Below are 59,103 nucleotides of genomic sequence, written 5' to 3' on the forward strand. Positions count from 1 at the left end.
CCCCTCACATGCTGCCCCTCACATGCTGCCCCTCACATGCTGCCCCTCACATGCTGCCCCTCACATGCTGCCCCTCACATGCTGCCCTCACATGCTGCCCCTCACATGCTGCCCCTCACATGCTGCCCCTCACATGCTGCCCCTCACATGCAGCCCCTCACATGCTGCCTCTCATATGCCCCCCTTCACATACCCCCGTTCACTCTTGATTATCAATGAAGGGTGAAAGTGATCCTCTCCTTCATTAATTAATTCAAAAGAAATTCATGCCGGGATGTTACCTCCAACAGCGAGCTATTATGTTACCGTCGGTGAGATGAACAGGATGTTACAAAATTATTGCAGAATATCGGTGCCTGAGAAATGAACCATGATTTTCTTCCAATAAGTTGGCGGTTTCTTCATTATTTTATCTTTTATAAGGAAGATATTTATGAATATCCTAAAGGGTCTGTAATTACAGACTCACCCTCTAATAGGTGAGGCAAATCGTCTCACCAATGAAGATGTAAGTTAAAAAATTATGATGTGATACAAATAATTGATGATTTAATAGAAATATTCGTTACTGTAATGTGGCTTTAATAAAAACATTTGACAAAGAAGGCATAATTTCGACTATTTGCCAACTGAGAATATGTCTCTGGACAGTTCATAGTTCATATAGTTCATATGAATTATGAACTAGACGTAGACAGTTCATATAGTTCATGCATCCAGAAAAATGTTTGGGTCATATTGTCCAAATAACGACACACTATCTTGACCACAGCGCAAGCAGAGAAAGGACTAGTACACTCTTCGCCGGCCAAACTAGTGCAGTATGACCCACACAGAGGCAAAACGTGCATCGCGTTGTGGACAATGGCACCCAGAGCTGCGGTGGTGCAGTGGTGAGAGACTCTGTCTCTCGCACCCAGCTCCCGGGTTCTCTGTCTCTCGCACCCAGCGCCCGGGCTCTCTGTCTCTCGCACCCAGCTCCCGGGTTCTCTGTCTCTCGCACCCAGCGCCCGGGTTCACCCCTCACATGCCCCCCTTCACTCTTGATTATCAACGAAGGGTGAAGTTGATCCTATCCTTCATTAACTAATTTATTTTAAAGAAATGCATGCCGGGATGTTACCTCCAACAGCGAGCTATTATGTTACCGTCAGTGAGAAAAACAGGATTTCACAAAATTATTACAACATATCGATGATTGAGAAATGAACCATAATTTTCTTTCAAAAAAATTGATGGTTTTTCTGTTGTTTTGTCTTTTATAAGGACTCAAATATTTATGAATATCTTGTACGGTCTGTAACTACAGACTCACCATGTCATAGGTGAGGCAAATCGTCTTACCAATGAAGATGTAAGTTAAAAAAAAAGACGTGAGACAAAGATACGTGGCTACAATGTGGTTTAAATAAAAACATCTGGCAAACCATGCATTTCAACTTTTTCCAACTGAGAATATGTCAACTATTTACCAATTAAGAATATGTCAACTATTTGCCAACTAAGAATATGTCAACTTTTGCCAACTAAGAATATGTCAACTATTTGCCAACTAAGAATATGTCAACTATTTGCCAACTAAGAATATGTCAACTATTTGCCAGCTGAGAATATGTCAACTATTTGCCAACTAAGAATCGTTCGTACATCCAGGGAAATGTTTTGGTCATATTGTCTAAATGGTGACACACTATCTTAATCACAGCGCCAGTAGGGAACGGACTGGTACACTCTTCGCCGGGCTAAACTAGGTCAGTTTGACCCACACTGAGGCAAAACGTGCATCGCCTTGTGAACAATGACACTCGCGTCCTGTCGGAGCCATATTGTCGAAATAGTGACACACTTCTTTGCCAACATTGCTAGCAGAGAGCAAACAGGTACCCTCTTCGCCGAGCCAAACTATATTAGTATGATCGACCCACATAAGGGCAAGACGAGCATCGCTTTATGGACAATGCCGCACTCATTCTTGTGAGTGCAGTGTAGTCTAAGAAGACCGTTAAGCATGTCGGGCCCCGGGCCGTGCCCTCATGATAGACCGGAGGCTTAGCGCCGCGAGGCCCCGGGCCGTGTCCTCAAGATAGACCGGAGGCTTAGCGCCGCGAGGCCTCGGGCCGTGTCCTCATGATAGACCGGAGGCTTAGCGCCGCGAGGCCCCGGGCCGTGTCCTCATGATAGACCGGAGGCTTAGCGCCGCGAGGCCCCGGGCCGTGTCCTCATGATAGACCGAAGGCTCAGCGCCGTGAGGCCGGGTTTAGCTCAGCTAATCCTGGCCTCAAGGAGAGACGAGCACTCAGAAGAATGAGTGAGCCTCCGTCCAAATATCGGTGCACTTTTCGACATTTTATGGATCATCCTGGCCCAGTTAGGCTCTGCAAAAGGTCATATCAGAGCTGGTCCCGCTATCTGGTCGAGAATTGTTTAAGAAAGTACGTCGCTATTTGGACAGTATGACCTATACATTTCTCTGAGTGTAGGAGCCACCTCGAGTTTTCAAGCCTCCAATTTGCGGCGCTAATGCTATTCCGCGATGGCAACAGCTTCGAACTTTTTGTTTTATATTTACTGGCGATATGTTAGCCTTCTATGACCATTTAGATCGTTAAATTAATTATTATTCCGTCGAATAAACGTTAAATAAACTTTCTTTTAACGTCATTTGCCAAAAACAGTTAGAGTGGAGGAACGCATCTGATTTGCTTTGGCTTCAATATTGCTTTGGTTCAAAGAGGCAGACTTTCTTAAAGCTGACCTAGGATTAATTCAGGGAATATGATTGAGAACTTCCCAATCTCGGTTGTCTGATTGTTCTATTGCAAAAACAATCGCTGTGTAGAGGAAGAAAATAAACTAACGAAGATAGTGTGAGTTTGATCAGGTTGTTTTTTGGTGACTTGAATTTTGGAAAATGTTCATCAACGAAAGGATATCGGAGATGGCAATGAATATAAGATTTCTGAAACTTTCTGTCGGAATTAATATTCTTCTTAAGAGCTTTACGCATACAGAAATTGAAAGTTGCACGCATAAAAATTATACCTACGTATAATTTGAAATAATTATAAAGTTTGGTCCGAATTTTTGAAAGCACAAAATTTATTTCGATTCAAATATAAATTTCTAGCCCTGCAATGTAGAGTAAATAGATTTAATTTATTAATTGAGTTTTGTAAATAGATTTAATTTAATATATGAGTTTTTGGTCGCAATGTATTAGGTTTAGGATTTTGGTTTAGCATTTTCAGTTTTCAATCACATTAGCCGTGACCTCCGGCAGTAGGGCGCTTTGTCTATCAATGTGTCTAGTGTTCTTGCCGTGGAGGTACGTTAATCGATAGCTCTGTGATTATATTTGTGTTTGTTCAATTTTAGAATGAATCGTGGCGTGTTATATTGATTATTTGTGCGCGCTAATTTGTTTATTATCTTTTCATATTCTCTAGTTAGGCATTTCAAGTGTTATTTTTGTTCTATTTCAGAAATGCCTCGATTATTGGACTTGAATCTTGGGAAGTAAATTGGAAGTGATTGAAACGTACGGTTATGATTAGTGGTGGGTTTTTCTTGTTAGAGTTAGGATTTTAGGTTGTTAGGGGTTTTGGCTTTTTTTCTATTCATTCTTCGTTAATTATATTTGTTCAAGACTGATTATTCAGTGATAAATCCTTGGTTTATTGGTTGAAGGATTGGGTGAAGAAATATCACGTGCTGTGTGTCGGGAACGCTTATTCGTTAGGAGATTGGAAGCTCCCCAAAAGCATTAATGTGTAGACTTTTAAAGCTTTTTTAAAGTTGGAAGGCTTTCCACAGAGATAGACGATTTCGTTAAATTCTACATTTGACCGGGTTCTGAGCTCAAAACAATGTTTAGAAATCGTAAATTCAAAAGCCCATCTCTATAAATTTTTAAACTGACGAAAAATGAACACTTGACGACCGTCATAAACTTACAATCGAGGCAACATTTTTTGAAAAAGCAACCCCAGGTTTAATTCATTTTTTGCTGGAATACAAGATTTAACAATAGCGAGTCTGTGTCACATTTCAGCCCCGGCCAATTAAAAGGGTTTCTGCATCGCGAAAAAATTTTTCATTTATGGCTTTGTGGTCACGGTATCAAAGCATTTGATTTTACAATCCTGAAGTCGTCAAACTTTTTTTACGAGTGAAACCTGATCTATCATCGATCCCAACGCGTGCAAAAAAATTGACTTGATAATTTAGTGAGGATTTTTTTTTAAGATTTATCCAACCCTTGACAGTCCCCCCTCGCTCCCAGGGTTCAATATCGACCACTTTGTGGGACTTGGTCCCAGCCGGGGGGGAAGGGGGGCATCTGCGATAACCACAGTCGAGCAGGAATTTCCGGGCAAGAAAACTAATAATAAAGTTAGGCAGCCATGAGACGAGCGTCATACGAGTGTTCGGGACGTGTTGTACAGCGAGCACGTGTAGTGTGTACTAAAAGGTCTAAGTGATTACGTGGAAAGTATGAGGAAAACAATGATATGAAAATATTGAGACAGATTATGATGCCAATTCGAAAAACTGATAACAAAATTTGTATATAAACTTTATAGGCAAACAAATGATTCCAAATAAATTTTGTAACACAATATGGCATTATAACGTATTTATTTATCAATTATAATGATAAAGTGACGTAATGGTTAGTGACAAAGAGACCAGCTCGTTATTACAGAGAGAAATGACTCATCAATTAATAATTTTATATAATCATGTGTACTTGATTTATATGAAATCAATGAAAAATAATATTTATGAGAATAATTATTTGATATTAGAGTTGAAAGTAGAAAAGCCTTGGCTGATCCAAATAACGCAAACAACGCTAGGATGATGTTATAAAATATTAATCTTTGAAAGCAATGATTGAAACCGCACCTCAAATAAATCATTGTAAAAGACAGTTATTTGCCAACGTACGTAATTTAGTAGCCTGCAATAAAAATAGGTTATTAAAATCGATTTATATCCAATTTCAGTTTAAATCCCGATCCAGTTATAATATAGTGATAGTCCATGATGTTCTTTATGTTCAACTATTTATTATGATTTACCATCCATTAGCAAAATATACTATTCGTAACGGAAGGCTTCGTTGACCGAAAGTTCGGTCCACTTGAGACATCTGCAACTAACTATCTTTGAAGAAAGACGAAGGTGAACTCAAGATAATAATACAGATAAATATATAATAATATAGGTAATATGATCCATAAAAAAAATAGATAATAAGATAGATAGCAGCTAAGAGTAGCAATATAATGCAAACACAATAAAATAGATAATAAAATATAGCAGCTAAGAGTAGCCCCATCTCACATGTGACGTAGAGGCGGGAGGCGTTGGTGAGGCTGTAGAGAGGCTGGTTGGGGTTGGTTGCTGTACAGGACAAGACGCTGTCGTGATGGTCGCGCGTCACTGTCAGGGACAGGTGACTCTCAGACACCATCCCATGCGCCCGCTCCTGTTCCACATACTTCCGAGTGAATAATTTAGTCTTTTTCAGCTAAATCAATCAATTAAATAATAATAATAAATTTTTGTTAGATACACAGCAGCTTCAATAATCTGGTAATCATCTAATTTGCGGTTGTCATTATTTCTGGTTGTATATTATTTATTTCAAGTTTGTATGGGCAAAAATATGGATAGATAAATGAAGGCAAATAATTCCGCTTGTCTAATTGTTATGAATGAAAGGGCCTATTCATTATAGCAGCTACATCACCTCGGCTTCGATTCAAATTATTCTAACTGGTGAAGAAATATCTTTTCATTTAAGCTAGCCTGCGGCCACTAAGACGATCGAACAGTTGCTTTCCAATAAATGGAATTAAGTAAATTAATTAATTAATCCATTAATCGCAGTTAAAAAATTAATTAACACACAAAATAATTAGTTGCAGTTCAATTTATATTTATATTAACAGCTCAAGAAAGCGTTCTGAAACAGAGATGCTTTTTCCTGAGCTGGATACAAAGAAGACTTTTGTTTATTTTTGAAAGAAAATGTCTGAGAATCAGAAAATTAAAAGATATTTTAAATATGACGTGATTATTTTGAGATATAAAAGTCTACTGTTGCATTATAACCAAATAAATTTGATAATCGAGGAACTATTTTCCATTTTAGAGCAGCCTCTTTAAAAAGCAATAAAAAATAATTTAAAAAAAATTGCCTTACAGAATTTCGTGTATTACGTAGCAAATTATTTTATCTTAAGGATCATCTGCTTTGGCCAACGACTCGTACTGGATAATAATTATCATCTCTATTGCATCTGGAGCCAATTTCCCAGCCAAAATCACTTGTGAGGTTTGAGGGCAAATGAAAATTCTTGATCCGACAAAAGTTAGTGTGTTAGGGGGAAGTTCAAAGTTTGTGCTAACTTTGTCGAATTGCCTTGTAAACTTAGGCTTGGCTGGCACATGTCAGCAAAAACGACGCCTGTTAAGTGCAGAGCTTTGATCCATATTGCATACACGCAATAACCGTATTCTGGAGTTAACTAGAAGAGGTCAACTAGATTGACCATAGCAGAGCCGTCTAGAGAAGAGAGCGACATTCAGCGGAAAGCTGCAGAAGTTCAGAAAATGCATGTATAAACAAACTAGTATCTAGAATTATGATTTATGATTAAGTGGACGAATTTATTCTTTGGTTAGGTAGATAACCGAAGCAGTTCACAGTTCCTAATTAAGATACAGCGATTTATGCCAGCTACAACGTGAAATTCTGGAGTAGCTGCATTCAGCACCGACCTGGATGCTCCCTACATCCATCTCATAGAGTCTTTTCGTGCAATCCGTGATGCTGCATACGGACCTTATACCAACCTGGCAATTTTCAGCTTCATTCAGATCCCAAAGTTCTCAACTTGGAGTCCTGAAGCTGAATCCAGACCCCCAACTACCCTCCAGGGTGCCCCAAAACTGCACCCAGACCCTCAACTACCGACCTGGGTGTCCTGAAGCTGCACCTAGACCCTCAACTACCCACCTGGGTGTCCTGAAGCTGCACCTAGACCCTCAACTACCCACCTGGGTGTCCTGAAGCTGCACCTAGACCCTCAACTACCCACCTGGGTGTCCTGAAGCTGCACCTAGACCCTCAACTACCCACCTGGGTGTCCTGAAGCTGCACCTAGACCCTCAACTACCCACCTGGGTGNGGACAGCAAGGATACGGGTACGAGCCGCACCACAAAACTGACAACCTCACAGGAGTGGACAGCAAGGATACGGGTACGAGCCGCACCACAAAACTGACAACCAACGCAATGATCAGGGGTTCAGCCCTAATGCACTGCCCAGAACACAGAACCGGGGTGGCAGTTACGCCTCAAAAGCACGACTATTGAAGGGTACGAGCCTCCAATAAGCCGTTGACAATTTACTCGAGCGCAGAGGTTATTAGCCTGTTGCACGAGGGTGCGAATTGAACGGCTGTTAACCGCCCAACGCAGCCAAAACCTGGAACTATCCAAGAACTCCACCTATGCCGTTATTAGTCCGTTAGTGGAACTCATTAAGAGTTATGCTCAGAACTGCGGTGGAGTTTATTCTTGGAAGCCCAAATTTGGCTCTGCCTGATTCGAGTCGAAACCGTGTCACCCCAACCCAGTAACACTGAGCCCACACAACTTCCGAGCACACACAGCGAGGGGGTAACTCAGCCAAAATGAGCTTGCCTCAACATCCCGTTTACAATGTACAAAACAGACCGTAAACACTTTCTAAGTGCAAAAAAATAGATAATATAATATAATACAATATCAATAAAGTCAACATATTTTTAATCATTTGGCAAAGTAATCACAGTTAAAAGTCTAATAATCTTAAACTAATTCCAAAGTGAACAAACTCTCCATCGTTCAAGACTATCTAGTGCGCACCGTCGCCAGGCCAGGGGCAGCTCAACCAATCACGTTAGAGCTACATCTTGTCTCGTCCCAAGACACTAACTAAATCCTACAAACACCACAGCTAGACGAGATTCCATATTACAGCCATGAAATAAATATTCGTTTGTGCATTGCTTAGTCATAAATAAATTAAACCCTTGAGTTAACAAAATAATATCACAGTTAAATTAGATTCCATTATTAGTCATAAAATAAATGTTACCAACAATTGATTATTCACTAATCTAACACAGGATTAATAGAACGTACAGGTAGGGTAACATGGGGCAGCGCGCCCCCCCCTTTTTTTAAACTAAATTTTCGATGAAGTTTTAATTGATACGAGGTGGTTCTTTGTTTTGATTAAATGTACAACTAATGAGGAATGTATGATGTGAATTAGACGCCTATATGTTCATTCAATTTTTAATGAAACACTGTTTTATAAAAAGTGTCAAAATGGGCCCATTGCCCCACCCCTGGGGCAATGGGCCCATGGGCTTGGGGCAAGGCGCCCACCCATGGTCCCTTTACCACAAATGCATATTTTTCGTTTAAAACTGATAAAACAACACTTTACAGTTAAAAATAAGAAAATGCAATAAAAAATATGACATTCACTCATTCATTAACAACTCAAAAAATTAAATACTTAACTTGAAAAAAAATATACTCTTGGCTTAAAAAATCTATCACTGACGTGAAGAAAAATATTTCATTGACATAAAAATATATATCATTGACTTGAAAATATATCCTTGCGATAAAAAATTCGTCCTTGACATGAAAAAATGTATCCTTGACTATAAAAAATATTTTTAGTTGATCAGAAAAAAACTTCGTTCCAGTTTCGTCCATAATCCAGATATTATGTGCAGACAATTCGTACCTAATCGTGATTTCAGCCAACACCATAAAAACTCTCATCAACTTTTGGATCATCGGTGTTGACTGAAATCAACTTTTGGCAAGGCAAGAGTCAATAACTCGAAAAGTGGTCATAAATACGCATAACTGGAAACTAAACCTGCTGCCTTGAGGCGGCAAATAAAAAAATCATGCAATATGAAGTGTAATTTGTAATTCAAAAAGCTAGTAATAGTTTGAAAAGGTCATTGAGACAAATCTAATGATGTATAACACAAGACTTCACACGAGGCCCCGGGCCGTGTCCTCATGATGGACCGGAGGCTTAGCGCCGCGAGGCCCCGGGCCGTGTCCTCATGATAGACCATAGGCTTAGCGCCGCGAGGCCCCGGGCCGTGTCCTCATGATAGACCGGAGGCTCAGCGTAACTAGTCCGGGTTTAGCTCAGCTAATCCTGGCCTCAAGGAGAGACGAGCACTCAGAGGAACGAGTGAGCCTCTGTCCAAATATCGATGCACTTGCCGCCGTTATATGGATCATCCTGACCCAGTTAGGCTCTGCAAAAGGTCGTATCAGTGATAGGCCCGCTGTCTGGTCGCGATGTGGGTAAGAAATTACGTTGCTATTTGAACAGTATGACCTATACATTTCTCTGAGTGTACGAGCCACCTCGAGTTTTCAAGCCTCCAATTTGCGGCGCTAATGCTATTCCGTCGATGGCAACAGCTTCAAACTTTTTGTTTTATATTCACTGACGATTTATTAGCCTTCTATGACCATTTAGATAGCTAAATTAATCATTATTCCGTCGAATAAACGTTAAATAAACTTCCTTTAACATCATTTGCCAAAAACGGTTGGCTTCAGTATAGAGGAACGCGGCTGATTTGCTCTGGCTTCAAAATTGCGTAGGTTCAAAGGGGCAGACTTTCTTAAAGCTGACCTAGGATTAATTCAGGGAATATGATTGAGAACTTCCTAATCTCGGTTGTCTGATTGTTCTCTTGCAAAAACAATCGCTGTGTAGAGGAAGAAAACAAACTAACGAAGATAGTGTGAGTTTGATCAGGATTTTTTTGGTGACTTGAATTTCAGAACATATCCATCTACGAAAGAATATTGGAGATGAGCAATGAATGTGAGGTTTCTGAATCTCAATGTCGGAATTAATATGCTTCTTAAGATCTTAACGTATACAGAAATTGCAAGTTACATGCATACAAATTACACGGATAATTTGAAATAATTACAAAGTTTAGAACGAATATTTGAAAGCTAAAAATTAATCTCGATTCAAATACAAATTTCGAGCCCTGTATTATTGTGTAGATTTTTAAAGCTTTTTTGTTGGAAGGCTATTCACAGATGAAGATGATGTTGTTAAAGTATACATTTGACCGGACCGTGAACTCAAAACAATGTTTAAAAATCTTAAATGCAAAAGCCCATCACTATAAATTCTTGAAACTGATGAAAAATGAACACTTGACGACCGTCATAAACTTTCAATCGAGGTAACATTTTTCGAAAAATTAATCCCAGATTTCATTAATTTTTGTTGGAGTACAAGATCTAACAATAGCGAGTCAGCGTCACATTTCAGCCCCGGCCAATTGAAAAAATTCCTGCATGGAAAAAATTTATAACAAATTTTCATTTATGGCCTTGTGGTCACGGTATCAAAGCATTTGATTTTACAATCCTGAAGTCGTCAAACTTTTTTTAACGAGTGAAACCTGATTTATCATCGACCCCATCGCGTACAAAAAAAATTTTCATGATAATTTAGTGCTAATTTTCTTGAAGATTTATCCAAACCTGGACAGTCCCCCCTCGTTCCCAGGGGTCAATATCAACCACTTTGTAGGACTTGCATCCAGCGGGTGTGGGGTGTGGGGCATCCCCGATAACCACAGTCGAGCAGGAATTTCCGGACAATAAAACTAATAATAAAGTTAGGCAGCCATGAGACGAGCGTCATACGAGTGTTCGGGACGTGTTGTACAGCAAGCACGTGTAGCGTGTACTAAAAGGTCTAAGTGATTATGTGATAAGTATGAGGAAAGCAATTATATGAAAATCTTGAGACAGATTTAGATGCGAATTCGAAAAACTGATAACAAAATTTATATACGAGTATAAACTTTATAGGCAAATAAATGATTCCAAATAAATTTTGTAACACAATATGGCATTATAACGTATTTATTTAGCTATTAATGATAAAGTGACGTTATGGTTACTGACAAAGAGACCAGCTCGTTATTACAGAGAGAAATGACTCATCAAATAATATTTTTGGATAATTATGGGTAATTGATTTATATGAAGTAAATGAAAAATAATATTTATGGAAGTAATATTTGATGTGAGTGCTGGAAGTTGAATAGCTACGGCTGATCCAAATAACGCAAACAACAATATTAGGATGATGTTATAAATTATTAATCTTTGAAAGCAAGGATTGAAACCGCACCTCAAATAAATAATTGTAATAAACGGATATATGATAATGTACGTAATTTAGTAGCCTGCAAAAGAATTGGGCTATTTGCTTTATATCAATTTCCCTTTAAATCTCATTCCAGTTAGTGATAGTCCACGATGATCTTACGGTTCAACTATTTATTATGATTTACAATCCATAAGCTGAAATTTAATATTCGTAACGGAAGGCTTCGTTGACCGAAAGCTCGGTCCATTTGAGACACCTGCAACAAACTATCTTTAAATAAGTACAAAAATGCGCTCAAGATAATAATAATGATCGATAAATCTTTAATAACATAGGTATTATGATCCATTGACATAAAAATAGATAATAAGATAGATAGCAGCTAAGAGTAGCAATATAATGCATAGACAATAAAATAGTTAATAAAATATAACAGCTAAGAGTAGCCCCATCTGACATGTGACGTAGAGGCGTGAGGCGTTGGTGAGGCTGTAGAGAGGCTGGTTGGGGTTGGTTGCTGTACAGGACAAGACGCTGTCGTGATGGTCGCGCGTCACTGTCAGGGACAGCAGCTCAAGAAAGCGTTCTAGAAGGGAGCTGCTTTTTCCTGAGCTGGATACAAAGAAGACTTTTGTTTATTTTTGAAAGAAAATGTCTGAGAATCAGAAACTTAAAAGATAATTTTAAAAATGACGTGATTATTTTGAGATATAAAAGTCAACTGTTGCATTACAACTAAATAAATTTGATAATCGAGGACTTATTTTCCATTTAGAGCATGCAGCCTCTTTAAAAAAGCAATAAAAAAATAATTAAAAAAATTGCCTTACAGAATTTCGTGTATTACGTAGAAAATTATTTTATTTAAGGATCATCTGCTTTGGCCAACGAATCGTACTGGATAATAACTATTATCTCTATTGCATCTGGAGCCAATTTCCCAGCCAAAATCACTTGTAAGGTTTGAGGGCAAATGAAAATTCTTGATCCGACAAAAGTTAGTGTGTTAGGGGGAAGGTCAAAGTTTGTGCTAACTTCACCAAATTGCCTTGTAAACTTGGGCTTGGCTGGCACATGTCAGCAAAAACGACGCCTGTTAAGTGCAGAGCTTTGATCCATATTGCATATAATAACCGTATTCTAGAGTTAACTAGAAGAGGTCAACTAGATTGGCTACAGCAGAGCCGTCCGTCTAGAGAAGCGAGCGACATCCAGTTGAAAGCTACAGAAGTTGAGAAAATGAATGTATAAACAAAGATCTAGAATTATGATTTATGGTTAAGTGAATAAATTTATTCTTTGTTGAGAATAACTGAAGTACTTCAAACTTCCTTTTTTAAGATACGGCGATTGAAGCAAGCTACATCTTGAATCCTGAAGTAGCGGCATTCAGCACCGACCTGGACCTGGATGCTTCTCATGGTTGAGCTAGTATATATAAGGGTGACCCATGAGAAGCTCATTCTTGCGGATGTAGTTTGTTGTTCGCCTGTGACGTCACTGATCTCAGTGACGTCACAGGACATTAACCAATCACCGAAATGCGATCAAACCAGTCAACCAATCCGTCGTGAGAATAACGGGATTGTTTACGTTTCTCGATCTCAGTGACGTAACAAGAAAGCTGAACTGAAAGACGGAAATCCTCGTGGGTCAACCTTATATTGTTCAACCATGGATGCTACCTACACACACCTCATATAGTCATTCCATGCTAACCGTGATAAACAACAACAATGTCAGACCCTCAACTACCCTCCTTTGTACGCCCAAACTGCACCCAGACCCTACACTACCCACCTGGGAGCCCTGAAGCAGCATCCAGACCCTACACTACCCACCTGGGTGCCCTGAAGCAGCACCCAGACCCTACACTACCCACCTGGGTGCCCTGAAGCAGCACCCAGACCCTACACTACCCACCTGGGTGCCCTGAAGCAGCACCCAGTCATCATGGGTGCCGAGGTGCCAGGTGAGGTGGGCGGGAGGGTGTGAGCCGTGCGCCCTGCAGAGCACCGCGTAGCTGCCGCCGGCCTCCAACCCCGCCTCCAGCCCCGTCACGACCACGCGCAGTGGACGCACTACAGGCTGTCTCTTATACACATCTAGATGTGTATAAGAGACAGTNCCTGTCTCTTATACACATCTAGATGTGTATAAGAGACCGCACTACAGGCGGTCATGTCACTAACAAATTACAGGCGCAGTGGACGCACTACAGGCGGTCATGTCACTAACAAATTACACGCACAAACATATTGTAGCCTCAGTTTGACGCAGCTCGTACGGCGTTTGTTTATGGGGAGTAGTTTTCAGCATCATTCTTTCTCCACTTGTCACTTTGATCTCGACGCAGACCAGTACGGTATGGTGCGTTACAATGGTTTAGTCCGCTTTGAATTGTTGTTGGGATTTATTGCTATACGTAATGGCATTTTAATTGCTTTGCAGACCTAGATGCTAAATTATTTCAACCAGCGGCATTAGGCATGTGACTTAGCTTAAGTCCTGTTAGACGAAACATCTTCTATAAAATAAATTCGTTGGTATTAAAATTTTCGGTGTTCAGTTGTCAAAAGTTTCATTAGCCATGTCCTTGTGTGAATTATGAAGTCAGTAAACATGAAGACCATTGCTAGAATGGTACGTAACCACTCTAGGCTGTAAGTCGGCGGTTACATATATCAATAAATTGTATTATTTTTGCAAACACATAACCGTCACAAGCAAATCTACGGTACATATATATTAATAAATATTATTTTTACAAGAATATTACTGGCATAAGATATAGTAATAAATCATGATATTTTACAAACATATTGCCATAAAATATAATTTTGTTTTCGTGACACTATTCTACAGGCGAAACACTAAAGCCATTGACACAGCAAAACTAACGTCATTCATGGAGTATAGTAGTTCAAAATATAAATATATTTTTCGTACAAATATCGCGATACCGAAATTTGTAGTTTTATATTTGAATTGCAGGATAGTAGCCCCTGCCTCGCTACTGCGATCTAGGTAAACTTCCTGACGCACTTGAATGCAGCAACTAATATGCGTTATTCGTTAGACGAGACACAAATAATCATTCACTCTCACTATTCAGGCATGCAGGCTTTCTTGTTGCTCAAAACTCATCATTTAATACAATAAAATGTAAGGAAATACACACAATATTATAATTTAGCAATGTTTGTTTAATGTTATGTCATGAGATGAAATACTAATATGAATTTTCACTTAGGTAAATAATGCAATCCTCACCAGGCATGAATGATAGCATCAGCGTAAATGAATGAAATTTATAAAGTAAAGATGACTCAAATCTTCATTATTTTTGGATGAAATCGTTTGTAAAAACCCAATTTCAATATCCGTTCCACCTTTGGTGAGGCAGGGTGCGTCAGAAAAATTAATCCCTCAACATTGAAGAAAGCTTATTATTAAAAAAAATGTCGACGTCCGTCTTGATATTGTCTCTTTGAGGGCCCGAACGTTCATTTTTCTACCGGCGTTTACGAAGGCAGTTCATAAAAATGTCGTCGTAGCTCCAGTTTTATTCGCTCTAGCCGCCCGTTATATTTAGACGAGGTGAAAAACTCACGTTCTCGCCCTTCATCCCCGAACATTTTTCTTCCTCTAGCTCTCGTCTGTAAATTTGATCCTTTTTCGATGCTTCTGTTGTTAAACACAGTTTTTCCAAGTTTATTATTATTCGTGTCTTTGAAAATGTTTAATTTGTTCAGCATTAAAATGCCTTGGAATATTTGCTTTCTCTCGTTTTAGTTAATCTTCTCCTGAACCAGATTCGTTTTCGTGATCCCACTCCAATGTTAACAATAAATTTCCGTATCAATGGCTTAAATCAAACGAAAAGCTACAAAAAAGTTCCTGCTATAGCAAAAAGCTTCTATTGATCCTGCTATATTTTTTTCCTCTGTCCCTCAATCTCTCTTTTTTTTCACTTTCTCTTTTTCACCTCAACATTAAAGTCCCAGTTTTCATGTCGTTGAAGTTTGCCGTTGGGAAATCTTTCTTTGAGCTGGTCATCAAATTTTCTGTCATGGAATCAAAATTAAAGTCGCGCATGTTGAGCCCATGTGACATTCACTGGGAAAAACTCTAATGTTTTGAACATAAACCATTACTTCATAAAAATAAATGAAATACTTTGATGTCATATATATTTTAGACTGGTTTTCGTGATGTTGAAATGTCTGTCACAAATTAGATAAATTTCCCGTATAGTTTTTAAATGGAGATGGTCTTACACGAATTTACCCACTGTAAAGTCACAAATAATTTCATAAGGATTTTTTGCCCATATATTAGGGAACTGCAAAGTTATGCCCATTCGAAATATTGCGAGCTTTTGATCGTCATCTCAAATCAACGTCTTCACTCTGCATTCAAATCTTTTTGAAAAAGTGTATTCGCTCGCGTTAGAAACAAAATTATTAAATCCTAGCTTTAATGTCCTTTCAAACCTGAAGAATCTTATGCGTACTATCAACAGAAGAAGGTAAAATGTTTTGTTGATTTATCTTCTGTTAAATGGAAAACCTGAACCCAGTTTAAATTGTAAAATTAAAGCTCACCAATTTTAGGTTCTATTTGTAGAGAATCTTGGAATTTTGGACGGAAATCATTCACAAGCGCGTCTTCTTGGAATTGGATCAAACCGAGAATCAGGGCCTGCCTTCAAGTCTATCAAGCCACCTGATTCCATTGAGCAGCGCGAGCCCTTCTATTACGTTCATTAAATCTCACCTGAACTTCCCTACTCTTTCTTTCAAAGTTCTGTCGACCTCGAGACAAAAGCGCGTGCCATTAACAGCCAGGGCGTCAACTGGTACAAGCAAGCTGGTTTCTTTCTAAAGACCTGAACTGTAAGGATATTTAAAGCGAATAAATACAGCACTGAAGGGAATAACTTTTAGTGCACGTTTATTGACTAGGAATGAATATGCAGCAATGTAGAATAAAAGCAATCGATATTGGTTATTTTATCGGCAGTAAATCTGTTAAGAAATTCCTAAAGCTAAAATGCACTACAAAACCATGTCAGCTAAACATAAGTCAAAGGCTCGGCTCTTTATTGAAATTTACTATTCGTAAAATTAAAACTCAATCATTTTTGTAATAAACTAAACTAGGAGGAAATTTTTTATATACGAGTTTATATGAACTAAAAACAAAATAATTGTTTAATGATGATGACACAAAATGAACATCTTTCTTCAGCAAGATCCCTTATAAAGTGATGGGTGACTCACAAGAATTTTCGTCAATTTGTCTTTCGAAGTCTGCGCCGGCCCTCATTTTAACCTTGAATTTTAGATAATGGATTATTAGATTAATGTGGTCCAGTCAGGGGATTTGTCGTGATTGATGAGACTTTTATTATAATAATAATATCCTCTTCGTGGACGCGAGCTCTCAATTATCGGTTTTGTTCTCAAAACTTCAAGGTATTGCATAAAAATATAGCATAGCTGCTGTCATAATAAACTTACATAAAAGATTTCAAATTCTATAAATAAAAAATTATTTTAAATTTCAGAAAAAAATTATATATTTTGTGCTTTTCCAACTTTTTTACTGACCTGTTTTGCAAATTATTCAGTCTATAACTGTGTATTTTTAAATATTTCTATAATTAGAAAGATAATCTTACAGATTTTATAGTTCCTTGTAGAGATCAATATGAGTATTTGTTGTAAATTATATTCTTTGCTATGAGGAGAAGGAATTTTTACAATAGATCATCGGTCATTTCAGCAGCTCTGCATTGCTATTCAGTGAAAAGCCAATCATTTTACATTTTTGCATGATTTTCCCTATTTTACACAGCAATTAGAACTCAGCAACCAATTTTCTTCCTTAAAAGGAAATAAATAAATAAAAGTAAAAGAAAATAACTAATTCATACTCTGTTTACTTTTATTCATTCATAGGCGCTGAATTGAAAGCAACGCATTTGACTTATTTCGTATATCATGAAAAATGAAATATTAAATATTTCCTGCTAAAATTTTGAGTCCTCAATTAACTAAAATGTTAAGCAAAAATGATCTGCCATATTTACTGCAAGTTAATGAAACGTTACTTTGCATTGTTTGCAAGGATGAAACTCTAATCAATGCCTTAGAATTAATTATGACATTCCCATTGACGTAGGTTCACACGTAGCTTATCTAACGTCTGAATTCAAGAGACGATGATATAAAATTCTTCCCTAATTTTCCACCAGTGATGCTTGACTTATTAAAAGCTATCACATATCAGAAATGTTTGGCTGCACCTGTGATACTGTGAAAACCTAAATTTTGGTGTTACCTAGATATGGTATAAAAAAATATTCGTGGTGACATTTAATGATGAATATCCACGATAATATTCTTACTAATTTTTGGTTATAATTCATGTAATTCAATAGTTATGTCCCTCAAAGTGCCTGACCCGAATGTCTCAACTTTAGCTCCAACGTCATTCTCATAAGTTGGCTGGAATTACTGATGGAGCCTGGTTTAGAAGCAGAATGAAGTGCCATCAACATCTGTGGCAAAGTTGCAGCCGAAATGGCAAGTTAGGACGAAATACTTGACCAAGCTAATGGTAGGAGTTGCGACGAAACAAACATAAATGGCAAGTTAGGACGAAATACTTGACCAAGCTAATGGTAGGAGTTGTGACGAAATAAACATAAATGGCAAGTTAGGACGAAATACTTGACCAAGCTAATGGTAGGAGTTGCGACTCGTACGCTGCAGGCTTACGCAGCTCCTGCGAGACACATAAGGTCGTTACTTGTTCACCTCCGACGAATGCAAGTTTAGCGAAACTTAATTATACTTTAGCAAAATTTGCGTTTACATAGTGGATGACCATCAAAATCCCATGTTTAGTTTAGAGGCGGCATTAAAGTCCGGGCAAAATCACTACGCAAGTTTAAAAATGATACTCGAGACGGATATTAATTCTTTTGTTTTTGTTTATTTAATTTTATTCCAACACAACCGTACCCAGGAAAAATCGCGTATAGACAGGAAAATTATTTTCAAACCTGAACAAAGAAACAATCCAAAATTATTGATAAATAATACATTTATGATAACATTTGTACGGTTTTTAAAATAAAATGATTTAATATGGTTCGGGAAGCTGCCGGAGTAGAATAGGAATTTGCAATATGTGCACCGAAGCGTATTTCACCGAAAAACATCAAGATTTATTAAGTCCAGCATTGCCATGAATTTTTTAGATTAAATTAACACAAGTTCTGAGGAACACCCATTCATTGAAAAATTGTTATTCGAGAACCAAAGAATAGAATGCAAATTTAGGGCAAATTATAATGCTGCGGAGTATTTTCACCGCCATTGAAAGGTAATAAACAAAAGCTATGGAAATGCCATTTCTATTGATACCGTAGTCTGACAGCAGCTTTAGCTGTAGCTTCTTTGGATTTTGAAATAAAAAACTTGTCTTGACTGCTGGATCTATACTGAATTGAAAAATTAGAAATATTTGATCAATATATCAACAAGTAAGCAATAGCTATAGTCTATCGGACAATTTTCAAACCTTGCAATCGCGTGTTATAAAATAATGTATTTGCGCATCTAGGACCACGAAGATAAGTCACGACTTTATCGTCAATTTGTAAGTAAAGTTTTCCAATTATTATAAATTTGCAAATTTTATTATTAAGTACTGGATCCAAAAGCGATGTACTATTTTTGAAGACGTTTATATTGAGTATTGTTTCATGGTAGTAATTTTTTTTATCATGGTTATCGAAAGGCTCCTCGATCCCGTTACCCTGCCAGTGCTGGGAAATTGGCGTCCTAAGATTTTTCTCTTTAATTTACCCGTTCAAATTTATACGCTTGTATTATTCAATCGCGAGCTGATATTGAAGGTATTAAGGTATTATCCAAAAATTTCCACTTAAAAAATGTTGAAATTTTCAGCATTTCCGTTGGTATTAAATTTTTAATAAGTTTGAGTTATATCATTGGCTTGACTTTCAAACGTGTACAAGAAAATATTTATCGTTGCTGTTAAGAGCCTAAATTGATCAAATTAAATACCATTCTTTATTTGGCGATACATTTTTCAATTGCACTCTATTTTGTCATCAACAAATCAACACCTAACGGCCGGGGCCGCCTTTCTTTGTCAACAATAAACTTCAGGGTTGTCAGAGACGCCTCAGGGCCTCACTTGAGGCCAATCCTCTCAAGAGGTGGCAACTTTTAGGCCAAGTTGACTTTAGCGAAGTTTCTAAACTTTCAGTGCCTCATGAACTCGGAGCTGGTCGTTATTTTGGCTCATCAGGCACTAAGTGTACATAGGTAGAATCTGCTTTCAGTCGCGTATTAACCGGCCGTATTTCCAGTATAATAATTTAAATCTTGTACGAACCATCAATTTTATTCCAGCTTGTAGACTATATACTGGGTTTGTATTATATCTAGCCAATAGGCTCATAATCTGTTTGTACTTTTACATTGCATGTCAATATACACGAACCGACTGTATTTTCATATGACAGTTCAGTATTTCTTCAGACGTTTATTATCTGTCGCTATAATTGACCTGCCACTAAATTATGAGCCTTTAAAACTTATTTGTGTCATATTTCCATTAGGGCAAAATCTCGATACGAACGCCGCGTGTCAAGCGTTTCAAGTTCACAAAAAATATAACTCAGTAGTCACTGCAGTGAGTGACATAGAGCGCATTTTCTAACCGACGAAAACTTGAGGTCACGGACGGACGGGTAGACGGACGGACAGACAGACAGACAGACAGACGGACGGACATGGCGAGCACAATAGTGCATTTTTCCATTAATGAGAAAATGCGCTTAAAAAGGCTGAATACGATATAAATAGTCTTAAGAACAACTCTAAATTTATTTCAGGATTGCTTTGTTGATTGTGTGCTTTGGCGTTCCTGACATCTAAACTTTGAGTAAGCATTCGCTACCACTAGGAGAGGTTCTTTAAGACGACCTTGAACCGATTGTTATGACGGATATCCAGTGTGCTCTAATAATAAATCCTTTACTAGTATTTGGTTTAGTTCAGGTGAATTTCGAGGCCAGAAATTTTGTGAAGTGCGCTGCATGAATTATTGCATGCATTCCTAAGTATTGCGAGTGGCGCGACATGGTGCCCAGTCCTGTAGTCATCTGGTATGACTGGTTTCTGATTTTTCGATTCTTCTGGTTTCTGTTTTTGATTCTACACTTTACTTGAATCTCATCAGAGTCTCAGAAATGGACCGCACAAAATGACGACTTCAAAAATCGAAGGTTCTTGTCCAGCATGCCAGCAGTGACATGAGTTTCTTGTTTTGAACAGTACTGGATGGAAAATAATTGATGAGTTAAACCGTCACAATTGTAGCCGGAAATGATAGATTTCCGTCGCACGTTTTTCTGACGAAATTTTTAGTGTTTAGTTCTTATGAGTATTTCGAGTAAACTTGATACTTTCATCTTCAGGGAGGACCAACTTGAACAATTTGTGTATTTCATACACAAGAAGAAACAACTATATAGCTCCAAAGGCCTGCTGAGGGAGGCTGAAGCTCAGCTCACTCATCTTTAATCTGTATGTATAGATAATTTATAATTTACGTTACTTATCAATCTGCTTATCAAGCTCCTGTTCTTCGACGAGTGTAATAAATGCCTTGTACAAACTATTGACAAGCTACTCTAGAATTTAAAATTCGGTAGGTGGTAAAATTTCACGAATATCATAATTATTCATGAGTTTTGACAATATGATTTGAAAACGACAACAAGGATGTAATTCTTCTTTGCAGTCTCATATTTGGGCGAAATGATAACCTAACGCACTGCTTCTTAGTGATATTTTCCATCGTCGTAGGATGATATCCGTCTCTATATTGAATCAAAGCGATAGAATTTAATAATAATAAAATTATGTCCAAAGGAATGGTTAGAATTATGTTTTCTTGACATTTAATTCCTTGGTTTATTGCTTTATGATAGCATTTCGAGCCGACGACCTGAGCTGCCGTTCCTGTCAGAAAAGCTCAGCAGCGGTTATCTCTTTTGTTATTGTTGGAGTTCCCAGAGAACAGCAAAACGACCTAATATGTGGGTCCTGATAGGAAGCATTGATAAGATCAAATCTGTTGGGTACTAATAGAAAGGCTTGCTAAGATCAAATCTGTTGACTTTTGTTAGAAAGGATTGCGAAGATCTAATCTGTTGGGTCAGGCAAGAAAGGATCGCGAAGATCAAATCTGTTGACTCCTGCTAAAAAGGATTGCTAAAATCAAGTCTGATGATTCCTGCTAAAAAGGATGGCGAAGATTGAATCTGTTGACTCCTGCTAAAAAGGATTGCCAAGATCGAATCTGTTGACTGTTGTTAAAGAGGATTGCGAAAATTAAATCTGTTGACTCCTGCTAAAAAGGATTGCCAAGATCGAATCTGTTTGTTCCTGTTAGGAAGGCCTGGCAAGCAAGAGGCTGCGGCACCATCGTGTCCGACTCAACTTGCCGCAAATTGTTCGCTCGTTTCGTTAAAGTCAAAAGTTTGGAGGCATTGCAGGCCAACCGAAAAGCTTTACTTCGTTGAGAAACTTTCCGTTTCTAAGTTTATTGACTTTTAGCGTAATTCCAGGATTTGTCTTCATAAATTAATCACTATATATTGCTATCTTCTGATGTAGAGGTCTTAAATTAAACGTTATTTTATTGTTAGGTATTAGGCTTTTACTTAATAAATGTGTTGACAAGTTGGAATGAGTGTTAGAATGTTTGGATTGTAGAATTGTAAGAATGTTTTAGAGAGTACTGGCACCGTGCTAGGAAATTGCGAATAGGAAAAGGTAGCAGTAGGAACGCGGCCGTAAAACCAGCATCTTGTAGTTCGATAAGCTTGTCCCTCGGTCTGATATTAGTAGATGCCCAGTTGTTGTGCTAAAGTCTCGTCTGTGAAGAAAACTTTTACTGTAAATTAAACGTCTTGTGCAATAAAGTATTTTACTGGGACCGTGATTTAAATGCATATTGAATCTGCCACTATACGCACGACACTGAAACGGGTTAACTGAAAAAGTTTTATCTTTTCATCGAAATGTATGTTAATCTACTACGAATTTCAAACCCTAATGAAATACAAAATTAAATTTGACTTAATTCAGCGAAACCCTGTTTGTTCAGCTATAGGATCCTAGTTTTAATGAAACAAAGATACTAATCGAGCAATTATCAAGAATAATCCTGTAAATCTTTCCTAAATATTTGTTCAGAGCTTGCCCATGCGTTTCCATGAGGTCTCCATTGGAAGTTTGAAGTTGAAGATGCCAAGATCTCTTCTCATTTTTGTACTTCGATGCAAGTAGGATCATCGAAGCATGAAATGTGTTCGCATGAATATCAAAGTGAAATGTGCCCTATAGGCACGCAATAACCTTACGCTGGCACGCAGTGACTGGAAGAGAGCATACGCGGGTTACTGCGGTCATAGGAATGCATTAATAAAGCTGCGCCAGTGCCATCATTGCCCACAAGCAAGATGAGCAAGAGATGTGATCTCTGAGCGACATTGTCATATGTCGCTGTAACAACGTTCAACGCTGATAGTCTTCAGTTATAGGCAGGTAATACGCTGCGTCCAAGACTCATACCAACCATTAGTTCCGTTACCAACCATTAACTGCGTTAGCAACCATTACCCGCGTTACAACCATCGAGTAGGAACCGTTCATTTATCCGTACCGACGAATGTTAACCACCATTGAGTGATTTCAGCTAATTTATCAGTACGAGGATATGATAAATCATTCAAATGGCTAAGGATGTTTTACTCAAAATAAATCAATTAGTCTTCAGTCAAACGTGGATTTTTGAAGACAATACCTGTTCAATCTAATTAGTGCTGGCGTTCAATTAAATTATTTCCGTATTTTTACTTCATATTCATTTTATAGAACAAAACAGATGCTTCTTGAACGCGGGAAGCGTTTATTTTGCCTTGCGTTTGTACTGCGTGCTACGAGTGGCGCGAGCAAATCCTTCTTGGCTACAAACTAATTACATCGTTTGTTTTATAACCTCTAAGAAAGACTTTCATCGCGTCAAATACTCTCAGAGTTTGCATTTAAATTGCGTTTCACTCGACTCTCTGAACTTCTAAAAGCACTCGCGTGATCCATGCATGGCGGCTAGAAAAAGAACAGAAGATTTTACACCGAAAAATGGCCAGGTTTCGAGCATAATACAATTTGTTTATCAAATACAAAAATAAAATCGCAAGCAACGTTTTAAAAAGTAAAAATTCACACCTTAATTTCCAGCTTTCTATCAAAAGTATTTTAGAATCGTGACAAAAATTTGTACGTCTTTTAAATTGTGCCTTCAATTTGAACTTTGGCCACGACTGTGGACGTGCAATGCCCGCTTTACTGTTAAAGTTGCTGCCGCGATCGCTTACGGAGTTCGATTGCTAGTCGTTACGAGAGCAGACACGCGTTAATAAAGCACTCGCGTCTGAATCTTGATGTTTGCCTTGATTAAGAATATAAATAAACCTCTATATGCAGAAATTTGGTAAAAATCTAAATAAAATCTTTATCTTGGTAAAAATTTAAATGCAATCTAAAATCTAAATAAAATCTTGATAAAAATCTAAATAAAATATGAATGGCTAAAAAAATGGGCGTTCAAATTTCCAGTGTAGTTGATTTATACGTGAAATTAATTGACCGACACATTCAGCCAAAAAAAAATTGTGAGCTCCTTAAAGATTATTAAATGCGCAACCGCCATTTTAATTATCACTCATTTAAACGGGTTTTACTGTTTCACTACGCAACACTGCAGCAATATGTTTCGGATTTTATCTCAAGAAAAGACAGGTAGAGGCTATTGTTTCTGTTTTTTTTTCAGTTTCTGATGTACATGCAGTGCGTGACCTCTAGCTCAGATTTGTACATTTTTCTACCATAATTAGAAAGCTTTACGTTTAGACTAAGTATTTTTTGTTTATGTGCCCATAAATAAAACAAATATAAGGCTGAAAATCTCAAGTTATACGTCTCTTGTCAGAGCATTAACCTTTTATATAAATTAAAGCCCAGTATATATATGTTACTGACTTACAGTAGGTAACGATCCTAGAAATTTCATGGCGACACAAACATTGGAGAATAACCATGCTTAAATTCATTACAGAGACAACCTTCTTCGACTATACCGACATCGCTGCACGGTAGATAAATCGCCCTAGATCGGCTTCACGCCGCACTCTTTCATCGTCACTCCAACAGAATTTGGCAGAATGCGAGCTGCCATGAGAGAAGTTTGCTATTCTCGAGCCGTGACATCCAGTGAAATGTTTCGTTATTTTGTCGATTCCTGTTATACAGCTGACACATGAAGCAACTCAAGAGAAGTGAATTTTAAATAGTAGTTCTAATAGAGGCACCGAAATCTGAGACATTTATTTTCGGTTGAACCGTTTTTGAGCACTAGGAATTTTTTTGCATCGTTGTTTTTCTAATAGAAAGGAAAAATTCCGTGACCGTATAATGATGAATATGCTGTGAATATTGATTATGGGTTTAAATTCTTTTGGAATTTGCATGCAGTGATACCTAAAAAGTAAGAAAAATCTGCGTTCTCTAATTCGTCGTTTGTGTTTGTTTTCATTCGCGTGAACATTTCTTGCTCTCGTGCAGCTTTTTCACATCTAAAAATGTGCAGCTGTTAATTAAATAAGTGTAATTCCAAAATAAATTCTTGAAACAGTTGTAGCAGAACTAACTTTTCGACAAATTGTGATAAATTTTGTTTGTTTACACGAAATTTCAGAAAATGTGTACGTATTTAGCCACTCACACCACTCCTGCCACACACCACATCCTGCCACACACCACTCCTGCCACACACCACTCCTGCCACACACCACTCCTGCCACACACCACTCCTGCCACACACCACTCCTGCAATTCACCACTGCCACTATTCACCACTCCTGCATTGCACCACTTCCGCTATTCACCACACCCTCCACTCCCTCCACTCTCACCACTCCCCGCACTCACAGTTCATGTTTAGCCTGACGATGGTGACTTTAGGCTGACTCAGGCGGTTGTTGTAGACGTGACAGGCGAAGGTTGCGGCTGCGTGCAGGCGGGTGAGGCGGGCAACCGTCACGGCTCTACTCCACCCGCCTGCCGCGGTGCGCTCCAGACGCGCCTCCTCCTGCCGCTGCTGCTCCACCTGCTCCACCTGCCCCTCCTGCTCCACAGCCCACGCGATCTGTGGCTCTGGCCAGCCTGCGCGAAGGTTGAGGTGAGAAAATACTTTATAAAAACATTTTCTTCATTTAAAACATTCTCTTCATATTGAGCATCAATTTAAAAAATGTTTTTTTAATTGATGGTATTTCAAAACATTTTCTTCATCTTTAACATCAACGCTGGTTGTGGTAGATGCAAACTTCTTGCCATTTTAAGGCGTAGCCTCCATCTTAGACTCTAGCGGAGGTCTTGCAGACTCATTTTCTTGACATTATGAAACATTTCCTCCATCTTAAATCTTAGACAAGGTTATTGAAGACTTATTTAAAATAAATGTCCTGTCTTATTTTAAATGCCTGTAGAAGGAAAATATCGAGCTTCAGACAGACAGAGGACAGATGTATTTGTGTTATATGTAATGCTTAGGGGTAATAACTATTATATCGTAAAAATTTCTCATGTACAATATATGGTTCATGCTGGGAATCAATATTAGATTCAGGTCAATACTCCCTAAACTGATATGTTAATGCAATATAATTGAGTGCAATCATTTGAATTCGAGTGAGCAAAGTTTCAAGCTTCAAACAAAGGAGGTTGACACTTTCTGCCGTTAATCAGAGCACCTAATTATATCTCTATCTTAAGTCACCTACATCAGAAATTCTGAATTCAAATTACAATGCGTTTCAAATTACAATTCTCACAATAACAGAGTACAATGATCTCAATTTCTATCCTTTTATTCAGAGTCCAGAATCAGAGTAACCATGGCGAGGCTCAGCCATCAATTTTACTTGGATTAGAGCTTCAAGTGATTATCATTTTATCGCCATCGCGAACTATCTCATTTTGTGTTAAATATCACAGACCTAAAATATTGTGATTAAAGTGAACAAATATATTTATTGTGCGAAGTGATCCTAATTTTGGGCAACAAAATCAAGGTTAAGGAAATTTTGGAACAAACCGCGTTCCGACCAAAAGCATTTCTCAGCAACCCTGAAGAACTTGCCCGAGGCTCGCAGCAAAACATGGAAACGATATTTTTTTAGTTTATCCTGCCAATTTTTAAATAAGTGTGCTTCGATTTTATTATATAAGAAAATTTTTTTTATAAATAAGTCAACTTCGATTTTTATTAACTAAATAAATTTCTATTTATATTTAGTAATAAAATTAAATTTTTATTAAAAAAATTACATTTTTAATTTTATTAGTGAATTACGATTTCTATTCAATAAATAATTTCCAATTTTTATTTGTTATATTTATTTCAATTTTCAGTTAATAAATAAAAATCGAATTTTTATTTAATAATAATATTGACATTTTTATTCAACAAGTAAATTTCTACTATAATTCTTCCCGCTGCTACCCACGCTGCAGAGACTCACCGCCGTAAGCTGTACAGGCGAGCGTGACTCGCCGCCGTAAGCTGTACAGGCGAGCGTGACTCACCGCCGTAAGCTGTACAGGCGAGCGTGACTCACCGCCGTAAGCTGTACAGGCGAGCGTGACTCACCGCCGTAAGCTGTACAGGCGAGCCTGAGGCGCTCGTCTTCATCCAGCGGCCCGACGACCACGACGCCTTCTTCGTCAGGCGGCAGCGCGCGCCCCTCCTCGTCCTCTATGACGATCTTGGCAGGAGGAGCTGACGGTGGGTCGTTAATGACGTGTTAGATAAAACTCGTTATATTAACGAGCTTCAGTAATTAAGTGTTCTGTCTAATCTTTGTATTATTAGTAATGACATGTATTAGATAAAACTTTTTATACTGAAGATCATCAAGAATGATGCATTGAGTCCGTCCGTACACCTTCGTCATCTCGTCGCCAGTGTTTATTGTCCCTGAGAACAAAACTGCTGCAGGCGCTCGTACAAGTTCCTCAGCTTTACTTCCATCACTGGCGGCCGTCGCGGCCGAAATCATAAAATTAAAATTCAAACTCGGGGGAATTCTTTCTTCCACAGCCAGTCTCATGCATGAAAAAGAAGTCGTAGAACCAGGATCTAAATTTAAATTCGGAGCCGTGTCTATTAAAATAAAATTTTCTGCAGCAGCAGAACAAAAAAAATTCATTCTGCAGGCGAAGAGTGCCCTCAGTTTCGGGTGGTCTCGAACAATTCTTTTTAGAATATCACTTTTTAATTTCGCGCCAGAAACTCGTGTTCGAATGTATCAAATTTTTAACCTGACGCTCCCCTCGTGCTATCAATTTATCACAATTTTGTTAATTTTAGTACAAAGCAGAGGCTTCAAGTTATTAGCTTTGCCCTCGTGGATATGTGGGTACGAAAATGAGTGGCGGATTTTAACTTAGAATTGAACGGGATTCTAAATCCTGCAATTGAATTTTTTATCAATAATAGACTAGCAGGAATGTTCTCGCGTAGCAAATTGAGTTCAAGATACAACAAATTGACCAATTTCAGAAGATGAACAACCATTCCTGATTAAATTAGGCATTTGCTACGCAAAATATTTATAACAAATTCAAATTTATAAAAGTATCAATTATAATAATACTATGGTATAATAATATGTTTAAAATAAATTCATTTACTAAATCTGGAGGTGGTAAAACATAACTAATTGCACTAAATTGTTTTTTAATACCAGAATATTATTATACCCGTTGAAGAAATACCAATAAAAATTAAGGTGGGAAACAAATTCGATCTTGCAAAGAACTAAAAGCGAACTTTCCGAGAAACAAATAACTTCTACCTTTTCCTTATTTGCTGAAGCAGATTATTTCTTTACATTTCTTTATTTTTATTTTACATTTCGTTACATTTCTTTATTAGCTGAAGCAGATTATTTCCACGATACGAATGATTCCAGAGCTCTATTTTTTTCAATCCAAATCTACCGCACTTTAAATCCATTTTATTTTCAAATATTACGATATGCTATTTTTTCTCTTAGCTTATTCATTCCTAGCTCATGCATCAGACTAACTGAACTGAATTAACTGAATTGAACTGAACTATCATTCAGAATTATAAGTATTCTTCGTTCGTCACAGAATTATTCTGCTGAAGATGTACCGTAATATTACGCTACACTAAATAAATTCTTCTATCTATTGCGCAGCCAATATATCCGTAATTATTATCATTTTATTGTTATTATTATCATTATTATTGTTTTTATCATTATTAGTATTATTGGTAATAATATTTTTATTATTATTATTATGACTTTTCAATTTGCATGTTCCTAGAGAAATAGTGGTAACACTTCAACCTGCGTTGATCAGTAACACGTTACGTTTTTCACCGAATGTTCATTAAATTTATTCATAATTTAAAGTTACCCTACAAACGTCAGCCTCGACTCGGCCTAAGGCTGATTTCACGAATCTTATTTCACGAATACGCACTTTTATTTCACGAATTTTAATTAGATGAAGTTTCTATTGACTTCAGCGTATTACAAACACATCCTATTTGATTTCATTTCTCTTTCATTGGTTCATTACCAGAAAAAAAAAACTTTTAGGATCTGATTCATTTTACACTCTGACTTCTCTAACATTCCTTGAACAATCGCTGGTATGCTCACTGCTCAGGGTCTACCAGTTGAATTTAAGCGTTTGGAATTCCTTTCAAATGAATTTAACGACTCCCACAGTTGTGTGCTTCGCAGAAACTTGTTTGTGAAATATGACAAATGTAGCACAAATTTTCCATCTATCGCAATTCACAGTCTAAATCTACGCTATTGGGATCGAACACTTGACTGCTGCAAAGTCTGGCAGCTGGAAACTTGCTCGGCATTGAGCTCTTCCTTGCAAAAGTTTCGAGTGAACTGCTCTGGGTGTCTCTCTTCTATAGCAAGCCACTTTATTACTGAGCCACACTTTTAGTGTGTCTTAGTTTAGATAAACTTTATTGGTGAGTCGCAATTTTAGAGTGTCTACTTGTAAGTTAACTTGAGTTTTTTCTACGATTCACCGGACAATGCAAGTGGTACGTATCCAATTAGAGTGCTAACAGAACACCAATTAGAATCCAACTAGAGCACTAACTATGGGGTTTTCATAAACAAAAGTAACTGCACCGGATCCAATAATTAGCGAAATATCATGATTATAAAAGTGCTTATTTGCTGCTTATAATATTGCCTTCTATTTAATGTTATTACAGGTATTTATGAAATAACTCAATTCAATATTCAATTCATACAGAATTTTTAAGAAATACTTCTGAATGAAAAAAACTAAATTGTTCGGTGAAATTAAGTAATGTATGAAACTTTATTTTTCGTGCCAAATTCGGTAACATAAGTAAAATTCTAGGATTAAGGGCCCCAAAAACTATACTACCAAAAATGTCACAACAGTTTTAAGTTAAAGCATTTTGAAATTTTGCACGCAATCAAAATTTCAATCATCATTGAAAATTATACTGTAATAACCTCGCATATAATAATTTTTTACGTAGTCGCAGTAACATTTCGTGCCCCATATTCGTGAATCGAAACCATGCATGAGAGGCTGCAGTGACGGAGTAGCGGCGGCGGTATCCAACTCTAGCGCTACTCCGGTATCCAACTCTAGCGGTAGATAACTGTAGACTAGTAGATAGCGGTATCTGAATAAAGTAGGTAATATTGACAGTAGGTAATATTGAACATGTATTATGCATAGATGTTAAGAATGCTAAGAATGCGGCGCAGTTGTTGTGAGACCGTGGGAAGCATCGAACGTTGGCGAGGGAAATTCCATTATAGGAATGTGGCGTTACTTCGAGGGTTAGGCTTAACAGTGCGCGACACTAGCGTATATAAGGACCTTAAAATTCGCGCCAAGGGTTGGTTCTACGAAAGTCACGGTCACGAGCACAGTCTGCAACGGCCGCGGCCGTGAGGCCGGCGGTTTGTCGTTTTCGAACATTGACGGTCGCGAGAAACCTGGACTTATCGAAGCAGCCAAGAGCTCGGTGAGCACGTCAAGAATATCAACATCAACACTACGGCTGCGACTCAGCCGTGAGACAATGCGAGAGGGCCACGAGTTGTACAACGAACTTTGTATTTTCTTTGCCGTAACGCTTCCAAAAAGAGAACCTTATTCACGTGCCAAATCAAATGCCACTCGGCAACCGCCTGACAAAACGATAAGTAATGAATACCGGTATCTTGAACCTGAACTTGAACGTAACGTAAATTTGGTGGAGTAATCACTCCGATTCACCCAACTTTAAAAGATATGAGACGATAGGAAAAGTCTCTCTCTATATAAAAAAATATTCATTTTAAAATCCCTGTTTAATCATATCCAACTCTAGCGCCGTGAGCGCGGGCGCACAAATTTATCTACTCGTGCCAGTGTTAATTAGCGCCAACGCAGACTGCATTCAAGCGCTCGGCATTAGTGGTGTTGATTTCCCTCATTAGCGCCCAGCAGCAAATCATGAACAAATTTCGAAAAAAATGGTTTCTCCTTTTTCGAACGTTTTTCTTTAATTTTTATCCCATTACAAAAATTGCTCACTTATTAATGCCAATCAAAGAGTTTGTGGCTCCTAAAAAATCGACCTTTTTTTGATATCTTAATATAAGTGCACAAAATTTTTATTATTATTAACATCAGTCCGTGTTGAATCAACAACTAATGTGTTCAACGAAAAATGAAGTCGGCCACAACACGATTAAAAATAAAATTTTTAGCAAATTTTCAATCAGAGTTTGCCTTTTTTATGATGTTGCTTGAGATGTTATGACAGTTTTGACGATAAAAACTTGTTACTTATTTTTTAGTACATATATTTTATAAACAGGTTTTTAGTTTTCTACCGGGAAGTAGTTACGACAATGTTCAATTCATAACACAAATTTATATTTCTTTGAGTATTTTTTTTGTACCTACACAGCAACTTTAAGAACTATTATTGTTATATTGAATGATTGTTTTATCTTATAATATATTTCATATATCATTGCCTTCAAATTACGTTAATGTTTTAATTTAGAAAAATACTGCAAGGTTTACAGGAAATCCCTGCGTCTATTACTGACAGAATAAGGTCAAACCTGGTGAACTTTTAACCTGGGCAAAAAATAAACATTTAACTTGTGCATTGAATAAAAGTTTATGAGAAAAAATGATATAACTTCAACCAGCCCATGTGCGAAATAATCTTTTTTCCGCACACGTGTCATGTTAATATTGCTTGGGCCAAATTTTGAGTCAGAGTCAGTACACAAACAAAAATTTTAATCTATATTGTCTGTATAACAGAAAATCGTAACACTCGTCAAAACAGCCGCCATTTTTGCTCAATAATTCCAGGTTGACGACAATGTCTCTACTGCATTACTAATTGATCCTGCCTGTCACCGTATATGGCTTATTCCTGTCACCGTATATGGCTTATATATGTCACCTATAGGCTTATTCCTGGGAAAAAATCACCGGTGTCCAAAAAGTGAACAAACATCGCAAGTTTTTCGAGTGGCATTTCACAAAGTTGCTGACCTTTACATTTTTTTGGACACCAGGAATGCAATCTCATTGCAAAGCGCTCGTCAGATCCAGCTCAACTTCCCGACTTAATCTTGCTCGGGACTTCTGCTCATCCGAGCTGTCATAGCCACATGTCCTAACCCTGCCAGGACATGCCTTACTCCTGCCAGGACATGCCTTACTCCTGCCAGGACATGCCTTACTCCTGCCAGGACATGCCTTACTCCTGCCAGGACAAGCCTTACTCCTGCCAGGACATGCCTTACTCCTGCCAGGATATGCCAGAATCTAAAAGTATCACCACTGCAACACAAGCAACTCTTGGAAAACATGGCACCCAAAGATCCTATCAACCAGCGTCACAGTCACAACTACCGACTTACTTTAAATTATCACAAATAACGACGATATTCCTAAAAAAATAAAAAGCTTTTAAAAACCACGTTTTCTTAACGGGCAAAAAAGAAACATTAACTTTTTCAGCGAGTTGTCCTAAATTTTATTCTTGACCTAAAATGAAGTCTAAAGTTTATTTTTTCATATCTTATGCTGAGAAAACACAAAAAAAAACGTGGAGCGGGCAATGTGAAGATCTAAATATAATATATTATGAGGAGCTACAGATTAAGTATTATGAGTAGAACTTGGGTAATGGATGTGTCTTTAGGCCCGCCAAACGTTTTTTGTGTTTTCTCAGCATAAGATATGAAAAAATAAACTTTAGACTTCATTTTAGGTCAAGAATAAAATTTGGGACTACTCACTGAAAAAGTTAATGTTTCTTTTTTGTCCGTTAAGAAAAAGTGGTTTTTAACATTTTTTTATTTGTTTTATTTCATTGCTTTTAGTTTTGGCACCTCCAGAAAAAAGTGGTCTTTAAAAATGGTTTTTTATATTTACTTATTTTCTAATTTTCAGTTTAGCAATTTTAGCAATTAATATCATTTTTCAGAGTTGGCAACTCTGGATGTTCGCCAAAAAACTCGATTCCCAACCGTGAATTTTATTTTTTTTTAATTTAAATATATTTTTTAAACTTATTACTTCTCATGTATTCCTTCCCATGATCAAATCTTGAATTGTTAGGCAGCACATGCATGCATGCCAAATTTAAAGTTGCTGGGATCTACAGAAGTGTTCAAAATTAAGGTTTGATTTTTTGATGACAGACGGACACGAAGCGAAGAGAAGAAAAACGTGGTAAAAACACATAAAAATAACTCTGCGTGTTTACTTATGAATGCTAAGATTAAAACCTTCACACAATTAGAGTTGTATTTAGTTTTAAATTTTCAAGTTAAGAGTTTTTTCTGTAGCTGTACCGGTATCCCTGATAAGTAAAAAATTGCTGAAATTAATAACACCTTGCAGGTCATGAATTAGCCTGAATATAATTGATTCAAGGGGATTATAAAAATATTTACCGTACAACCATTGGAGTGGGAAATTCTAATATGAAAAATCGCAAAATGTGTGCTTTTAACACAAAACAGTATAAAAAGTATATGAACAAAGATAATAAAACTAAAGCCATTTAAATTTGAGATGTTCTGGCTCAGTAGCCACATTTTAATGAAATTTCTTCATCCGCTGTCGTTATCACCAAACACAAGAACGGAGCTCTGTGGTCTTCCCAGCCATTTTTATCGCACCAAACACAACGCGCGCTCTGTGAACTTCAACGGAGCAGCTAGAGCGAAGTGGTTGATTTTGCCTGAAAAAAGAAGCTGAGTTCAGATCGTTTAAAACTTGATTGAAATTCCTGGCAGATTGTTTGGGGGCTTCGGCTACTTAATGAGATGTTCTCCACAGGAATTAACAAGGCGAACAAGATCCTGCTGAAATTGATCAGCGGCTACGACCTTGAAATTTACATCACATGACTTCTAAAACCATCACATTACATGATCTTAAACCCATTTCTGAGATTTATTCCGGTCATTTGATTTTATCGAATATGAACAAGAATGTTATGCATATTTTATTTTCATAACTCAAGAAAATGACCTGCACTCACCCCAGGTGCAAAAACATTTGTACCCTTCGCTAAAATTGAATAAAATAAACATGATACTAACGAATGAAAATACTAAATTTACGTCATTATCAATTTATTTCTGGTATTTTTCGGGTAAAAAGGCAATTATTGCCAGTTTATACATGGAAAAGGTAAGAAATTTCAGTATAAGATATGCGCAATGCTTACGCATTGTTCAGCAAACAGGAGCGACGAACAGCCTCTACAAGACCTTAACTGTTTAGCCAGTCAAGTCAAGTGAGGTCAAGTCAAGTGAAGTCAAGTCAAATGAAGTGAAGTCAAGTGAAGTGAAGTCAAGTGAAGTCAAGTCAAGTGAAGTCAAGTCAAGTCAGTCTTATACTCAATATAAACCTCATATCCAGTCCTGGGCAGATCATTCCGCCTAAAATATTTCCATCATTCGGGGTATGCGCACATTTCAAGCAAAGATCCTGACATGATTTCACCGGTGAAAATTCTCCATTCACATCAGGCTGAATGGTGGAATCAGGTGGAATTTCTAAAACATCTTAGCTAGCGGTGATTTTTTTTTTCGCAGGATCGATTCCTGTGACGAGTATGTACGTTCGATGCTCCATGTATAGAGTGGAAAAATGTATAATTCAAGCAGACCTGGCGAGCCAAAACTCACTGATTTGAAACAAAGAATTCCCAGGATAATAATTTGGCTTTTTGTCCTGTTAGACTCAAGCCACGGCGAGTTTAATCAGCGAAGTTTAGATTTTACAAATCCTTTCAAAATTTTGCTGTGTTTTTTCGGGAATACACTTTGAATTAATCCTTTATCGTGGAGCACGAATTGATGTATTTCATTATTTGACATTACAGTGGTTTTAAATGATGAATTTTCTGCTAATTAATTTTGACACATGTTACTTGAACGCTTGTTAACTTTGACCGTTTCCAGCCTAATCGCATAAAAATGTTCAGTTATGAAAAAAAAACAAGATCAAGCGGGATTATAACAGTGAAACAGGATTAGAGCAGTGAGTTGTGGGTTCTATCCCAGCTTCCTGTGACAGCTCTGGTCAAATCGACAAGGTGACCGACTTGTTGAGAAAATCAATAATGGAGCAGCGAGTTGTGGGTTCGAAATACCAGCATGCTGTAAGAATTCTGAAACGCCATGTCAAGAATGGCGACAGGCCACATTTGGCCGAATGAGCGATAGCTGACATCATTGTTATTTCCACTATTTTTAACGCGAAAAGCAAGCTGCTACAAACTCTCGAATAAATAGGAAACATAAGTAACAAACAAAGATAACTAAGAAATTTAGGAAATAAACAAGTATAAGTAAGTAAAGTAAGAAGTATAAAAATAAAATCGGCTGTGCGCAGGAAAGTAAGTACATGGATTACGAGTCTTAGATCACGAGAAATCAAACGTCGTGCATAAAGGTCAGACTGGTCATATGATGTGAATAACCAGCGCCAGAAGAGCAGCGACCACTTCACAGCTTCGCACTATAAAATTCCTGCAGATTTTCGAGCTTAGATAGAGCATCAGTTTTGAAAAGCGAGTCTTTCTAATATTCCAGCTACAGGCCGAGCAACACGCTTTGGCTTCTTCGCTCTTTCAGCCGAGCCTGGACTCAATGCCAGGATCCGGCAAAAACCGGATTAAGACTCAATGCTAAGATACGACAAAAGCCGGACTCAATGCCAGGGTCTGGCAAAAACCGGATTAAGACTCAATGCTAAGATACGACAAAAGCCGGACTCAATGTAGGAATACGGAAAAAACGGACTCAATATACAGTATGCCGAACCGACCGTCTCTCAAATGCACGTGGAAATAGTGTCCGTTCTTAGTAGAAATGCAGGAATGCTGGAGAAAATTTTACCAACTGCTCAATTACCGATGCGGATAACTTTTTACGGAAGTTTAAAGTTTGCAATGTTTAAGCTTCCATTTAATTGCAGGTGGGGAAACAATGAATTCTTGATTTGATCCTTGGATGCAAATTACTGCCATGGCAATTACAGGCCTTGAATTTTCACATCTCCTCAGAATTCTCATGAATTATTCATTGAGCGGTTTTAGAGTTAATGTCAGGAAATTACATTTACGCTGACACTAATATAATATACTGATGCGTTTGATAAATAAACGACTTGAGACATAAAGACTGCATGCACTGAGAACTATTTACAACAATATCAGCACAAATATTACATACATGCATAATATCGTACATGAATATTTAACATACATAAAATATAGTATTTTATAAGCACAATGTGTATTGCAAGACCTCTGAAAATATTGCCGCTTATCACGTGTCGCAGATTTGACGTTTCTAAGAACGCCCCACTCTAATTAATATATGTACGAAAACTTGACAGCAGCGTCATCGACTGGCATTAAAGTGAGGGATAACTATTTAATTGGTTGAAACACGTGTGAGAGACTGAAAAATATCTCTATTACTAGTAAATAATAAATTCATTTATATTGCGCATAGTTCGGTGAAAATAATAACGATGATTTGAATCTTAGTAGTTGATTCATCTTGTATATTTTCTTCTGAAGAAGATAAAAAATATCGCATTATTGTTTTACAGTAAAAAACCTCATTCTAACTCGCAACATTGTTATTGCATCAACTCATCACTGCGATTCCTGCAATCTGGCTGAAGTCACTGAAATAGTGAGTGGAAAATATATGATAATAAATTGTTCACTATATATAATGTCATACTTTAATAACTACTACGGTATATTTGACGATAGTTAGCCATGCGTGATTAGAAAACCAGTAGTATTCGCGCAGCTTTATAATATATTCAGAATATGCCTTACCCGTCTGAATTTGCGTAATCGTAACTTTTAATGCAATTTTCCAATTGTTCAACTTATTTTTCTTCATTTCTCCATGTGCTATGATGTCCATTACTGCAGCGAATGATATGAAAAATGGCTAAGCCATCATTAATAGTTATTCATAAGTGTAATAATTAGGTGGTCAATTATATTACTTTGTATGATCAATAATGATTGACTTACCATCAGATTACATTAAGTATATTAGGCTGAATGACGATACTTCAGATATTCTCGGAGCCGATTAACTTAATCCTTATTTAATTAATTGATTTAAGCTAATTAATCTAATCTTAATTTATTTTTTATCAGTTACCGCTAGACGAACTGCAAGTGATTATAAAATATAAAGAAATGAAAAAAAAATCGGAGTAAGATTAAGGTTTATTTCCAAGGAACTAGATTAAATGAATTGTAGTAAAATTTAGATAGAGGCAAAATTAGAAAAAAATGTATCACGTGCTACAGGAAATTGAAATCTAAGTCACATGATTGGAATCATTTTCTAAATATTCTTTTTTGTTATAATAAAAGTTATGCAAGTTGTGACAATGTTGTTCGTTCTTTAGATGAGAGTATACACTTTCAATCAACTAGGTAATTCAAAATATATATTTCAGTGCATTGAGTTTAGCACACTGAGATAAGTAAACTGAGGTCTGTACACTGAATTCAGTATTTCAAAATTAGTTCACTGTTCTCAGTGCAGAGTTCAGTATATTGTGTTCAGCATATCAAGTTTGACACACTGAGCTAACTCCACTGAGTTCAGTACACGGATCCTAAAATATAGATTATAATACACTGGTATCAGTAAAAACAGTTCAGGATATTGAGTTCAGTAAACCAGATTCATTACACCAAGTTCATTAGATTTATTTCAGCGCCGTCAAAGAAGTGAGTGTTTCAACAGACGTAAACTCCCCAGGGTGATGAAAGGTTGGCACGAAAAAGCGATCGCTGAGACTTGATTACTAATAATATCTCGCAGGAATAAGTGAATATCCCCTGCCAGGAGGATTGGCTGAATGATATTCTAATAACAGGTTAAAATTACTGAATATCTACTGCCAGGGTCACCTCGTTCGAGGATATCATAATAACTGGCAGGTATTCGTGAATAGCCTTTGCCACGATGATTGGCTCGATGGTATTTTAATCTCAGGCGGGTTTGGAAGAAGATTCCCTGTCAGGATGATTGGAAGACGATATTATAATCTCTCACAAATAGGTTGAAATGGGCTGGAATCACCTAGTATATAGCGGAATAGACTAGTCTAGACTGGAATAGAATAGTATAGACTGTAATATGCTAGAATTAGCAGCGATAACCTGAAATAAATTGTTATTGGCCGAAATGTGTCGGAATATATTGGTAAGGGCTGTAATTGGCTGGAATAAGCTGGAGTAGACTGGTATATTCTGGAATTGGCTCCAAATTAGTTGGTGCCGACGGCATGCAAATGCGCTAAATTCATAAATGCAAGAAAAAATATCATGTGCCTTTTAGAATAAGCATAGCAAATAGCACCAAGTTTATTTTCACAGTTTTTAAATCACTCGATTTCCTTTCAGCCGCAGATTAAGAGTGTTGCACCTATGATTAAGCTTAAGTGAATAAGCAAACCCACCAGACATTTGGTGTTGAAACCAGACATTTGGTGTTAAATTCAACGTTGTTTGGTTATAACAACTTTAATTCAACGTTGTTTCAACGTCATTTGCCTGGTGGAAACGCAATTACAGTTTTGACTAATATAAAGAGCACCTCAGACAGAGCTTAGCAATTAAGCCTGTTGTACAGGCGCACGCATTAGACTTGTTCAGAGAATATAAGCCCCCATAATGAATCAGTTTAATTTTAAATGAAGCCACCAAGTATGAAATATTTCGAACGTATATAGTTTAAGGTTCTCTTATTTTTATCATGTACCGGTATTGTAAATATGATCAAATACTGAAGAACAATTATAAATAAATGAACAACAGTTCTTCTAATTTCATCTATATGGAAACTGTGAAACAAAGCAAGTAACGAACACTGTTTAAGGAAACAGACTGATTAAACAGCAATTTAAATAATAGTAGAGAGTTAATGAAAAAAATTAATTTTCATATGAATATTAGAGTTTACTAATAGAATAGCTGATAATGGATAGTTCTGCAGAGAAGGAGTATGAATTTAAAGCTTAGCCATAGGCAAAATACGTGTCCTACTCATCATCTCATTCCAACATCATTACATTGTGTAATTTACGTTTGTGTTATGTGTTAATGGCTATTATTATATAATATATTATTATAAACTATCACGCTGCAGCTTGTTTCCCTGTACCGGAAGTATTAAAAGCTTTATTTTTAATTGGTTCTTTTATGAATACTCAAATATAACGAGCTAAATTCAAGTCTCATGCACACGCTGAGGAAAAGTCGCAAATTAGTGTCTTAGCGTTCATAAGCATTTATGAATAATCAAGTCCACCCAGCACGTGCATTTTCAAATTTTATTTATGTCAACAAAGACAAAAGGATAATCAAGCGTTCTACGTGTGATTAATCAGAAACCCCTGATAAATCCCTGTAAATCTCACCAAAATTTCCCGGATAAATTTTTTCGTCCAACGCTGACAAAAGAGCGTTGCTTCTCATATGTCATTCGTTCTTTTTTTCATTAAATTATCCGTTCATTGAATAGGAACTTTATTTATTTAATTCACACTATTTTGACACGGGAAAAAAGTGTTTGTCAATTACCTGACGTTACCGGCTTTGCAAAATGTTAAGATTTAGCGTAAAATTTCTACACATATAGTACACAATTTTCTACAGTCTACACATATCGTAGACGACACATAGACTAGTTAAGTTGTGCGTTGGCTGGGACTCATCAGTAAAGATTAATAGTTTCGTGATGGGCTTAACACATTAAAGTCCTGGGTCCATACTCTCGAAACTCGCTTTAGTACACGCAGCGGTCCAAGTACACGTAGCGGCCTAAGTGCGCGCAGCCGACTATTAGACGTCTATGATTTGTGGGCTTAGCTTGAAAATGTGGCAGTGGTTTTTAAAATGGTAACTTTACTGAAAATTCTGCTACTGGCTGATTCTATTATGTATCACCATGAAGGTTAATCAATTAAGAATTGCTTTACTGCCCTATTCAGTACATGTTCATGATGATGAAATAGGGGGGGATTCCCGGGATTTCTTTAAAATTTAGATTTGGAGGAATTGGATATTTAGATTTGGATATCTCAAATATAAGAGAGACGTATTTACTCAACGAGATTATTCTTCCATGTATTGATGAGGTCCATCAATATTTCAAATTTAAGACTTGTTGATATTCATATTATATTACTGGTTTAGGGTTACCATATGTATTATGTATTGTGAATACACTCAATGCAAAGTCTAATTTAGTATCTATTGATACAGCGGTTAACTTTAGCGATTTAATCATTACTGAGCAAAAACAAATGGGAGCTGAGGACAAGGGCTCGTATAGCCCCTCAGCACTCGTCCTTCCAAAGCTTTATTTCAATTCTACGAACCAACAAACTATTCTTCATTCACAATTTATCTTACAAATAATTTAGAATCTGTCCGTTGTTGGAATTTGTTATCGCGGATGCCACCAACTACATTTTCAATACTTTCTACCACGCCAATACTTCGCTGCGTTGCTTAGAAAAGGTTTTCCTCCCGAAAAGCGTTAATTGGGTTTGCTTGTTCGGTTAGCCCGGTGCGTCGAGTAAGCCTGTCATAGTGGAGTAACTTACCTTGTTAACCTGATACACCGGGTTAACCACCTACGCTGAGTTTACCTGAGAAACCGAACTGGCAGCTTGACGCCTGATATTGATAGTTTATATCGTTAATAATGATAGATATATTCAAGAGGCTGGGCGTCGAAGAACGGGACTACCCTCATGATTATCTCTGTATTCTGAATATACCGCCTAAAAACGCGCACTATTACGTATTATCATCTACTCAACTGAAGGCCTGGTACTCACCGTATACTGTGAGTAGCACCGTATGCGTCTGCGTGGGAGAGTCAACAAACTCAACACGGCACGTGAAACTCCCGTTGTCACCGCTGGTCACGTTGCTGAGCTCCAGGCAGCCGGGGAATGGCGGCAGGGAGGTTGTGTTCGATGGACAATGAGTGTAATGTTCACCCTCTGCGGCTGCGGGTTGGTTGAACAGCCCTAGCACTTCATGTCCCGAGTCTAATGGCCTCAGCTTTCCCAATCTCGGGACTTCGAGTCCCGAAATTTCAAGCCCTAGAGTAACATGTCCTCTAGATCCAAGTCCCAGGTGTTCGGGTCCCAATTCTTGAAGGACCGAACCTCTAACACTTCGAGGACCTCGTCGTCTTGATAACAGGAAAGGGTTGCCGGATGGGTGAAGGATTCTGGGTTTGTCCAATCGGGCATGATGTGTGAATATTTTGTGATTTAAAGTTTTAGGACCTTGGGTGGCAGTTGCATCGTGAATTGATGAATAGTGATTGTTTACGAAACCAGGATAGGGAAAATGATTTTGTAAATGAGATAATGGGATCTGAAATCCCTTCCCATGAAACGTATGCGAGACTAAAGGCTTTAGTTTTTGTTCACTTTTTAGAGTTGAATGATTAGAGGAGTATAATGTATTAAAATTCGCAATAACTGCATCGGTACTTCTTCGAAATAAATTTGCAATTCGGAGTGAGCGCCGATATCTTAAATTCGGCTTCTGGCTTAAATTTGAAGAAAAGGACTCCGTTATCGGCATAGAATGTAAACGATGGAGGTCCACAAGATGAGAAGGACTCAGGGCATTTAAAGAATACTCAGAATTTTGGTGTTTGCTGCTCTTCGTGTGGGATTTATTCATGATGAAGTGCGCTCTAGTGCCTATGCTGTTGTACTGCCTCTCGGAGCCGCTTCCGTTCCTGATGTCAAAACTGGATAAAAACTTAAAATTAATTAAAGCCTGAACATTTTTAATAACAGTGTGCTTTAGACTGACAAATTGGAGTAAAGAAGCTAAAATACCATACGCACCCATTGTCTAATGTGGCTCTTATTGCAACTTTGATTCATTTCAAATTTCAAATTAATTTTTTTTCCTGTGATTAGTTCAATATTTTAAGCCCAAAACATGGAAATTATCAATCTACTGTCGAATTTTCGTTCACAGCTGCCATGGAATATTACGAGATCACGAGAAAAAAGTCTGCTGTAATAAATGCATGCAACTCATGGCTAAGAAAGCAAAAACATATTCAAATCAGACAAAAAGGTATGGAAAATTTAATGATATAGAGCTAGGAAGACATCACCTGTAGAAGGGACGGTCGCTGTCATGCCGGAACCAGAGCACCAGCAGCGGCAGGTCGACGTTGTTAACGCGACATGGCAGCCGTGCTGTCCACCCACTCACGGCCTCTACCTTCTCCGGTATTCCTGTACCAAGAGTAATGGCTGCACTTTTCTTGTACAACAAATTAACGGTTTGAATTTTTCTTTATAGTAAGTAAGCGGATTTAATTTTCCTGTACCACAGTTAAACGGCTTTCTCTTTATTCGGATAACTTTTACGTTAGATGAGTTTAACGGTGTACCTCGAAATGTAGTTAATTGTGTATTATAGTTGATAAAATTAAGAGTTTCTATGACTGAAAAATATTGTTAGGTTCTGGTATCACCTGCTAAAAAATTATCGTATTCGTTAATCATGATCATTCAGTAATTTATTTAGATTTTATTGGTAGATTATAATATAATATTTTTTTCTTGTTCATGAGTATCTAGAAAAGATCAAATTTATTGTCATCGTTTTATATAATTTTTATTTATTAAAATCACTTGGCTGCTTAAGTCGCAAATTTTCCAGGAATTTAAAAGTAAAGAAAATAGCCAAAAAGTTCACCATTTCTTATAAGCGAAAACGTTTCGGAGTCCAGCTCCATCGTCAGTTCAAAACCTAGAACACAGGTACAATTGAATAGTTTGAATATGAATTTTAGGCTACTAATTGTTTGTACCTGTGTTCTAGGTTTTGAACTGACGATGGAGCTGGACTCCGAAACGTTTTCGCTTATAAGAAATGGTGAACTTTTTGGCTATTTTCTTTACTTTTAAATTCCTGGTAGCTTTTATTTATGATGAAGAAAACGAATGTCGACGGTACTTTTTGTGTCAGGATTTTTTCCTGGAGCTTCTGACATAGTTATTGTGGAAAATGAATTAACATTTCCCTATTAATCAGTGAACACATAAATATACCGACTGTGCAATAAAATTATATAAACTGCAAATCCATCTAACTGTTTTTGTCACTTCCGATCAAAATTTGGACTTGGCTGATATAGAAGAATTTATAAGGTGCATAATGCTATATAAAATTACGCTCATAAAGTATTATATTTCTGTATCTGCACATAGTGCACATAAAATATCATTATTTCAATTTGCAATTTCAGGTATTGCTTCTCCATGAAGCGTGCAAGTTTGACTACAATAATCACTGACTACGAGGAAAGTTAAGAGAGTGCTGCGATTGCTGTCGACTAATTTTCCTGCTAAATTTCTTCTCCGTTTAATTTTGATTTCAGGAATTAAATGTAGTGTTTATCTTTTTAATATCAGTTTCCTGTACCTTCAAATTATTTTATTTGTACCTTTAAAACTCAGATTTTTTTGGTTCATCAACACATCAAGCAAAATGGAATCGTATAAATTTACCCGAATGAGCTTGAAATTTTCGTACGTTAACCGACTAAAAGGGTAAATGTAAAAACCTCAAATGCAGGTGAACAAACTCTTTTTTCCCAAATCCTGGGCATGCACAACAGAATATCAGCGTATCACAGATGAGGTGAAACACTCTGCGTTTCTGTTCTACTGAATTTTTACTCGGTATCAATTTTCCCCTATAAACCTCTCGCATTGGCCGGCGGCGTCTTCCAGAATATGTGATGCTAATTTCATTTCCGAGATCTCTAATGCATTCTTTTTTACTGCTAAAGCTAAAAAAAGAAATGTATACTATTTATTATCATTGTGAATATTTTTATCCAGGAATTATGACCCACACAAAGACTTTTTTCCAATTAAGGTAAATTGCATCATAGGAAATCTATTAAAATTTTCCTAGACGGGATTTCGCTTGATTTATGAAACTCGAAATAAATTTAGTTTCAGAATTGCTCTATGCATTTAAAAAACCGTAAATCTACAATGAGTGAACAGATTGGTTTATTCATTTTATATTTACTAACAACGAAAATAATAATAAAAAAGAGTACGTGCATTTTTGATGCTGTTGTTTTTTTAATTATTTATTTTTTCCGCCTCTAACATAAGATTCGTATTGGAAGTGTGTCTCTACTATCTAATACAAATGATACGTTCGAATTGGAGTATTAAATAATGATATGAACAAATATTTTATAACTTTGATGTTTTTTTCATAAAACTGCACTTCTAACCAATGTAATTCTAAACAATACTACGCTGTTTTCGTAGGAAGCGGCCTAGCTGAGAGCAGTGACAGTTTTAATGTTGGTGTCATAGTTAAAGTCCTCTCAATATCGAGTAATAAAGCATTTAATACGTAAATAGCGTTGCGCGAATGTTCATACAAGTGAATGAAAACTCAAATTTCCTCAGCCAGGAAGGAAAGCGTCCAAAATTTTGTTCCTGAGAAATATTTTTGCATTCTATCCAAAGGTTTTGTGCTGAATATTGTCATTTTATGAGGAAAAGTGCTCGTTTCCTGGGGCCAAAATGCCTGTAGAAGGCGGGACAGTTTGCATTTCCGCTTTTAATTCCCGTTTAGCACGCCTTCTTTTCAACAATGAGGTGTGCCACAATTTTTACCCCGATATATACAATGAATTTATCCCAATATTGGCTACTAGAACGAATATTACTGCCAAATGATTTTCTGGGATATTGAGGTTCAAATATTTACCCTGACAAACAGGTTTTTTAAATGTTGAAAATTAATGAAGAGAAATAAATCGGCCGGGCATTACATTAGAATTAATGAGAGTTAGATATGCCCATTCACAAAATTTTTGGGTACTAGCTTTTCATTATCGGTGTAGAAACAGAAGCTGTTCTATTGAGCAAAATGTCAGCGTTTGACGAAATCTATTAAAAAACTTGTTATTTATGAATTCCAATTAAAGATTCCATAGGAAATTATCTTAGGAGTTTCCAAGTTAAAAGCATTGACGCCAGCGTACGAAGAATGAAATACAGAACATGTTCTGCGTCCGCGCTGGCTTGCCACTCGAACGGCCCTCTCTGATGTTCTGCGTCCGCGCTGGCTTGCCACTCTAACGGCCCTCTCTGATGTTCTGCGTCCGCGTTGGCTTGCCACTCTAACGGCCCTCTCTGATGTTCTGCGTCCGCGCTGGCTTGCCACTCTAACGGCCCTCTCTGATGTTCTGCGTCCGCGCTGGCTTGCCACTCTAACGGCCCTCTCTGATGTTCTGCGTCCGCGCTGGCTTGCCACTCTAACGGCCCTCTCTGATGTTCTGCGTCCGCGCTGGCTTGCCACTCTAACGGCCCTCTCTGATGTTCTGCGTCCGCGCTGGNGTAAAGTTCAGGTAAAATACTCACTATAGTCTGTAGGACTAACTCAAGTACGTAGTAAAGTTCAGGTAAAATACTCACTAGTCTGTAGGACTAACGCAAGTACGCAGTAGAGTTCAGGTAAAATATTCACTAGTCTGTAGGACTAACTCCAGTAAATATTAACCGGTAAATTTCTCTCTATTCTGCAACAATAATTATAGTCTGTAGCGATTAATCCTCTCTGAAGCAATAATTTCAGTTTGTAAGAACAAGTAAAAATTTCAGTTAGTAGCATATTAAATGGTAAATTACGTTCTAGTCTGTAGCATCTCAACAGGTGAATTACTCGCTAGTCTGTAGCAATAATTCCAGTCTCTAGCTTACTGAAAGGTGAATTACACGTAAGTCTCTAGCAAAAGTAATCATAGCCTGTAGTTTAACAGCTTTTAAATTCCTCTTAAGTATGAAACGTATTGAGTAATTTATCAGAAGCGGCACACACGTTGCTCGTCTGAACACAAGTTGCTCGTCTACAGCTTTAAACTCTATAATTCTGCAGAGACGACAGGAAAATCAATTCCATACAATTACTTATTCGTGAACTAATCTATTCAATTCGTGCTCCAGTAGCCATCATATACTGAATGAAACCGCATTGAAGTAAAAAAGATGGATGGTTATTTATCAAAATGCCTTCTCAATATGTTGAAAGAGAATGTAAGACATTATATGCTCATGATTAATTTGTTTTTATTCGGAATCGCCAAGTATTACTTTGGTGAGTGATGCGAGTAATGACGAGGTTCATTCGCGCGTGGACGAAGAAACGTATTCATAAAAATAATAATATGCGTTCAAAAATTACTTTTTAAAGACAACACTTCTAAAGAGGCCAGTGTTTCCAATGCTACACCTTGTGCAATGTACAAAATCTGGTGGAATTCATTAAATTCATTAAATTTATTTGTGGTAAATATTCCGCTTTTCTGGCCGGTGTCAAGCCGAACCCGAAGAAGAATAATAGCAGCAAGAACAATCAGATTTCCTATACCAGCCTAACCGCACGGTGCTCCCGCTTTCACCTGTGTTGCCTAGCAGTTTTTTTGGAAGGCATACCTGCAGCATCTTACCTCGGCCGCGGTCCTGCTCTCCTCTTGATCTGGCGTTGTGGTGGCTCGACAAGAGCGTGGTTCCCCTACCTGGAGCTCAGACGTTCTCCTGCTCGGCAGCTGTGGTCACGGTGGTGCTACACTCCTGGAAGCTACACTCCTTGAAGCTTCGGAGACGTCAGAGGTGAGGCTTGATTCTTGGCCAGAACCTGCTTACCTCGCTCCTAGCCAATTATTCAAAATTGGATGATCCTTTAGGACTTGGACCGTTATTAATTTGTGAATTCCACCGATTTTTTGTTGAACACTGATATTAATTGGCCATGTACTGTATTCAACCAATTCTCAAGTTTGGGTTTGTTTACTTGCAGGCGTGTACCGTGTGATGTTCATGGCCAGCCATGGATGACCGAGCCAGCCGTTGATCCATCCTTTGTACTTAATTAAATAAAGCCTGTTCAGTTTCTAGTAGCAAATCCTTTCTTATTTTCCTGATTCGTTGAAGATGGTTATGGTTAATAACTGAAGTCGGAAATTCAGTCATCTTCTATTAAAATTTAAATTCAATATTCATTATTTTTTGTATATGCAATGAATTTCTTATCTTATTTTATAATATTAAAAAAATTATTTTTAAAATATTTGTTTTTTAATATTGAAAAATTTTTTTCAAGTATAAAAATATTTATCCTGTCAATTGATTCATGGGTCGTCTCCAAATTTCAGATCGATTGGACAGGTAGAAGTGTGTTAAATATCGCTTATAAGGTTTGTAACAGACAAATAAATAAACAAACAACCAGAAATGAAGTTAAAGAAAAGTGTTGTAAAAATAGAACGTATTCATGATATCAATCAGATCTTCTGATATTTACTTGCTAATGTCAACAGACAGCATAGAAAAGCACAAAGAAATGAATGAAAACAATTCAACCATTATTAACTAATCTTTTGTGAAGTTAGACGACAACTCTATAAACATTAAAAATGAGTCCAATCTATTAAATTTAACGCCTCAAAACGCTCGAATGCCACGATTCTTTATAATCGAGCAATATAATTTTTTAGTATCCGTTAAAGGAATATCGAAGGAAAAAATGTTGATTGTAGTAAAAATTCTCCGTATAATCTCGACTGATAAAAAATTCAGTGACGAGAAAATTCGAATTTATAATTTGTTATCTCTAATGTATGTTTGAATTTCATTCATATGAAAAAATATCACACCGTTTTTTATTTTCTTTCCAAAAAGGCATAGATGCTCTCCGTCGTGATCAACTTTCTATTTCTGCAAAGTTGACCGATGTCAATCTGACGTCTCACTTTAATCATTATAATTGTATTATATGATTAGATCATATGTAATTGGGACGTAATATTCCCTTGACTTAGAGAGATTGATGGAAAAGTACTAGACATGAGTCACCATCTAGAAGATTTCACGTGGTAGATCACGCGATCAAGGCCTTAGTTGTGGGCGGAAGCCGAAGGCTATATAAGGGCTGGTAACCTTAGTAAGAGCCCCCCGCAGTAGTTAATAAGCGCTCCGCAATGTAACGCGTTAGTTGAGTTATCCGACCTAATGGCCGACGCCGTAGCCTCTACCTGTATCGTAACTCTCATGTATAACCACCCTTTATTTCAAGATATGTTATCTAGACAGTTATGTCTTACTTATCCTTCACGACCTTAGTCACGTAACTGATCCTAAAGTTAAGCTTAATAAATGAGCTCTGACAAACTTGGATTTTAAAGGTTTAGAAGTTTGCTTGCTTCAATTATTTATTTATAATTGGAATGCAGCACAATTGCAAAGCCTCCGTTTGGTTTGTGTCTCCAATTGGGCCGAAAAAGTCGCTGAAAAGCTCCTACTAACCTGTTCAGATCATAGCATGCCGGCGCTTCGCTTATTTAGATTAACCCAGGAAGCTTTTTATATTATTTGGATGAACTGACATTAAATCAGATAACGCTTAATTCATTCCTCGGTCTGGGAAAACAAATCGCTGATTTTGGATATTCTGATCCAGGGACCAGATCGCCAAGAATCTTGCAGAATTGAAATTAATACGCATCGGTTGGCTTATCAAGAGCCATGAAACTAAACCACCAGACAAATGACGTTCAATCAACGTTGAATAAAAATTTCTTACGTTGAATTGATTTCAATCAAAAGTTTGGTTTTCAACGTCATTTTCCTGGTGGTCGTTTCGAGGGAGTAATAATGTCTCAGGAGATACTTTATATCTTTTACCAAACCTTCAAGCACTATTCGATAATCTGAATCAATTTCCTTATCAAATTAAGGTGCATGAGCTCCACCGGGTGAAGTGCTGTCTGCTTTTTTATTGCAAGGGTTCGTGTTTCTGGCTGATTTACGCAGCCAATTTACGCTCAAAGTCTGCTGGACAAGAAGACGCAGTCCGAATTATTAACGAAATTTCCGGAGTTTAGTGAAGATTTCTCAAGGAGATTGCGCTCCTTGCAATCTCCATCAAAAACTGCACCAATACGAACAGAACACGAGCAAATAACATGATATATAATATATTTATATTTTATATCGCTTTGTGAGCTCGCCAGTGACGACAAAATATATGATGCCTGGCATTTATCAGTAACATTTAATCTGTGATTCGGGGTACAAGTGTAAAATGAAAAGATCTGTAGCATTATTTAACATAAGAATGGTGGGCACGCGATGCTCACATAAGTGTTTTAAATTTATGATACAACATCAAAGTGACAACTATCTCATTACTGACCCATAGTACGATGAACTGCAGATTCAACGATTCTTTATACATACATACAATAAAAAACTTCTGTTACGATGTTTCTAAATGAATATACGACATGAAGAATCTGTACGAATTTAGACCAGCGGGAGTATATCGGATAGCCAGGCTCCTTGTCTATTTCCGGCGGCAGCGGCAGTGCGATACGCTGCCGCCTTCTCTTCGGTATTGAATTTCCTTCTCTGTTGTACAACCTCATTGACAAATTTCACGGCCATTTTCTTTGACAATGGCCGACGGTTGGCCACCAAAAATGTGTAATCTTTTCCAATAGTGCAACTGATTTCTGTTGTCAAGCATCTGAACAAAAGTAAATTAATTAATGAAGCAACTCCCTCGTTGACGCTGAGTCGATGACATTTGAAAGTTTTAATCTAATTGCAGCCGCACTCAGTTGAGAGCTAAGCGAACACTTGTATTAATTTCATTATTCCGATCGCAAAATTTAAGGGAATTGCTAGAAAATAATCACAAGGTATAGAATCGAGTGCAGTAAAATTGAAATTTCAGCCAATGTGAGTTGAGTCTACCTAAGCTTGAAGATAATATATGTATAAAAAATACTAATGAAGTTAGCAGTAAATGTTTAAATAAAATTCGATTGAACTTTTTTTCATGACAGAGTGGACCAACCATGATATGCAATTTATGTGTATGGATCTACTGAAAATTACCCACATTAGACGATTTTAAGCCTTAGACGAAATTATCATTACACAGTTTCCAGAAATTTTTGAAGGTCTTCGGACAATATATTTTCTGCAAATATAATTACAAAAAGTTTAACACTAAATCCTGTAATATGTAACAAAAATTTTGATACAAGTGAATAACTAATTAATTCAGATTGCATTACTGCTTAATAAAAAAATGACGTTTCAGCCAAAATTGACATCGTAGCACTTCATGTTGCAAGAATTGGTTGGAATGTTTTTTTTTTTGGGGGGGGGGTTCTTCAGACCCATCATTGTATATATATAAATACCTTGATGCTCAATGACAAATATTTCGGGTCTACAATGCTGCGCAGACAACTCCAAATCCGTAACTTAAATTTTTAGAGCCCGTGAGTAGGTGTGCGACACAGTCGGCCAAATCTTATTAGAACCAATTTCACTTCTTTTGCACTTCTTTCTCTTGTTCTCTTATATTCTTTCTCTCATTATCACCATAATTACTCAGTCATTCAAAACTTGCTCGTCGTTTGTCTTGTTTATATTCTGTTTGTGCAGATAAAGCTGATAAAGTATAAAGAGTTTAGTGTTCAGTACATATAAGATGTATTTTTTGTCGCAGTTTTAGGCTCGGTGACCCGAAGCTCATGGTCAAGTTTAATGCTCCTGAACCCGATAGATAATGACCGAGCTGCGCGACCTGCAGCGATACCGCGGCAATAAAGAACGGCTTGAGCCTTGATCACTCGTCCCCCGGGGGGCAATATGTGAGGCTACAAATCGGATTTACACTCGAAATTTGATTGTGAATTGAGCAGGACCGATCGTTGGACAAAGATTGAAGCCGATTATCTATTTATTGTATGTGGGTTTGAAACACAATGCTGCGTGTAAATGCTTGTAGTTCATCTAGCTTGAACTTCGTTTTGACATGTGAGTAAATATATTATCCTGTTAAGTAACGTTTAGAAAAGAATTTTATGATAAATTGTCTAAATGAGAGTTGCCCGATATGCAGTGAAGAAACCACAAGAAACCTTTGTTTGTGTTAAATTGCTAACTCCACTTCAAATTACCTTAGCATTTTATAATACAGTTTAGTGGTACATAAACACTAATATAATTCTTAACCGCTTACCTTTACAGTGAATGCATTGCAGAGCTGTCAAATTATCTCAACATTTAATTAGACTGTTCACTAGTACCTATACATTAATATAATTCTTAACTGCTCATCTTTACAGAGAATGCATTGCAGCGCTATCAAATATTCTCAACATTTAATTATACTGTTCATTAATTCCTATACATTAATATAATTGTTAACACTGATCACCTTTACAGAGAATGCCGGGCACAGCTGTCACATTATCTCAACATTTCATTATACTGTTGACTAGTACCTATACATTAATATAGTTGTTAACTGCTCACCTTTACAGAGAATGCCGGGCAGAGCTGTCACCAGCAGCAATAGGATCGTCTTGGAGCCATCACACCGAGATGGCGAGGCGTGCCATTTCGTAGGACTTTTAGTGTAACTGTAATCACCATGACAGATCACCATGTCTGTATCACCATGACAGATCACCATGTCTGTATCACCATGACAGATCACCGGGTCTGTATCACCATGACAGATCACCGGGTCTGTATCACCATGACAGATCACCGGGTCTGTATCACCATGACAGATCACCGGGTCTGTATCACCATGACAGATCACCAGGTCTGTATCACCATGACAGATCACCAGGTCTGTATCACCATGACAGATCACCAGGTCTGTATCACCATGACAGATCACCAGGTCTGTACGATGTCGTTTACAATGACGAGACATTGTGCCTTGGAGTCCGATTGAGCTAAGAAGTATCAAGTTAATGCTTCACAAATAAGTGTTTTCAGGTGATGAGGATGGTGAAAAAAGGAACGTATAGTTTTCCATTAATTGCGAATGACGTCCGTTGCACATTTACACTTAATTTGAATTATTTCACTGCACGTGAGACAGACCAAGTCAGATTTTCTTTTTTAGTTTTCATGCAACCTTTGATTATTATTCGAAATTTATACATGTAGCATTTTATTCGTTTTGTAAAATGAATTTTCGGTTTTTAAGTAGTTTGAAAATAGTTAGTCGCATTTGTGATTCATACGCGAACATATTTTCTTCTTATTACTGGCGGGCAATACTAACATTGCAATCAAAACAAAACATCTCATTAGTTTCTATGATTTAAATTCCCTCCGCCCGTACATATGTAAATTCCTTAGCGCCCAATTTTGTAACAAAATTTTTTTACCCTAAGCCCAATTTTTCACAAAAAATTGACCGTAATTATTTCTAACACTAAAATGTATGAACAAAATTTGTAATAATTATTGTGGTTATTTCCTCAGACCAGAAACCTAAAGAATACCAAACCTCAGTTCCATCACTGGTGGAAATACCATGTAGCTGAAAAAAAATCAACAAGTGACGAGCGAAAGTTGATCACAACGCTCCCGAATATCATTACTAATACTATTACTATTTTGTCAATACCTTAAGGGTACCGGCTACCATAAAATTTTCAACAATGGCGTTTTCCGGTTTTTGTGCTCATCTTAAAGCTTACTTTTTGACGCATCCAACGGTACCAGAATCATCCCTCTACGTCGAAAAATGATTTCGTAACAGCCCCCCGAAGGGGGGGAGTTTTTAGAGCCCTTCACTAAAGCCTATGGGATTAATTAGAAAGCTGGACACACTAAAAAGGAACGTCTGACGTAGAGCGGCCAATTATGGCATTATCCGGTGCTTATACTCATCTTAAAGCTTACTTTCTGACGCTTCCATTAGTAGCAGAATCATCTTTCTACCTCCATTTTTACGTTCACCACGCCCCATGGAACGGGGGGCGGTGGGGGGCGGCCTTAAAAAATTGCTAAGGCAGTAATTACGGGGCGTGACTTCATATACTGCCAGCTGCAGCCAGATCTTTCAGTGCCCATCATGACAGCGAGGTGAGAGGGTGCAGCCACTCGCTCTATGCCTTCCTCACTTAGTTTTAAGGCTTAGTTACTGTATGTTGGCTACGTTACGACTCTTTTACCTCATTTTACGTGCCGCCCGGCAGTTTTTGGGCGTGGTGAAAACCTCCGATTGGTCTCACGGCAAACCTATCACCTCCTATAGTTTTCAAGCTACAGCAATGAGACATATACCATTCGATCCGTAAAGACCATACCTATCGATTGTCACATCACTTTTTTGAATTTCTGTCTGGTTCGTTTTTTTATATGAGGGAGAAGGGGGGGGGGATGGGGGAAAAATGAGAAAAATGGGAAAAAACGCCATAAAAAAAACTATGTTGAAAATGAAAAAAGTGATGTGAGAGTCGATAGGTATGGTCTTTACAAATCGAATGATACGTGTCACAATGTTGTAGGATGATATTTGTAGGAGGAGATAGATTTTCTAAAGTACCCCTTTTTAGTAGTTTTCTATAAATTTCACGTTTTCTATCAATTTTTTCGAAACATTCATAGAAGCAAAATGTTCTTATTTTTACATTTTACGTACGTATGTGAAGTTTCATGATGATCGAATGATAACTGTAGAAGTTTTTCCGGAGGGTAGCCGGTCCCCTTAAATGTGTTGTCAATATATGCGATCGTGTCTATACCAGGATTTTACAGCAGATTATCAACCTTTTCTCCTGATGTCTTCCCAGGTTGTCATCCATAAAATGTTATTGCTGGGATTCTAGATACAGAATTTATTGTCGCGCACCAACAAAACTTCATCAGCGTCTCTGATACTTCATGGTAACTTACGGTGCATTCATGCGTTGTAATGATGCATCGAATTAGCAGTGGCCGTCATACGTATTACCATGAGGTAATACTATCACGGTAATCATTAGCATTACCATGAGGTAATACTCTCACGGTAATCATTAGCATTACCATGAGGCAAACCCTGTTAAGCTGTTTATGCAGATTCGGGGGTAATTGATCGTAATAATATTGAAGGTAATTGGTTAACTTTGTTGGGTAAGATTTGAGGTAATTGTTCGTAATAATATTGAAGGATCAGGGGTAATTAGTTAATTTTGTTGGGCAAGATTTGGGGTAAATGGTTGTGGTAACCTATGATTTAAGTTGTTTATGCAAAGTGTGACGGTACACCTATTATCTATACTACTATTAGCATTACCATCACGCGCGCCGCTCGACCTCATCAGTATACATGATACGGATCAGTCCAACAGGCCTAGACAATAATTATATATTTGCTTTAGGATATGTTGAATTTATTCTGAGAAATATATTATATTATATTCTGAGAAATATTATATATTAATATATATTAGGTAATTAATTATAGATTTTTGAAGGATATCCAGATAAATATTGCAATAAATATCTCGTAACATGGTAAAAAATCTGTCAATAAAATATAAATAGTTGAATTATACTTAGGTAAAATGAGAGTTAGTCATGTTTGCTGGGTAACTTTTTGTTAAATAGGAAGTCCGTAGCGGAACTGGCATCGATTTCACGGGATATTAAGCTGCCAGACCTCGTCATAAATAATCGCTTAGATAGCAATGCAAACTTGAACGACATTAGATATCGGGAGAAGTTCTGACCTGGAGCAATGATTATGGGCGAATAATAATTGAATAGCTTATTGCTGTCATGCTACGGCTGTCATGCTACTGCTGCCATGCTACTGCTGTCATGCTACTGCTGCCATGCTACTGCTGCCATGCTACTGCTGCCATGCTACTGCTGTCATGCTACTGCTGCCATGCTACTGCTGTCATGCTACTGCTGTCATGCTACTGCTGCAGTCCTGTACGTAGGCATGACTGCTGCTGAGTTACTGATTCTGTCACTGTACGTAGTTAGGATTACTACCTAGTTATGCTTGAGGAGGCTTTAAAGGTATTTATTACTTTAATTTCACGTTACGCGAATAACTGAATATTTATTTGGCATTTTTTATCAATATCCTTATGAAGGGAGACGAGTTCGATCAGAGGTCCGATGAAATCGTTCCCCACATTTCAGCACAAAGATATTACTTATACCATAAATTAACAGAAGAGATATTACCTAGAAATTAAGCTGCCCCTCCAACACATCGCGTCGAAAAACAAAATTTCCTCCAAAACACTGTCTCGAAAAATTGAAAAGCCTACAAAACAAATCGCCTCTTAAAATCAGGAATGTTTCTAAAGTGCATTGTCTTTATAAAGAATATGGCTCTTTGTTCGAGGGATTGTTCAGAATGAAAACTCGTTGTGGATTGTAACGGTTTCTGAAAACAAAGAATGAACAATTTGAACACAAAGTTGAGGTTATTCGAAATTATAAACAATATAGAGAAAATAATCGAGGTTAACAAGCAATAAAATGATCGTAACGTACCTAATGTCTGAACAATCTGAGGCAAGTTTGGTTAAAACTGAATTTAGCCTGAGCTTATCAACTCTGGTCCTACCAAAAAGGTCCCATCCTTATGTAAAAGGGAGAAGTATATTCAGTAAAATTCTTTACAGTCTTGAAAAATGAACATTTACTCTCTTTGCCTTCGTAGGCAGTACTTTGCACGAAAAAACGAGTCCCGGCAAACCGACGGACTGAAGCAAGCCCCGGCAAAACGACGAACTGAAGCAAGTCCCGGAAAACCGACGGACTGAAGCAAGTCTCGGCAAACCGACGGACTGAAGCAAGCCCCGGCAAACCGACGGACTGAAGCAAGTCCCGGAAAACCGACGGACTGAAGCAAGCCCCGGCAAACCGACGGACAGAAGCAAGCCCCAGCAAAACGACGGACTGAAGCAAGTCCCGGAAAACCGACGAACTGAAGCAAGTCCCGGAAAACCGACGGACTGAAGCAAGTCCCGGCAAACAGACGGACTGAAGCAAGTCCCGGTAAAACATCGAATGCGAGAAAATCTTTGAATTGTTTTGACGCAAAAGAAAACTCGTCGGGAAGCACGGATTGCAGCTCCAGAGTCCTTAGGAAAGATTTGTCGAGACCAAAAATACGCTTCCGGAACAGATGATGAGCCTTGATGTGTCTTCAAAAATATCCTCTCGGAACAGATGACGAGCTTTGATATGTCTTCAAAAGTAGAAAACTCTCGGAACAGATAATACGCCTCCATGTGCCTTTATATTTACGCACCCAGAGCACAAAATTCACCTATACACGTGTCTTCTGGATCCCGCTTCCAAACGAAAAATACGCCTCCATATGCCGTCAAAAATTTGCTCATATAACTCATAATACGCCACCATTTGTTTCCAATTTTTGTACATCGCAGAAATTTGCTCGAGAAATTCTTCCGCGCGAACTGAATAATTTGAGCGGTGATCAGCGTATGGGGCGATCTAAAATAATGTATCTAGTGTAAATAGTGTAGCACTATCAGCATTCCTCTATGATAATGTAATTAACTATATTTATTAATTTGTTCAATTATGAATTGATTAACTAATTAATTATATGCATAATTAGTATTTCATGCGATTTTCTATTTTATAACGTATATTTTTAAACAGTTTTCATGGTAATGGCCACCGTTTAGAAAAAAAACACAAAGAAAGAGAAAATTGATGGAAAATGTATTACTTAATTCCCAGTCAATAATGTAATGACGGTACTTTGAAATGCAATTAATACAGTAAAATAACTCGAGACTGCAATTTTCATGCTTTTAAAGTTTTATCTAAAAACCTTCATTTCATAGCCAGCCTCAGGCGACACAAAACCAACTTACTGCAAACAAATTTGCATGTAAATTGCGAGCCCATGTTCTTCTTTTCTATTATTTTAATTATACAAAACTACTAATAACTTTGCCGCGGGTTATAATTATTTCAGTTTATGAAATATGATACTCGTGTATACTCTTAATTTTAACGCTCAATCACTGATTCATGTTCGGTGGGAGCTCGTCCATTTTAAGCTAAAAAATTTGGCGAATTTCATTTTGTTAATATTACTCTTATCACTAATATTACTTATGTCATTCATTAGTAATATGATCATCATTTTGATATTTATTCTTGATTGCATTTCGTTTTCTTTCAAAGACGCTGGCGTGTCGCTAAGTTTAAGCCAACAATCTCTAAGGTTCCACTCATCCATAAGGTTTCCCTTCATCGATCAGTTCAGTCGTTCACTTTAGCCTCGTTCGTAGACGCGGCTTTTCTCTCTGCCCTGCCATTATATGTCACGCAATCCATCGCCACATCGGCCAGAGCAACGCTGAAATATTCATAAGAGACTCCCTCAAACGGAGTGGCGTGTAGAGCCTATCAACTAACTCTATAATACCGTTTTCATGATTATTTTGATTGACAATAATGCGTAGATTTAAATTAATTTCTCATTTTTAATCAATTGTGTAGAATATGTGTGATTGCTGGGGTTGCAATTGCGATTAGCGACAGCATGGAAATTGTAATGGATATGTTTGTTTTTGTGATAGTTTTTGGGATGGTGCTTAAATTCTCAGTTGGCCACTTTCAATTATTTATAATTGTGTATTTTACAGTTAAGCTAATATTCAGTTATTTCATTTTATTTATTGAGTATGATTCACTTCAGCGAATCATTATAAAATAATCAATAGAAGTTCTAATCTGGGATATGAAGCATTTTACGATTCTGATTACAAATATTTAGAACAAGTCTACGCTTTCTAATCATGATCAGATTGGGTGTTATATTGCTGCGCCAACACCAGATTATTTCTGTTGCAATCTCTTCCCTATTGAAAAACTGAGAACTGCCATTAAAAATTGAGTGCAGGTAACGATTGATTGAGAAAAAATTGAGTACGATTAAACTCTGTTGACCCATACTATACTGAAGTGTTCCAGTGAATAGTCTGGAATTAAGTAAAGTCAGTAAAAAGTGAGTAAGTTACCAATTGATTGTGAAACATGGCAGCCAAAGTCTGTGTTAGTAAACCTGCCGGAGAATGCCTGGAATGCAACAAATGCAATTTTGGACAATTGGCATTAAGATGTAACACATGCAGACAATTTTGTCACTTCGAATGTTCACAACTTCCAGAATACCAACTTGCAAGATATTTAAAAACGAGAACATCATTCATGTGTAGAAAATGCGTTATGAACGAGAGGTGGGCGGGAGAAGCCATGGAGAGTGTGCAAACGGTTCGAGCGTCTGAGAGAAGAAGGCCTATCGTGAATGGGTCTCTCTGTTCGACTAAGACGCGTCTACCCTCAACTCCCCTCACTCCCTCTACTTCCTCCCCCTCATCCCTCACTGCTGCCCGACATGCTCCGCCTACCCCGAGCCTTGACCGTAGCCTTGCCCCTCCCCTCTCCTCTTTAAATGCCTCGAACAAGAAGCATTTAACTGTTAAGAAACGCGTTTGCTGGAGATATCTTCAGGGCAAGTGCGATTGGGATAATGAGGAAATTAACTGTAACTATTCTCACCCTAAGATCTGTCAAAAATTTGCAACATTTGGAAGCAAAAACCAACGCGGATGCAAAAAAGGGAGAGACTGTCAATATTACCATCCGTTCCTATGCTGGAATACTATCAAAAATGTAACTTTCAAACATGATTTTTGTCGGTTTCACCACCTTAAAGTCAACCTGCAGTTGAGTGGTAATGCCGAAGAGAGACGTGACCCGGATAGTTCCTCCTCGGAACACAGGATAGATTATACTGCCAAACCCAAAACATCTGAAAGAAATTACATGGTTAAAAAAAAATCAGTTCTGGGAAGGGCGAATCTATCGAAATCAAAGGTACAGAGCAGTCCCAAAAATTTCCGCACCGGCCAACACAATCTACCGGAGTGAAGAAGAACAAACAGGACTCGATATCAAGCGCAGCCCTTTTTTAGGCCTACAGAGGCAAGTAGATCAGATTCAACAACAAATGCAGCAGCTGTTGACATTGCACGAACAACAGCAGAAATCACAGCAACAGCTGCAGAGCCAGAGATCCCTGGCAGTGCAGTGTCACAGCAACTAAGGACGCAAGGAAGGG

General features: G+C 37.5%; 1 protein-coding gene and 1 long non-coding RNA gene across 2 annotated transcripts; both read right to left on the reverse strand.

Annotated features, from left to right (window-relative positions):
• Positions 1–4,955: 4,955 nt before the first annotated feature.
• LOC125179122 lies at positions 4,956–25,411 on the reverse strand. Its single transcript, XM_047884332.1, has 4 exons — positions 25,365–25,411; positions 13,180–13,337; positions 5,350–5,494; positions 4,956–4,963 (listed from the first exon to the last, which is right to left on the reverse strand). Exons 1-4 carry the CDS (start codon positions 25,369–25,371, stop codon positions 4,956–4,958), a joined length of 318 nt encoding a protein of 105 aa, XP_047740288.1. The 5' UTR covers positions 25,372–25,411.
• A 146-nt stretch (positions 25,412–25,557) lies between these two features.
• LOC125179121 lies at positions 25,558–41,082 on the reverse strand. The gene is made up of 3 exons (XR_007157151.1): positions 40,923–41,082; positions 27,088–27,216; positions 25,558–25,598 (listed from the first exon to the last, which is right to left on the reverse strand). It is a non-coding gene; the product is annotated as an uncharacterized LOC125179121 (long non-coding RNA).
• Positions 41,083–59,103: the final 18,021 nt, after the last annotated feature.

The sequence above is a fragment of the Hyalella azteca genome, unplaced genomic scaffold (assembly GCF_000764305.2).
Source record: "Hyalella azteca isolate HAZT.00-mixed unplaced genomic scaffold, Hazt_2.0.2 contig15216, whole genome shotgun sequence".
Classification (NCBI taxonomy): domain Eukaryota; kingdom Metazoa; phylum Arthropoda; class Malacostraca; order Amphipoda; family Hyalellidae; genus Hyalella; species Hyalella azteca.

Bases quoted from the DNA above. Each gene is read 5' to 3' on its own strand.
- LOC125179122 (XM_047884332.1), bottom strand. The intron at 5,495-13,179 runs GTGGGTAGTGTA...TATGTGGAACAG, and splicing joins TGCTGCTTCAGGGCACCCAG to GAGCGGGCGCATGGGATGGT.